The following is a 72,089-nucleotide window of genomic DNA, read 5'->3' on the forward strand; positions in this document are numbered from 1 at the left end:
AATCTTCTGTGTAAATGAATTCCCAGCAGAAATGCTGATTTTTGTTCCCGCAGGAGGAGTAGGCGAGACAAATTTTGGTTTCCAATCACATGGTGAACTTTTCCCCACCAGATGAATGAGAAACTGAAAAAGAAAAATAACATCACATGATTGTATGAAAAAAGTACAGTACAATAATTCAGCGAATGTAGAAACGGTTACAGTAGGAGATGCTGGAAGTTAAAAATTAAAATAAACTATATATAATGTTTTACTTATCTAAAAGAAATTGTATCTAAATTTAAGGTAAACAATTCAGAAAAATATCACAAAAAAACAAAACCTCAAAATAGAACATTTATTTTTAAAGTAAGAAGAACTTTTTTCACATCAGATTAAAAGAGAACTGTCAGGACAAGAACTTTCGGAAGACGATGTGAAGAAATATTACGTTTAACTTTCACTTGAAAACTATAGACAAAGCCGTGTAATTGTCGCATTGCTTCTCAGTTCATTATTTAAATGCTGATTCTCAAATTTTTGTATGAAAAACAGGCACAGAACAAGTATTCAGAGAAACAGTTACAAGGTTGATGGTTAAAGTTTTAAAAAAGTGAATTATTGAATATGATTATTTATTGAAAGAAAGTATTCAATTGTATCTTAATTTATGACAATAATTTTTCAAAAATCTTACAAAAGAACAAAAACCTTATCTGTTGAAAATAGAAGGCTTTTTCAGTAATAAGAACTTTTTAACACCAGATTAATTGAGAACTCTAGGACGACTAACTTCGGAAGCCTATTTGAAGGAATTGTATTTGTTTAACATTCGCTTAAAAACTCTAGACACTGCAGTTTATATTATTATTGCATTTATTATCTATAAATGTGAATGTGGATCCTAACAAAATTGTCAAATTTCCGTTTTTCTTTGTGTTGTTTAAATTATTAGTACATACGCTACGAGATGTAGAAAAAAAATCAATAAATGTGTTTGGTTAAATCATTCATGAAAGTGAAATAGTGAAATAAAAATTCGCAGTTCGGTTCAGTTTTGTCAAAATAAGCAAAGACAAATCGCTAATAAATAATTCGACCCCATTAAATCCGTATAAATGTGAACTGCAATTGAACCTTTTAGTTAGAGATAAAAACATATTAACTAGGCGTGTTTAGCTGTTCAAATGTCGAAAAGAATGCCATCATTTGAAGTGAAACAAGGGTAAATCATTTAGTTAACTGATTCGATCAACAAAAACCATTTTTTATACAGATAAGAGTGATTATTGAAACATTGTTTTAATCTATACGATGAAATCAAGCCGAAAAATCCAATTCCACGAGCTCGTTATCTATTTATATGTACAGTATGTGTATGTTTATATCGGATGGTGTGATCGTCATCAGTCTTGGAAGGTCACCTTGATGGTTAACTAGATGGCATCAGGACTAAAATACACAAAAAATGATGATATATATTTTCGAGTTAAAGCATCATGAACTGTTTATTTTAGACTATTTTAATTTGGATAAACGTTTTAGTTGTTATTAGTCGAATATGAGAATTTGGGTCAAACTGGTGCGCATGAATTTGTCAGGTAATACCCCTTTAAACAATTGTTTGTCAATTATATATATATAAGTTTTAAAAGATGTTTCCGCACATCTGTTAAGATGCTCCTTAAAACACTTATGATGCGTAATTTAGAAATCGAAAAAGGTTACAAAATGTTTTAATGTATTTCGAACTTCAAAATAATCAACTTCCATTATGTTGTTGTATCTATTGTAGACGTTTGATATTTCAGTTTTACCTGTCATGGAATAGTTGACATAGGTGTTGTCTCATTAAATTGTTCCTTGCCAATGTGTATTGTTTTCGTAGGAAAGTCTTCAATTGGGAGTGCTACTGCATACCAACCGTCATTTGCGTAGTTACTTCCACTCGTAGCGTTGAACTTTAACGTGCAAGTGTCCTGAATTTGAAAACACAAAACTCCATTTACCTAATGATATTCCAATAAACAAAGGTCTATAGAAACGAACACATCTATTTTGCTCTCTACCTAGACTCATATCATCCCTATTGACATTGTAGACTCAGAATATAGGTTTGGGTGAAATTATCCAAGAATTCTTTAAAGTATAATTTCCAAATTAAAACATAAATCCTGGTGCAGAATTAAATAATATCTTAATTTTCTTATCCAAAGTAAAATATATAACTGTGTACATACATATTTCAACATATTTATGAAAACACGTATCAATAAAGATATTCAACCAGTAATTAAACTTTATAATGCAATTTGAACATGATTACAAAATGATCAAAGTATTTATCTGCATTCCTTTTAGTCTTGCAAAAATGAAGTTCGTATCACCAGGTTTGTACTTGCATGGGCAGCATGACAGTTTCCACTAATAGATCAGGATATGCTTACCCTTATAGAGCACCTGATATAGCCCTTATATTTTGTGGGGTTCGTGCGTTCACGTTTTAGTTTTCTATTATGTCTTTTGTGTACTGTTGTTTGTCTGTTGGTCTTTTTTAGCCATGGCGTTATCAGTTTATTTTCGACTTAATGAGATAAAATGTCCATTTGTTATCATTCGCCTCTCTTTTAAAACCATGTTTTATAAAAACAACAATTCCACTTTGCAATCATTCAAATGTCGATGTAAATCAAAGCATTCAGATGTAAACTAACCTCGTCTAGACTAGCAGATGGCATGGCATGACACACACTATCACATTATATACCAACGGCCCATCTACATTTAACCAGATCACCATCGGGATCATACATTGGTAGTTTCAGCTCGTGGTAACAAGAAAACTGTAATCTAAAAATAAGAATTAATAAAAATCGAATAAGTATCATAAACATGTTTTAAATATTTCTGTCGGTAATGCATTTCGTAATTTTTTGGCACAAGCTGATACATTATATCTTTGTTTTGTATTTATTTAATTGTTGAATTAAACCTCCTCGTCTTTATATATAAACTCATCATAGATACCAGAACTAAATTTTGTATGTACGCAAATTTTTGTATATAAAAAAGTTAAAAAAGCCAAATAAAGTATGAAGTTGAAGAGCATTGAGGACCAAAAGTCCTACAAGTTTTGCCAAATTCAGCTAAGGTAATCTATGCCTGAGGTAGAAAAGCCTTAGTATTTCAAAAAATTCAATATTTTGTAAACAGTTAACTTATAAATGTAACCATATCAATGATAATTCATGTCCACACAGAAAATGCTGACTACTGGGCTGGTGATACCCTCGGGGAAATAAATCTCCACCAGCAGAGGCATGGACCCAGTGGTTGTGAATAATAAACTCATCATAGATATATGCTAGTATGCCAAATATTATTGTCGAAACAAAACAGTGTGCCCATGTGTTGCCAGCGCTCACTGTAAATTTCAACCTTGTATTTTATACATTTTCGTCTCCGCAATGTTTGGTCGAATTCCTGTAGTACTGAGGGAACATAACACTTTGCAAAGTTACTGTGTCCGACGCACTTTTCTATATATATCTGTATCAAGAACGTGCTAACCTAACAATTTGAAAAACAACGAAGGATAGGTATTTTATGTAAATTGATATAACCTATTTTAAAAAACGTTTACACCCGCTGAATTTTTTACACTTGTCCTAAGTCGACAACCTGATGTTCAGTCGTTGTAGTTTATTGATGTGATTCATAAGTGTTTTTTGTTTCTGTTTTTTTATATATAAGACCGTTGGTTTTCTTATTTAAATGGTTTGAATTCGTCATGTTGTTTCCTTTATGATTTGATGTTCAGTGTGAACCAAGGCTCCGTGTTGAAGACTGTAACTTGACCTATAATGGTGTACTTTTACAAATTGTGACTTTGATAACCAGTTGTCTCATTGGCACTCATACCACATCTTCTTGTATCTATGACTTAAAGAAACATAAAATCACAGTCAAATTCATTTCCGACCAGCTATGGGTTTCACTTATCATACTAAACTTCAAAGTAGTGTAATTGGGTTTATCGAGAAATAAAGATACAATAATATAGATTGATTGTTTGAGTTATTGGTAATTTTTTTTTGTGAGATAGATGAACTTTTGTATTTTTTGTGGAGAATTTACTGACATAAAAGTTGCGTAGTGTTTTCGGATAAATCCTCCTACAGTGAAGCTTAAACATATGTGCCCCAGTGCTAAACTTGTATATTTGGTAATCACTTTGCATCTGCGGAGCATCATTTGAGTCTACCAGACACTATACTACCTCAGAGAAAGTCCTAAATTGACTTTGTTATCAACAGTTGCTTCAGCATTGAAGACTTATTGGTGTCCTTTCTGTTTTTGTCTGTTCTATGGTCGGATTGTTGTCTCTTTGACACATTCCACATTTCCATTCTCAATTTTACTTCAGAGTTGAGTGCAGGACAACACTTTCAAAATTCATCTACTCTCTATTATTATACGTGCGTATGAAGAGGTTGACTTGTAGTTATCGGACTGGAATTTGTAGAGTTTATATCGTCTCTCAATCTGAGATCTATTGTTGTTTGAAGGCTCCATCCATTTGGATTACCATAATCTAAATTCATCCACATCGCTCCAGTATAACTGAAAATAAATAATTGCAAGTGATTACTCTTCATTCGATCACCCCTTTGAAGTATCATAGTACTACATAATGTTATTCGCATCCGTCTTTAATGTATTTGTAGTGGGTTCTTTTACTAATATAATTCAAAAGAGGAAAAGTAGAATTCTAACATCAAATTGTTCAATATAGAATTGCGGGCATTTAAGTTGAATTGTAACTAATATAACTGTTTAGTTATTATAAAACTATGTTAACTATGTTATGCATAGTTATTATCTAAACTTGATATGCCAAAACAAGAAGACTATTTAATATGACAGTTCTTGTCCATTCGTTTTGATGCGTTTTGTTATTTGATTTTCCTCAAAGTTCAGTATTTTTGTGATTTTACTTTTTTTAAACTAAAATTTTAATTTTTTTTATAAGCAAATTGAGAAGTGACCGCCTCTTGAGATTTTTTTTTATTTCATTAATGAAAACACATGTTTCTGTTCGCATTTCTTTTAATGGCAACACGGATAGAGCAATATCTGCTTACACGTTCAGAGCACTTCATATCATTGCTGGTTTTTTCTTGTGGTTGCATTAATATTGTCCAGTCTTTAATTCATGTATTTGTTTTTCCCCTTTTTATCATGGTTTTATCGCTCTCTCTTCGACTTTTCACTGTTTAACTGTCACTTTAATATCTTTCGCCTCTATCTTAGCTGAAATTATTTTGTTTGAAAAAATAAAACAAATATAGAGATCGAGCTGTGTTTAAATATAAAACTACTTTAAAGTATCCACCTTTAACATTATTGCGAATAGTCAATCAAAAGTACAAAGGCAAATCCATTCTTAAATTCATCTTGACATATTTTAAAGGGTGCATTTATTAGCTACAAGATGTACAATAAAAATGTTATTTTTTTGTTCAATCATATAGTGAAATAATAATTCGCTTTTGAGTCAACCAGTTTGTCCCATTGATGTGAGGAATATCGTTGATAAATTATTCATTTGCAAGTGAATAATTCGACCTCTATGAATCCATATCCATGTGACCTTTAATTTGACTTCTTAGCTAGAGATGGGTTATGCATTATTCAATAAATAAAAGGAAAAGAATGTCAACATTGAAGGTGTAACAAGGATGAACCATTTGATTATCTGATTCGATCCACACAAAATAAAATAAATCATTCTCATACGAGTAAAAACGATGACAAACATATTTTTAACGTACAATATGAAATTAAACAGACCTGGAAAATCCAATTGCACGTGGTCGCTACATTTTTATAACAGTGTGTCACTGTTTTGATGTGCTGTACTGTTATCTTTGAAGGAAAATGTTCGTTGTTGATCTGCGGTTTGCTAGTGGTGTAGACTATAATATTATTTGTCTGTGCGTCTCTCTGCTATGAGTGTTCTTGCGTTTGTACTATATTTCTGTCATGTAGTGTTTTCATTGTTGTTTGGCTAACCATAAAACCAGGTTCTACTCGCCCTACTTTTTTTAATATATTTTGGCGTTTGTTTATGTTGCACTTCCGTGTACTTGTTCTTCCTTTGTTTTCCTTTTATAGTTGATGTGTTTCCCTCGGTTTTAGTTTGTTATCTGGATTTGTTTCTCGTCATCGATGTTTTGAATTTCGAACAGTGTTATTCTTCTGTTGTCTTTATTTATATTTATGTTTATATTAAGTTATATGCTGTAAGCAGTCTTCAGAGGACATCTCGATGGTTGATTTGACTACGTCTAGACAAAAATACACATGAAACGTTTGATTCAAGTAAAGCAGCATCTGCTTACCCTCCCGGAGAACCAGATATCACCCCCAGTTTTTGGTGGGGTTCGTGTTGCTTGGTCGTTTGTTTTCAAGAAAATGTCATGTGTACTATTATTTATATGTTTGTCTTTTTCATTTTTAGCCATGACTTTGTCAGTTTATTTTCGATCTATGAGTGTGACTGTCCTTCTTGTATCGTTTGCCCCTCTTTTAACGACCATGCATTGTTAATTGTTTATTTGAGATTTTTAGTGAGTTGGTTATGTTGTTCATCAAATATGAGACTTTGACTCAAATTGATGCAAATAAATTTGAAAGCTTATGCCCTTTCAATGTTTGAAAAATCTGCTGCAAATCAGCAGAATAGCAAAATAATAAAATTTAATGATCTAAATTGATTTATTGCATTAAAAATACACTTAGTTGTTTATTGTGTTTCAAGTGTACGTCAGTCCATTATTTACGTTTTGCCATTTACATAATTACAAACATTATTTAAACATACGAAAGAATATGCTTTGAAACGCCTCGTGGACTTTGGTCATATATAAGCACGTGCTCCCGCTAAATTTTCATTCCACGAGTATTTTTCAAGATTGCACAACCCACCCTCCCTCCCTTTAACAAACAAAATTGCTGCTGTTTTTAGTTTATTTTTCAGATAACATGGTAAACAGATCCAAATGTATTGAATGTTCCAATTAGATTGTCATGTATCATCAAAAGTGTCAGACGTTTTAATATTCAACGGCAGATCAATGAAACCTGAATATTCAAGGAATTTGCAGGAATAATAAAAAAGAGTGTCTATCGTCATGGCATTCCGTTCAATATGGAAAGTGCGTTGGATGTCATCATCAACATGATTCAACTGGCAGTGATTTATTCAAATATCGTTCATTAAGCTGTTATGGATCTGCCCAGCAGCTAGAAATTGTTATGCATTTACTGTTGGTTTTCCTTCAGTGACCAATTGTCATCAAGTTTTAACTTATTGGCCAGTTTGTTGATGTTGGTTGTTTGTTGGTTTGTATTGTTGAATATTGTTGAATAAATGCCATGACAAATAATCAGCCAAATTTCAAATTTAATTGTTTGTTTGTTGTTTATATTGTTCTTGCGAAAGATGGAACATAACACATCTGCAGTTGTATATTCATTGCGCACATTGAATATGCAATAATAAAAAAAAATCACCAAGAACAATTCAAAGAATCGTTTTTCTTCGAAAATTTGGTCAACCGGAACGAAATGCTGATTCCATATGTAAATAAAGGCAACAGTAGTATACCGCTGTTCAAAACTCATAAATCCAGGGACAAAAAACAAAATCGGGGTAACAAACTAAAACCGAGGGAAACGCATTAAATATAAGAGGAGAACAACGACATAACACCGAAACGTAACACACACAGAAACGGACCAAGCATCAGACAAAACACCAAGAGAATAACAAATATAACATGAAAACCAAATACATGAATTTGGGATAGACAAGTACCGTGCCACGTCTGATCTCAATATCTCAAAAATAAGAGAAAACACACACGACTCAACGTTAAAATGCAACACACACAGAAACGAACAATAATATAACAATGGCCATCTTCCTGACTTGGTACAGGACACTTTTAAAGGGGAATAAAAGTGGTGGGTTGAACCTGGTTTTGTTGCATGCTAAACCTCGCACTTTAATGGCAAAGTTAAATATAACATTGAAATGACAACAAAATATTACAGGACTACAATACAAATAAATAGGAGAACATATTAGACAAAGAAAAACATGATTAATAGATAACAAAAAGCATCAGGTTTAAAATTCAATACGCCAAAAACGCGCCTTGTTTACACAGGACTTACAAGTGACGCCCAGATATAAAAGATCGAAAGTGAAAAAAGTACAAAGTTGTACAGCACTGGAGATAAAAAGTTGAAAAGGTTTCGCCAAATACGGCATTGTTTTTAGGCCCGGGATAAGAACATTCTTATTATATAGAACAATTCATGCTATTGCAAACAGTAAATTTTATCAAATGAATATGAAAGAGATATACATAAAGAAACTGAAGTATTAACTAATTACAGAAAACTAAACCCGAATACATAACGCCCAGATATAAAAGATCGAAAGTGAAAAAGGTACAAAGTTGTACAGCACTGAAGATCAAAAGTTGAAAAGGTTTTGCCAAATACGGCATTGTTTTTATGCCCGGGATAAGAACATCCTTATTATATAGAACAATTCATGCTATTGCAAACAGTAAATTTTAACAAATGAACATGAAAGAGATATACATAATGAAACTGAAGTATTAACTAATTACAGAAAACTAAACCCGAATACATAATGCTATTAAAGTTTAACACAGAATAGACACACCCGAATCAGTCCAGGCGTCAACGTAATTACAAAAATGTGACGTCACATACGATGGCGAAAAGGTACAAACGTTATGCCTCATTTGAATTTATGAAATTTAGAAACAGCATGACGTCACATATGAAAAAACTATCAAAGTGAGATAGAATGAGGATTGATTTAAGATTATATCAGAACTAAATACTGATAATTAATTTAAACAAAATGCATATTGCAATACTTATTAATAGCAATTAACTGTAATATATATATGTCCAGTTTGTTATGAATCCAACTTCAAACGTAAATAATCGTACAAAATTTAATATAATTTATAAAGGCGGTGATTAATTTTTCTATCCGTAACACCTAAATATAATAAAAAGACGTCAACACATTTGACAAAATCCGATGAGAATTACAAATATAACATTAAACATGTAAACTAAATACATGAATTTTGGATAAACAAGTACAGAAACACGTCTTATAGTAATGCGAATTCACATTCAGCAAAACAGTCACAATCGGGAATAAGTCACGTTTGGTAATTAAAAGATTAGACGACATAATGACAAACCACAATCTACCATGTTGTAAAAATGTCCTTAGCTAGTTCGGTTAAAGAGACATCATATGGATCCACCAATTCGTGATGGTGTCCATAAAATTTACGGAGTGTCAATTTTAATTTGTCCTCCTCATAACTTTGTTGGAGCAGTTTCTGCGTAAGGAGCACACTCCTGTATATGAAGTCCATATAGTGTGAACAAGCACGTGAATAACGTATCAATTGTGATATGTAAACACCATACGAAGGGGCAGAGGGTATGTTACTGCTGAGAAATGGGAAATTGATAATTGGGAAGTTGAAATCGTCCCGTTTATCATAGATTTTCGTGTGAAGTCGTCCATCTACGTCAATATTGAGGAAAAGATCAAGGTATGAAGCAGTCCTTCTAGTATCAGTAGTATCCTTAATTTCAAGTTCACTGGGATATATGAGATGTAAGTATTGGCTGAAGAGGGGGGCAAGGGGTTTAACTGTTATGCTGTTATGGGGCAATTTAATTCTTTGTTATCTGTTATTTTGAAAATCTATTTGCTGTTAGCTGTTATTGTCTTATTCTTTGTTAGCTGTTATTGGGCTTTTAGTTTTTTTGTTATCTGTTATTGTGATAATGTATTTGCTGTTAACTGTTATTGAAAATTGGAATGTTAGCATTTTTTTTTGACAGTCAATATTCGGTATAAATTGAACAACTTTGGCCCTTGGGGTCTACCACTACTAATATGTTTGTCCCGTATTCAGAGAAGGATTCCATTAACATATACCCATCACAAAAGTGAGGTCCAGGACAATTCAAGTATATCTTATGATTATCCTTTGTAATAAATTCAATTTTTTTTATGAATGTGTATTTAGAATTATCTTAATTTTTTGTATGAGAATAATGTTCCTTGTTTTCCGTACGAACATATTAAATTAAAACAATTCTTAATATGACAAAAAGGAAAACATATGGCCAGGAATATCTGACAAGGATCTCAATTAAGGACTAGGTCTAACAACCACTTAACCTTTTATATAATATGGTACATAGACTCAGCTCTGTAATTCTTTTCAAAGCAAAATCAAATGCATTGTACAATGAAAGTTCCAACCATGTACTTGGGTCCGAAGCTGCACATAACTCATTACAAACAAAAATTTATTTCGTTTCAAGCCATTGTTTCCCTACTAAACTATGTATTCTACTTACAAGTACACTTGGTACAATCAAAAACCTCAGCTGATAAAAAAATGTTCAAATAAGGCCTTTGAAAATAGTGGAATAAATTGCTTTTAGAGTGTCAAAATTCGTTCGAAGTACTTGATAAATTGCATGCTTATAATTGGTGCTTTTGATTTTTCTACCCTATATACCACTTTGCCTCATAGTTTTATTAAGAAAAATCACACACCTCATTAAATGGTCATTTAGAAAAAGTCAGAATATTCAAACTCTTTTAGGTCAATTTTTTGATTAGCAACAAAGGGAGCTTCAGTCAATATATATAAACAATACACCAACTTTTCATGAGAACTGCTGAAAACATTTTTGTGTTAATGTCTGAAAACTGGAAAATCACCCCTTTTTAATTAATAAAACCCGTTAACTCGGAAACGTAAAATCTAAAATTTATAAAAATTGAAAGTTACCTCATGTTAATTATTATAAACAATTCACCAAAATTCCTTGCTTTGTGAAAGCATTTTTGAGATATTATCAGAAAAATGAAAAAAAAAAACACCAATTTTATTGAATAAAAACCCATTACCCAGAAACTTAAAATCTAAAATTTATGTAAAAAAAGGGAGCTCACGTCAATAGATATAAACAATTTCCCAAAGTTTAATGCAAATGGTTAAAGAGTTTTTGAGTTAATGTCCGACATGTTGACAACAAACGGACAACAGTATACCATAATACGTTCCGTAAACGAGCGTATAAAAAATATAATAATATATTGAGTAGTAATTTAAACACATTCTAGATACATAAATTAATACTAAAAACATAGTCATAAAAAATGGAATGCATTACAAAGGATTATATCAGTAATAAGAAATACTGATTTGTCAAAGACCGAATTATTTTAATATTTCATTTACTGTTATCTGTTTTTGTCCATTTTAATTCCTTGTTATCTGTTATGAGCCAAATCAATTTGCTGTTTTGCTGTTATTGGGACCCCCCTTGCCCCCCTCGCTGAAGTATGGGTTGTTCAATGATAAAACATCATCAATAGATCGGAAAGTAAAATTAAAGAATTTCGCAAGGTGCTTTTTCTTTTTGTCTTTAAGAAGGTTCTGAATAAATTCTGCTTCATACGAATACAAAAACAAATCAGCCAGCAGGGGTGCACAATTAGTACCCATTGGAATACCGACTGTCTGTTGAAATATAAATCCTCCAAACTCAACAAATATATTGTCGATCAAAAAGTCCAGCATTTTAATAATATCATCTTCAGTATATTTTCTGGAAGATTCAGTGTGATTCTTCACAAAATATGAATTATTGTATCCCAAAACAAGAAATTTGTATCTACGATTCCCATTTTTATAGAAAAAGCTCATCATTACATTCTTAAATTCCGGAAATCATATTTAGGTCTGAAGGGGATTACATAAAAAAAAATCGGGACACGTTCAATTTTCATAAAATACTCATAGTCCAATTATCCATAAGTTTTCATGCAGGCAGTGTACATGGTGTAAGTACAAGCTTCACGTCATACTTTTTATATTAATACCAAGAAGTGTTCAATTCAAGTTTATGTTGTTAGGGAGAATAAGTTCTAGTAGTTGTATGACTGTTTATTTAATCTTACCATTTGGAAACTAGCAAAATGATATTCTCTTTCAGCATATCACTTTTCACGGTACCGTCTTGAGCTCTATCGATTGACTAAATTCGTATGTGAATGTAGTCTTTTTTAGTCAGTTTATCCAACCACTTTAAGCTGCACCTGTTCATGATTCTGACGTTAAGTTGTTTTCTCACTTGAATTGTACCTTTATTGGGTATGGTTTAGTAGTTTGCTAAATGAATTTTCTTGCTTATATTAAACATATAAATCTCGAATTCATTGACAACTTTTTGTTTATATTTTTTTATTTTTTATGTTTAATTAAATTGATTAACTTTACATCTATTGTTTTTCATACTCACCTTACTGTAAAAGGTCCATTTCCAATGAATGTCTCCTGAAAACGATTTTCTCCTTGTTCCCATTTTTCATCATCACTACCTTCTTCACTGGCACCAGTACAATAATAGAACAAAGTACCTACTGGCGTACTTGGAATGCTACAACCTTTAACACATTTCCAGGTTTTATCACCCACATATATTTTGTTTACAAACTGTCCGATCTTACTATAAGAGCATCCGGGTCCGTTTCCGAAAGTCCATCCCATTCTAAATGTGAACTCAATCTACAATATGTTTAGTACAACTTTGATAGGAAAATTAATTTTTCAATAAATAAATTCTGCATTGTCTGGAGGTATAGGGGAGGGTTGAGATCTCAAAAAAACATGTTTAACCCCGCCGCAATTTTGCGCCTGTCCCAAGTCAGGAGCCTTTGGCCTTTGTTAGTCTGGTATGATTTTTTATTTTAGTTTCTTGTGTATAATTCAGAATTTAGAATGACGTCCATTATCACTGAACTAGTATGCATATTTGTTTAGGGACCAGCTGAAGGACGCCTCCGGGTGCGGGAGTTTCTCACTACACTGAAGACCTATTGCTGGCCTTCGGCTGTTGTCTGCTCTATGTTCGGGCTGTTGTCGGTTTGACACATTCCCCATTTCCATTCTCAATTTTATCATCATAGATACCAAGATTGAAATTTTGTTTTTGCGCCAGCCGCGCGGTTTTTGTCTATAAAAGACTCATCAGTGACCCTTCAAACAAACAGGAAATAAAAAGCTAAGATTATCTATTTATGAGGAAGAAAAGCCATAGAATTTCAAAAAAGTTAAAGCTTTGTAAACAGTTAATTTATAATTGTGACCATATCAATGATAAATGCATGTCAACGTAGAAGTGCTGACTACTGAGCTGGTGATTGTGGAATTAGTAAATGGTCTACTTCTAGACAATTAGACTAGGTCGAATGTTCTTTTGTTTTTTTCTGGAACGAAATCATGTATTTCAAGGACCAAATAATAACTTTGCAATGTAGAATTTCAATTACTATCATTAACAGTTTTTTGTCGATTTTTCAGTGATACTTTATACCAGTTGAAACAAAATTTCAGTTCAAAATACTGTATAGAAAAAATACATTATAAGACTATATGTTATGTGCTTAGCAAGGATTTGATTCGTTTTTCATAAGTATTCTTACAAATCATTTTTTATTTTGGCATCGGTGGCTCATCGCCTAAATGTCGTAGCGCGCGAGAGAGAGAGAGAGAGAGAGAGAGAGAGAGAGAGAGAGAGAGAGAGAGAGTTTACTTCAGAAAAAGGATTTTTAGCAGTTATTTCAAAATTGACTGTATGAAATTTGCATTAAAAGAGTAACTAGTCTTAAGGTCAATCTTAAAATATATTATATTTGAAGAAACAGTTGTAGTACAAAATGTCAATCTTTTATTCACTGGCTTTTGTAATCGATCTTGTGTTTAGAAATTTGTATACTGGTTGACATGCTCCAAACTTAAAAGACAGTCACCACGGTCAAAAGACGAAAGACAAACAACTAAACACTTACAAACAACAATGTTACTGATATAACTGTAAAATTAAAAACACGAACCACAATAGAAACCTATGTTGGACACTCCAAGTGTTCTACGAGGACACACATTTCTTGCTTAACTGTCGACATTTCTGGCATCGTTTTATTCATGGAGAAACAGACAATTAGTTGTAATAGATCATTATAAGGGGGAAATACGAGAATCGTGTAATATGGTAATTGTAATACCTTAATATAATATTTAAAAGTACATCTTTTCATTTGTTAGACTGTTGTCTAATTATCGTATCCCCATCATATCATATTCTTTTCATCTTAAAACAAGAAGATGATGTTCTGTTTTGACAATGAGACAACTCTCCCTCAAAAATTAAATGACTAATGTGTACTCTCTTATTTTTTTTTCTTAAGAAATGCGATTTTAAAACTTTAAACTTATGTTTTGTTTTATTTTCAGGACAATTATAGATAAAAACAAATTGGGCTAATTACATAAGCCAACAAAAACCGCTGTAAACATACAAAACCATGGCAAAAAAGTGGAACTATAAAGATAAGGTATATTAACGCAAGTTATGTTTTTCTTTTCGCTTTCTTCTTATCGTATCTCACATATAATCTATATTCTTGTTTAAGCAATTATATTTAGTAATCATTCTATGATCTTCTATCATCGAAGGAGCCTAGTTTCAGACTCTGTCTTTGAACTTACAAACTTACTTGTTTACTTAGAAATAGCATATACACATAAAAAACGAGATAAATAAGTCTTAAAAACAAAGAATCCGATTGCTATAAAACCTATTGTGTATTTGTTTGCGTAAATAGGTGGATGTTGCATGTTGCTTCTGGCGTATTGAATTTTAAACCTGGTGCCTTTTGTTCGCTATTATTCATGTGTTTCTTTGTCTAATATGTTCTCCTATTTATTTGTATTGTAGTCCTGTAATGTTATATTGTCATTTTAATGTTATATTTAACATTGCCATTAAAGCGGGATGTTCGACATGCCACAAAACCAGATTCAACCCACCATTTTTTTCTTTAAAAAATGTCCTCTACCAGGTCAGGAATGTGGCCATTGTTATATTATAGTCGTTTCTGTGTGTGTTACATTTAAACGTTGTGTCGTTTGTTTTCTCTTATATTTGAGTGAGAATTCAAATTACTATAAGACGTGTAACGGTACTTTTCCCCAAATTCATGTATTTGGTTTTGATGTTATATTTGTTATTCTCATCGGATTTTGTTTAATGCTAAGTCCGTATCTGTGTGTGTTACATTTTAATGTTATTTCGTTGTTCTATTCTTATATTTAATGCGTTTTCCCTCAGTTTTAGTTTGTTACCCCAATTTTGTTTTTGTCCATCGATTTACGAGTTTTGAACAGCGGTATACTACTGTTGCCTTTAGATTAGGTTGAATTTCAGTTAATGAAACAATATTAAAAACATACATGCCTATTACCAGATTAAGAAATAAACCCTTTTGGTACAATATTACGGTGTTTATATTTCACAAATCGTTCGCTTTGCCCTTTCCGTTGTGACGTTTTTCAAATTTAATGAATACGTACACATCAACGTTTGTCAAGAGTTTGGATTACATTTTATAAAATGTTATTTTTATTTCGCAAACGTTTGTTTTGTTTGCCCATACACCATTATACCAGTTTCTTGTCTTGTATATTGTTACAGCCTCGTTTGAAAGTTTGTCCGGTTTTTTCGGTTTTTTTATTTCTTTTTAACATAAATTACACCATGGAATCATTATAATACTTCTATGGTTACACATTTTATTTCCGGAGCACCTGAGATCACCCCTAGTTTTTGGTGGGGTTCGTGTTGTTTATTTTTTAGTTTTCTATGTTGTGTCATGTGTACTTTTGTCCGTCTGTTTGTCTTTTTCATTTTTAGCCATGGCGTTGTCAGTTTATTTTAGATTTATGAGTTTGACTGTCTCTTTGGTATCTAAAATCAGCAGTGACGTCTAAAAATATAAACTATCATCGATACTAATTAGATTTATATCTTCAATTTACATCCATGTATGCTATTTCATTGGTTAATTCAATCTCGAAACTTTTTATTAGATGCTCGAGAGTTTATATCTTGTTTGGAACGCCACAAGTTTCATTTATAGCTCAATTTGAAATGTTATCAATACTTGTTTATTGTAAACTTACATCAATTGAAAATTAATCTGTGTTGTCTACATGTTGAGATAAATATGATATTAATAAAAAGATCATATTTGGTTAATTTATAAGGAATGATCAGGCTAAGCATTCAACACGGAAGTATTTGAATTATTATGACATTCAGAACGTTTATCATAAGTATTGTAAATTTTATACAATGGATTTTTCTGAATGCTTCCGAAAATCCAATAAATCTAACCAATATAAATTTGATAAGAAAAATTTTAAATTAGATACCAAATTCTTTGTTGTACTAAGAAGGAGATATTGACCAAATCCATCATTATTAAATGTACCAGTAACACTAAAAGTTCATCTGTTCGGTGTATATTGATAATTCCTATCGTATCAACATGTTAATAAATAAACTAATCATAGATACCGACTAAATTTAGTATATACGCCAGACGCGCGTTTCGTCTACAAAAGACTCATCAGTGACGCTCGAATCCAAAAAAGTTAAAAAAAAAAAGTACGAAGATGAAGAGCATTGAGAACCAAAATTACATGTACTGATTCAAAAGTTGAAATAAATGTACACTTAAATTTATATTTTGATATATATGTCCGTCAGTTTTGGAATGTGAAAATGTTTTTGACCTGTTTGACAACAAAATGTTCACAGAATAGATTTCAAACCTTGTTTTTGCATTTGCATAATTGATTCGAAGTCAGGATATAGTGTTTTTGGTTTTTAATCTTTTTATCGTTTAAAAAAATATGCAACGTTTATGGATTTCTGTTCTATTTTTGTTTTAATCCTAGAAATGGGCATACTTCCAGAACACAAAACATTCAAAATTGGTGCAATTTTAGTTGTGAATCATAACTGTTTATGCTACTTTATGTAACACATTAACGAATTGAAACACAAGCAGATTATGGTTAATTTATTCTACTTATGCGAAAGAAAAACATCATTAATAGTACAGATAGGACATAGTGTCAACAGTTTGGATACGGTACAATTGTCTGGAAACAATTATAGACAAGCATTAACCAGAGACATTGTTCCATTCGGGGTTAATTTCTGATTGATGGTTTTTACTTGTCTAAATAATTTAATATATTTCAAAAGTAGGCATTCAAATAGTGATATTTTAATCCAAAATACAACTTGTATACATATTAGTTTAAAAAGGGGAATGGAGTAGAATGGGAAATATAGAAGAAAGATAACATTATTCAAAACCTTAGCGAATAAAAATAAATACATAGATGGACAAATTGAAAAACAGTAACACAACTTTTTTTTATATTCCTTCAATTATGCTGTTACCATTTGCGACTTATTATCGGATTTTTACCTGCCTATGTATCTGGAGTACCTCATTACGCTTCTCGCGATTTTCGATATGCCTCCAGTTGCCCAGACTTTTTTTTTGTTTGTAGTGCTGATGAAAGGAATTGTGTCTGTACGTCTTATTTCTTCCCGCCATAGTGGTGTGTCCTTTTTTTTAACTTTCGGTTTTTGATTGTCTCTTATATGTAGCTTATTAATTGTGATTTAAGTTGTTATAAAACTGAATTCTACCGTCTAAGTTAGTAAATATATATATATATTCGACCTGTTAGTCAAATGCGTTTTGTTTAAATATACTTTTTCACTTTTTTGGTCTTTTGGAAAATGTTGTTTGTGCTGTTTTTAGACCCTTCTACAACGAAATTTGTTTTACATGCACACGTATAAAAATTGCGGTTTTTATCCAACGCAATCATAGGTTTGAACGTAGTTTTCAATATAGACTCGTTTATATTTTTTCGTTTGGGCTTGTATCATATTTTCCCTCCGGTTTATATGATCCGTTCATCTATCTAAAAATGAGGGTACTTTTTATATGGCCTTCCAAATATCGTTTCGATCCCTAACATCACTGAAGAGACATTTATTGTCGAAATACGGATCTGGTGTACTAACCGAAAAAAATATTGACACCAAATATATATATATACTATTAAGATAACATACATTACTAAAGTATAACATGAACCAGAAACATATATTTTACATTTAAACAATCACTCGAAAAGTAAGTACACATGTCAATTGCGAAAAAAAATTTGAAGTACATAGTTGAGATAAATGAGAGTCCTTGTCAGCGGGCTATTGTTACTATACTATATATAAAAATATTAATTTTCGCGAACCATTTAGGTCACGGAAATTCCAAAATATGGCATCAGTAAGGAGAGTTGTGCAAATAATGTGAATACACAGAACCCCCATCCAAATTATCTCCAGCTAAAAGTATTCATCTTTTTCTATTTTATATGTACTAACAATGTTCCATTTTTCTATAATTTCGATTAAAATATTCCAAAATCTGAGTAAAATTAGATAGAATGCCCCAAATAAACATTGTCTGATTGGTTGAAGTACTGTGGCGTCGATGCTTAGCATAATAAGCCTCGATGTAAAGCACACGCTTCACAGGAAGAAGGAGAGTTTTACAAATAATGTGAATACACAGATCCTCCATCCTATTTTTATTTTGATGGAAATGTTGCAGTGTTCATCATTTCTGTTTTGATTCTGCTCACAAAATTCCATTTTTTCTATAATTCCGATTTAGATATGTGGAACCCGCAATAAAAATAGATGGCCTCAATCACGTGGTTTCAATGATTTAATAGCAACGCAAAAAATTCCATTAATCATGTTGTACTTTGTTACCAATCGGAACTACTCGGCCTTTCTGGTTGCACGAAGTGAATAGCCGAGTAGTTCCGATTGACGATTGTTACATAAGCCGAATCACACATACGATCTTTGCGCTCAAATGTAGTTCTTGGTGAAGTATACAGGTAACTTCGTTTACGAAAATTTATACACACTTTTTCATTAACATATTATTAGACTTTTGCATATTCACGTTTTTTTATGCTGAACTGTAGTCGAATTCAATTCTATACATTTTTTTTTACGTGAAGCAGTAGGAGTAAGAATATTTTTTCGCGCCAATTTAAGCAGTTTCATCACGAAGAACAAAATTATTTATTGTTATTTTCGTGAAATTTTAGTCATATAGTTTATCAATTAGAGAATTTTTTGTAAGTATTACTTATTCATGTTAAGGTTCTACTGATGTGCTTCTCTAGACCTTTTTGACGGTCCGTTTTATCCCATTTATCTCAATACTATCTCCGATGACAGAAATCTGGTCAACTCGACCTATTCGTGTCGAAAGTGAAAATCTATCAATTTGATGAAATAATTTTTTCTTCAACGGTTCATGCATTATTTTTGTATTATTTGATAACCAATCACATTCACGTTGCATGTTTGCATGAAAATGGTTATGTATTGGTGAATTGTAAGGGCGATGCAACATGCGAGGTCAGTGCGCGATCACGTGACATTATTATTTGTAAACAAACATGCTCCCCGTGTAACACGTGTCTGGATTATCCTTTCAAAGTGTTGTGAATTTTTCAATCACTATTTTATGATATATTTCTTTTTGTTTTTAGGTTTGCATATTAGTAGTCCAAGTGAATTAGACATATTTCTGAGTCATGTGTGTTTTTATGCAGTTAAGCTGCATTATGCGAGCACCCTAGATTTGTGTTCTACCCAATAAATCCTGAAATACTTGCCATTGTTATTATCTAGCTTGTTACTATGTTATATATAACTAATTGAACACTTTTTTAATACTTTTTATTCTGGATTACAAAAAAAATGACCAGAAAAACCTTAAATGATCGTCGATTTATCCAAAAGTTTTAAAGTTACACATAGGAAGTAGTGCTTATTAAAAATCCTTGTGTAGTTCATTATGACTTGTGCTTTTAGCTAAGATGTCAAAGAACAATTGTATGAAATATTTAATCGCCGAAAATCTCTGAAGACAAGCAGTTTAGATTTCCCAAATGACAAAAGTCGTAGGAATATTGTTTGTCATCAATACGTAGTACAACTACGTCAGTAGTCTATTATATAATTCAACTGTTCATGCTGTTGGCGGCAATTTCAAATTAGAAAAAGAAATTTTCGTAGCTTTTCAATTTGGAGGCAGGTGTGCAAATTAGCGGTGGTCCGAGACTAGGATAGTTGGTTTCTAGCTACGCCCGACGTAGTCGCCTTACATTTGAAAGAAAATAAGAAATTACTTTGCAAACCTTTTCACCATGTTCACCAAAGTCTCCAATTAAACGAGCTAAAAACTTATTTTTATCATTATTATTCATGACGGCGATGTTCATTTTGTTCAACCGCTAGCTTTATACAGAAAATCGCCGACAAATATTGTATAAATTCGAGTAAAATCATATCTGATTGACAAAAACAACATTGTAAACACATAACAATGGCGGCCGTGAAGACAAAATTTTACAAAATCGGATCCGATTCCGGAAGCGGATAAGGGTAATTCCGGGTTTGACGATCATTTACATAATAAATCCAAGCAGGTGAAAAAATACATCTATGCATGGTAAATGAATATAAACACTAGTATTGTAAACCAAAAGATATATGTAAAAGAAAGAAAAAGCAGAAAAATATTTTATTCAGAAACTAAAAATTACTTTTTGATAAATTTTAATTTAAAAATCCAATACAACGTGACAGCTGGGAACAGTATATCTAACAATATACATGTTCATGGTCACAGTCTAAATTTTCTTTATAAATGATAAATGATGATAATGCATGTGAGATGCTTTTAAAGTGTAAACATATTACTGCAATTTCAAGGGGTTATTTGTTTTTTCTCAATTTTGAAGGGTCAATTAAAGAAGCTGAAAGTTTCATTCTTTATTTTCACAAATAATGCAACTATATTATATATACCTTAATGTAAGTAAATCATATGATATAAAGGTGGCATTCTTTGGGCCACTCTACCCCCTCCTGTTTGATAACTTGGAAACGGTCGAGCTCCCCACCCCTAAACCATATGAGGGGCAGATCCAGGATTTTAAGTTAGGAGGGCGCAAACTTAAATTTTCGCCGAGCAGAGCGAGGCTAAAAAAAAATTGAGGTAAAATTATCGGAATTTTCTTTATTAAGCTGAGAACAACCCATGCTTTGCAAATTTAAGGGGGTGCAAGCCCGCAACCCTCCCCCGTCTGAATCCGCCCCTGCATATATTCAAGTATAGGACAATATAATAAATAAAAAATGAAATATAGGGGGAGTCCCTGGAGTTACCCCACCCCTTCCTGTTTGAGAACTTGGAAACGGTCGCGATCCACACCCCTTAACCATATATATTCATGTTTGTGACAATATGAAAAATCAAATGAAATATAGGAAGAGTCGCTAGGGGTCACCCCACCCCTCCTGTTTTAGAATTTAAAAATGGTCGAGATCCCCATCCCTAAACCATATATATTCATGTATGGGACAATATAACAAATCAGATGAAAGATAGGGGGAGTCACTGAGGTCACTGTTCACCCTCCTGTTTGAGAACTTGGAAATGGTCAAGATCCTTACCCCTAAACCATATATACTCATGTATGGGACAATATAACAAATCAAATGAAATATAAGGGAAGTCCCTGTGGTCATCCCAACCCTCCTGTTTGAGAACTTGGAAACGGTCGAGATCCCCACACCAAAACAATATATATTCATGTATGGATCAATATAACTAATTAAATGAAATATAGGGGGAGTCCCTTGGGTCACCCTACCCTTCCTGTTTGAGAACTTGGAAACCAATGAGATCCCCACTCCTAAACCATATATATTCATGTATGGGACAATATAACAAATAAAATGAAATGTAGGGGAAGTCCCTAGGGTCACCCTACCCCCAGTGGCGGATCCAGAAATTTTCATAAGTGGGGCCAACTGTCTGACCTAAGAGGGGCCGGCTCCAGTGATTCCCTATATAAGCAACCAAATTTTTTCCCAAAAAGGGGGGGCCGGGCCCCCTGCCCCCTAAATCCTCTGCCTACCCCTACCTGTTTGAGAACTTAAAAACCGTTGAGATCCCCACCCCTAAATTATATATATTCATATGTATGGGACAAAATAACAAATCATTTACATTTACTATGGGCAAGTCAGTCAGACCTCATCTTTGATCCCTGTTGTAGTGAACATTTGTCTGATTCGTGTCTCATAACTTTTGTACTATAGAACACAAACTCAGTTTTCTTTCCAGGGAAACCAGTCCATTCATACTATTACATGTTCATACTACGTCAAATTGAACTTCTAGCAGTCAAATAAAACCAAGGTTAACTACCAAGTAGAACAACTGCAATCATTGGGAACTTGTACCACTGCAGACTCACCATAAAAAATATACATTGATATATGCATTGCTTTTGAAACCTTGATAACATATAAATTATTTGCTTTAATAAATAAATCATTAGATAAACATGAATGTACTATATATGAATGTTTAATGTTGAGGCAACATTGCCACAGTTTTCATAATTACGGTTGCCTTGGTTTTTGGTTAACTGCCTTCAGCGCTTACAGCGCTTTGATTTTTTTTATTGAATTAGAAGGTAAGTCTACATAAGTTATATTTAACTTAAGTTTAAAAAGATGACTCCACTTTCACTCTATATTTAAAACCCACATACTAATTTAAACAGCATTTGCTCTGCTTGAATGTTAATTTGCCCCTTCCCCGTCATTTCCCAGTGACGGATCCAGGAATTTTCATATGTGGGGGCCCACTGACTGACCTAAGAGGGGGCCCGCTCCAGTCACGCTTCAGTGATTCCTTCTATAAGCAACCAAATTTTTTCCCAAAAAGGGGGGGCCGGGCCCCCCTCTAAATCCGCCTCTGTTTCCCTTTTAAATTTGCGCAAAAGTCATACTTTCAGTCCATTTCGTTAACGGCTGATTTGTGATTTTACCATCTTAACTGCAATTTTCATATTGAACACATTTGACCATTCAGTATGAGTTCCCAAGTTTTTGACTTATATGAAGGAGGCTTTAGGTCATGTTTTCCTAAACACCTTATTGCTATTTGTCTGTCTGGATTGTTATACCCATAAAATCAGATAGTGATGAATATATGCAAGTTTTCAACAATCCCAGAAAATACACCTTATTGCTATTTAGTCCAATCTGGCAAAACCAGTCACATGTAAAACTTCCTGTTTGGGTCATGCGGCTGAAAATAGAGGTTTTTCAGTAGAGAGCTGAGGGAGGAAAAACTTTAGAAAGCGATTATCAAGAAACTTTAATATAGTATGATCCACTTTTTTCGAAATTAAATTGAAGTAAAAATTATTTTGTTTTAAGTATTTACGGTAAGTTAAAAGGGTTTTCATTAAAAAGTATTGTGCATGGTGAATTGTTTCAACGGCCCCCAGATAGCTTCAACTGGATGAAAAAGTTGTGTAATGTTAGAACTTATCCGGTATGGAATAAATAGCGATTAGGTGTATTGACATCCACGGAAAAAAATAGGAAGTAAGGTGCATGTACACATGTATCTCCCCTTTAGGTTTTGATAAATATTAGAAATGACATTATAAAACTGTATTCTTTGAATATGTTTCTAGCGTAACATGCACGCTTAGTACTGCTTTTTATCAGATATTTTATAACTTATGTCTTAAAATTCGGGTTTTATCCATTCCAATAGGTGGATTTAAGTTAATGAGAAAAATGCTCTGTTCACTAACTCAGCAATGCTTTAACTGTTGTGAATGTGAGCTCCCTTTTGCTATTATTAGAATCTAGATTTACATCATTCATTTTCAACTTATGAGTTCTCCTTTCATTCAAAAGGTAGATTTCAATGTCTGCTGGTCACTTGACAAGAAAATGCACTCAATGATATTATTTGCCTCAATTTACACCTGGAATGCAGATTTTTCACTAAAATAAATGTCGTTTACTTAGTAATAAATAGTTTTGTATATTACTATCATATTCATGTTTTCATTTGACATTACGAAAGTGCTTTTGAGATCCAGGATTCTGACTTGAATAAACAGTGTAACACACATGGTTTCAACCGTTTCTTTCCCTTCCCTTAAAAGTATCTTTCAGTTTTAAAACTACCTGATAATAATACAGAGTTCACACCTAATTTGAATTGGATTGACATTAACTAATTTGAATTAGTTTAATTCACATTTGAAAAGGTTTACATCCTACCATCAATTGTAATTTGAATTGCAATGCGCCTCAAATTAGCTTAGCTGTCTGAATGACGTTTACTTTTAATTTGTATTAACAAAAACATAGTTCAAATGCGAATGTAAGTGAATTGTTTGTCTATCTATGGTCAATTTTTAGCCACATTGTTGAATTTTATTTATGGAGCTTACTTTTCATTTACATAAATTTAAGATTAATATTTCTGAGTGGTACATTCCCAGATATTTAATGAAATTGTATTCAGTTTATGGTTTGTGGGCCTCTTATTTGGGGTTATTGATATCAATTGTACTATTTATAAAAATATTAATTTTCGCGAACCATTTAGGTCACGGAAATTCCAAAATATGGCATCAGTATATATATAAGGAGAGTTGTACAAATAATGTGAATACACAAAACCCCCATCCAAATCATCTTTAGCTAAAAGTATTCATCTTTTTCTATTTCATATGTACTAACAATATTCCATTTTCTATAATTTTGATTTAAATGTGCCAAATTCTGAGTATAAATAGGTCGAATGCCCCAAAATAAACATTCCCTGATTGGTTGAAGTACTGTGGCGTCAATGTAAAGCATAGCAAGCCTCGATGTAAAGCACACGCTTCACAGGAATAAGGAGAATTTTACAAATAATGTGTATACATAGACCCTCTATCCAATGTATGTATTGCTGAAAATAATCAATTGTTCATTTATTTTCTGTTTTGATTCTGCTAACATTCTAATTTTTTCTATAATTTCGATTTAAATATGTGAAACCCCGCAATAAGAATAGATGGCCTCAATCATGTCAATGGTAAAGGCAACCGCTAAAATTTTTCGTTAATATGTTAACATCTTAAACTTTGACCCTGGGTTCAAAGGTATTAATTAATAAACCGATCCACAAATAGAGATCTCCTTGCGCTCAAATGTAATCCTTAGTGAAGTATACAGGCAACTTCGTTTACAGAAATATATACACACTTTATCAGTAATATATTGTCATGCTTCTGCATATTCACTTTTTTTTTAATGCTGAACTTTAGTCAAATTTTATTCTATACAAATTTTATTACGTAAAGCAGTAGGAGTAAGAATATTTTGAGCGCCAATTTAACCAGCTTCATCGCCATCATCAAAATTACTTATCGTTATCATTGTGAAATTTTACTTACGTAAGGTTTATTAATAGAGAGTAATTTTGGTAAGTATGGCTTATTAATTATAAGGTTCTTGAGATGTGCATCTCTAGACATTTTTGACGGTCAGTTTAACCCCATTTATCTCAATATTATCCCCGATGACAGAAATGTCAACCCGACCTATTCGTGTCAAAATCTATTTGATGAACTAATTTCTTCTAAAACTGTACATGCATTAATTCTGTATTATTTGATAACCAATCACATTCACTTTACATGTTTGCATGATAATGGGTTCTGTATGAGTGAACTGTAGTGTATTGCAAGATCAATGCAAATTGTGACGTATGTTATTTATGTGTCTGTTTTTAGCTTTGCATATTAGCTGATCAGTAGTCGAAGTAAATCAGGCTTCGTGTCATTTTTCCTGTTCTGAGTTGCATTTTTTGTATAGAATTAGAAGGTAAGTCTAAATAAGTCATTATTCAAGAGTGGGATTGCGGAGTTGTCCTGATCACGAAATCCTGACATAAAAAATATGAAATCCTGAAGTCCTAAATTAAAAAGATATCAAATCCATACATCCAGATTGAGAAATTTAAAAAAAAAAGACACACACCGAAAGGGTCAATAGAACATGGGTTTGAACGCATGAAATCTCTACTTTAAAAATGCCAGTGATAGAAAGATAAACAGATAAGCAACTGTCTAGGGCCAAATAAGGGAGGGGTAAAAAAACAGTATTAGTACTATTTCGCAGGACTATAGACCGACCAAGGGGGTGGGGGAAATTAAGTTGATTATATACACGTAGGAAATCATTGAACCATGACGGGAGAGAGCAACCCTCTGGTCAGTCAGAACCCCCCACCCCTTTATGAGAAGTTCTGGATCCGCCACTGAGATTTTCAGGTTTTCTAGCTAGGTAACGATACCTTAATTATATATAAAATATCACCAACTCTGATTGCATGAGCACACAGTTTGATTAATTTTAGCTCATTAGCTGGGCTCACTTGCTAAAAATATTCATTGCGGTTCACTGGCAAATATTTTTTGATAATCATGTGCAGGTAAGCTGATAATTTAAACATGTGTGCGAGATAGAATGATAAACAGATAATCAGGTTTTCTTCATATAGATCCCTTATATATCCCCCACTGAGGACACAATTTGATTCACATTAGCTCATTAGCTACACTCGCTCGCCATTAAGTTCATTGTGGCTCACTGGCTTATATGAAGAAAAGCTGATAACATGTACATACATGAGGGTGGTAATGCCCTTAAATTTACTGTCAGGTGTCAAACAATCATTCTCCGCTACCCTTAGCTTCAAATTAGTTTAAATTTAACTCGCTGTGATTAAATAGTGAAAATATTCTGAAGGTGATTCTCAAATAATTATCATTTACTGTTATTTTTGCAAAACATATAGCGTGATTTGTCAAAATTCAGCTGATTTTTTTATCTTCTGAAAAAAAGTGTACATTTTATCCTCATGTCTAAAAATTACCGTTGTTTTCATTTGGCAAGAATACTTCAATAAAGTACCCCATTACTACCCTCATACATGTACATGTACATTTGTATATGGTCAGATCATATGTTTTCGTATGTCATTTGAATTTGTACTTCGCTTTTTCAAATGAAATTGTGACGCCAGAATGCATTCTTAATAGCACAATAACTGATGAGAAGAGGACACATGTCAACCAAAATTTTTGCAGCCATGTCAAAATGTGTGAGGACACCCTTTCAAGCTTGCGTTCATGTTGTGTGAAAATTGTTTTAGGAAGCTGAAAAATACCAACAATAGAACAATATATAAGATAATCGGTATTGAAAAATATCAATGCATTGAAAAGCCAATGATCTACATACATGTACATGTACAAATGTATATACATAAATATGTCAGCCATAAAATACAACTGATTTAATTTACACCACACCTGTTGGAAAAAACCTTTATGTTTTTTACTCTCTATAACTTATCTCATTCTACAATGTAGTCCATTCAACTGACAGAATAGGTGTAAATTTCATGAATTCTTTAATATCATGTACATGTATAATCATGGACTATTCTCTATATGTTGTTTTTTTCTATGGTCAGGTTGTTGTCTTTGAAACATTCCCCATTTCGATTCTCAATTTTATCGATAGCAATTGTATCTGTTAGCCATTTAGGGGTCTTTTGCATTTAAAGTTAAGTTTTAGTGGGTTTATTTTGCAAAAAAGAACTCAATTTCCAGACCACAGTTAACATCTTTTTTTTAGTTTGCTGTGTGTTAAAATGACCTAAATATAAACATGATAAAGGACAGTATATAGACCCAAAAATGGTATATCACATTCTACACGCAAGATTTGAGCTGAAAAGACTGCCATTGGAGTATTTAACCATTGCAACTTTTTAATTTGATCTCCTCCACTAATTAAAGTCATTGAAGTAAAATATTTAATGTAAGCTTAAGTTTGTCCACATTTTTGGAATATATTAATACATGTATAGAAATAATGTTAAGCCTGTAAGGCTGTTCCTAGATGCCTGAGATAGACTTCAATATTTATTATTTATTGAAAATAAATGGAATCAATTCTTTCAGAAAAGTCTTATTCTATGGAAATGTATCCCCCCTTTTATAAGTTGGAAAGGCTCCATAGAGGTCATATACGGTCTCGAACAGAAAACAAAAAAAGGAAAAATATTGTGAATTTTGGAGAATTAATATTATTAAATTAACATGCATTTGAAATATTTAAGATCTATTGTTTCAATTTTTTTAGTTCCACCTAGCTACCATTTTAGAAAACTGGGATTTCAATGCTAGTCTATTAGAGGGGTATTGATTTTCATTGGTTGTAGATATTGAATATTATTCAGTGGCAATTGGTAAATAGACACTGACAAGTCTTAGATAACATTTTATAGTTTTGTCAGTTGACTAAAATTAGGCGGAGGTGTGTTCTTATTTCTGACAGAGGGGCACTCAACCTATATCAATATGTGCATGAATCAAATTGATAGTTGCTAGATACTGAATGATTATACCACAAGAAAGTTTTAACCTGTGCATATATACTTAAAATACGATAAAAAAAATCATGTATTTTTCAGGACTTCTGAATCCAACCATGTAGTATGGAATGTTATTGAGATATGGTTTTGGTGGATGGATGTTCATGAAGGACCTGTAGTACAAAGTATATCACTGGATTTAGCTCTTTGTCTAAGTGTATTATTAAAGTACTTTGCTTTGAGCTCAGTTCACTGTTATGCAATTCATTCTTTGTGAAATAAAGATTTGACAGACAACTCTCATGGACAAGGATTTGTCAAAGTAGTATCACCTCTATGTACAATGTAAGTATTGGGGAGATAAAAGCATTCTATTTTGATTTGAACCAAACATTTTATGAAAAAAAGGAACAAATTTACCCGACAATGCTACTCCCGCTACTTGCAATATGATGCTAGGTTGTTTTAATACATCTGTACTGCCTGCTGATGACTCGGTCCTGAGTATAAATGGTCCTTCAATTATTTAAATAAAAATTATAAGGCCTATCTAGTCTAATTTATTTCTAAAACTATATTTCATTGTACATATTCAACATTTTTATACAACCACAAAATGCGGTCGTAAATTGGTATCCTGTGCGAAGACGGATGGTTTCCGGATAATAACTTTAGTATAAGAAAATAGAAATCAATAAAATTATAACACAATGTTTATAACCACAAAAGGAAGCTTGGGATTGATTTTGGGGGTTATGGTCCCTAAGGTTTAGGAATAAGGGGTACAAAGGTGCCCAAAACAAGCCTTAATCTAGAGTGTCAGTTCAAAAAGTTGTGTACAAGTATTTCAATTGTTCTGAAATTGTACCACAATGTTTCATACCATAAGTAGAATGTTGGGATATATTTTGTAGATTATGGGGCAAACATTCTAGGAATTAAGGGCCAAAACGTCCAGAATGGTTATTGAATAGCCTGAAACCAATGCTTTATGATATTTTCTTTGAAAATTAGAGTTATCTTTCTATGTTCAGAATAGTAGTTTAATCAACTTAAATCAATGCTATTTATACAATATATACTATGCAATATTCACTTTACTACCAACTGATAAATTAAAGCAGTCATTAATTACCATTCAGTGATTACAAGCACTTTGATTATCATTCTAGGGTTATGCCCTTTTACAAATGGAAAGATTGAAGAATTTTTTATTTTCTGATCTCTTAACTTAAGTTTGTCTCCACTAAATTAAATGAAATGTGTATATAAGGCTTATTACCTCTAAACTTAGTTTAAGTTTAATATTTGGCAGCTTCACTTTTACAGTTCTTGATTTATGTCCCTTTATTACGTTGTATGCTAGCGGGGACATTATCTTTGTCACTTCGGACACATTCCCCATTAATTTTTATAGAAGTTACTATTAATTGTTATTAATTTTAACCAAGACTGTATGACATTTTATATTTTAATATTTTATGATGTATTTAAATGAGTAGTTATTGTTGCAAACTTCATTAGAAATTTGAATTGAGATCATTTTTGAATAAGGAAAAGGGAGAGGTGAAAAAAAAATTGTGGAGGGGGGTCAATTTTTCTCATTTCTGAAATTAAAAAGAAAATTTCTTCAAATATTTTTTTTTGAAAGGATTTTAAATATTCAGCAGCATAGTGAATTTCTCCAAAGTAAAACAAAATATTTTAAGTTCATTAGACCACATTCATTTTGTGTCAGAAACCTAAGCTTAGTCAACTATTTTTAAATCACAATCCAAATTCAGAGCTGTTTCCAGCTTGAATGTTGTGTCCATACTAGCCCCAACAGTTCAGGGTTCGACCTCTGCAGTCGTATAAAACTGCACCCTGTGGAGCATCTGGTCCATTCATTTGTTTATTTCTTAATTTGTGTGAATTAACATTGTTACAGTAAATGATAATTACTACACTTTCATACCACAACAAATATTGTATTGGTAAAATGTACATGTATCACTTATATTTGTATCCATATAACAAACAAAAAATGAAAAGGAATAACTTTGCATTACCTTTTGAATACTATGACTTTTTAGATACATGTATTTAGACATATTAAGACTAATTAAGTAGATATTGATAATATTGGCTTGACATGCATGAAATTCTATCAGATTACTTTTGGAGCAGTTATGAGTCTTTGAAGCATGCTCACAAAAGTTCTTTTGATGAAATCATTTTCATATTAGTCAACATTTTCTTTACTTCGACCAGCTTTGGAGAAAATATAATCAAAGAATTGATATAAATCAGCACAGAAGTTTACTTCCTAGCTCATCTATCCCCAAGCATCATGTCAGGCATTGTCATTACTAAAAACCAATAAATGTATTCTAATCTGAGGAACATATGAACATTTTAACAAAACTTTAACTAATGATACCGACGATCCACCACAAAGTAATATAAATAGAACCATACCAATAGTAAGCAAATACATATCAAAAAGAGGTGGTATGATTGCCAATGAGACAATTCTCCACAAGAGACCAAATCGACACAGAAATTAACAACTACATGTCACTGTATGGGGATAAACCAGCAAAGTCAATACCTCATAATCAGCTATAAAAGGCCCCGAAATTACAATGTAAAATAATTCAAGCGAGAAAACTAATGGCTTTATTTTTTGTCAAGAAAATAAACAAAAAACCTAATATGTAACACATAAACAAACGACAACCACTGAATTACAGGCTCCTTATAGCATGTTCTTAAAACTAGATATCATGTCCCATTAGAAAAAAACATGTGAAAAAAGAACCTAGCTATTATGTGTTGCTCTCCTAGCTACAAAATGTATCCAAAACCAAAGATGTAGAACATATTATATCATAATAATTTGGTAACTAATGTAATTACTGTCTCCTACATGACTTGAACATAATTTTTTTTAATACAGTACTACCTGTGACATTATCTTATTCATGGTGGCCATAAAAATTATGTCCACCATGGTGGCCCTATATGTTCATCATTATACCCCCTGTCGCTTAATTAATACACAAGGTATTAATCAAAAACTAGTCAAGGGTAAAGGGAAATCTTGACTGCATTGAAGTGTTAAAATTATATAACTTACAGGTCATGTGTCTCAGGTAAAATATACATGTATGTGTTTGTGAAATTTAATTACTGTGATTATGACAAGAAAATTCAAAAATAAAATAAAATAATATAAATAGTTGAATAAATAGCTGATTTTTTTTTTAATTTGACTCATGACTATTTGTTTAGACATTATACCTTTCTAATCAATTTCAGCTATTTTTTACATGTACTTTATGATAAGTGAAGAATTAATGAATATCATCTTCCAAATGCCTGCCTTTTTCTATTGAAAAGTTGTTTCTCAAAATGATTTATATTTAAATCATAGTAGACATGGTAGATAGACTTATCTGCATTCAATACTGTTTTACAAATGTTAAAGATTGTCTTTAGAACTTATTCTAAATAAAATTTAGGCAATTCCTTATTTCTCTATTGAATAAATATATTCAAAATATTCATCAATTCAACAAAATTTGATAATATTTGTTTTGTCATATAAACATGGTATTTAGTTTGTAACAAAAAAAAGAAACAAACAAAAACACAATTATAATGGCAATGCAAAGAATGAACAATTCTATAAGAAATTAAAACACTTGGATTTTTTTTAGGTTTCTGCCCTCAGTTCTAATAATGACTATTTTATAAGGGAGCCAATATTTTCAACATATTCATGTAATAATTCATTAATAAATTCCATGTTTATTCTGTAATTTGAAATGTTCTGTGCTGCGCACAACACTTTCTATTACAAAGAAAATAGTATATTTTCAATAGAATGTACTGTGCCGCGCACAACACTATCTAACCAAAATACATTGTATGGAAAGTGTTATTAACCGCTCAAAAGATTCTAATACCAAATGAACATGAAATTTATTAAAAATTTTAAACACAAGAAATTATGCAAATTCCATAATTAAAAATAATTCCAAGTTCAAATAATAGCCTGTTAAATGTATACCAACAATATGTTTCATACCAGTCCAGCACTTCCAACAATATAAATGTACACAGAAAAAAATGATTTAATTAATAGACCATAAAAGTGTAACCATCTATATAAGTGTATTTTGTCAAATTTTGGCTTTTAACTGACAGATATTAGCCAAACTGAAGATGTCATATTTAATAAGTTCACATTTGTTTAAAAAAGGTAAAGCAAGACAGTTTTTTCTTTGAATATTTTTTTGGAAAATAAGTCTCTTCAACATGTCATGTTAACTCCTGACTTCAGATTTAAAAAAAAAAGATAGACTAGTTTTTTCCTATTGAAACTGTATAATGATATTTGTAGTTTTCCTGAATAATAATAGATGTTATAAAAATTATTATAAGAGGATTGATATTGTCTGATCATTTTATTATGTTAAGAAACAGGCTTGCTAAAAATTACTTCCTTCATGGTTTCTTTAAAAATATCATTTGCTTGATTATAAGTTATTATTTATGATAATTCATTAAATAATGCAAATAAATGATTAAATACAATGTACATTAATTTTTTTTTTACTTTAAAAAAAAATAATTAAAGTCTGTTAATTGTCTTTCAAATGCTAGTCAATAACTTTATCTTTGATATTTTTGTCTTTTTGCTTCTCAAGATTCTTACTAAGAAGACATTAAAAGAATAAGAAACAAAATCATACAAAAATTAATAAAAAAAAATAAAAAAAAAAAAAAAAAAAATTTGAATGAATTCAAAAGACAGAAAAATCAAAAATAATATTAATTAACAAAGACTAAAACAATGTCTTATTCTACATTTTCAAAAAAAGGTGAAATGTCAATTTTGAAAGAAACCTAAGTTACCTGTACAGGTAAATTTTAAAGAAACATACAAGTTGAAAACTTCAACCCTGATTGATTACAACAGGTAACATTATTAGATGAAACATCAACCTATGTTTTATGACCCCAATAAATGGCCAACATCTCAAAATTGAATACCCCAATAAATGGCCACCATTAGATGTTGACCATGCAAGAGGGTGGACATAATTAAGAGAATGTCACAGGCTGTACTGTAGATAACACTCCTAATGCTCAGATTGGTTTTCATCGTGCAACACAGTTAATAACACCATATAGGAAAAACATAGAACTCCTTTTGTCATAAGACACTGTCAAACATCCAAACATACTATCAGGGGCGGATCCAGCCATTTTAAAAAGGGGGGGTTCCTAACCCAGGACAAAAAGGGGGGGGGAGGTTCCAATTACATGTCCCCATTCAAATGCATTGATCGTCCAAAAAAAAGGGGGGTTCCAACCCCCGGAACCCCCCCTCTGGATCTGCGCCTGTACTATCCACACTCATCTGTGTCCACACTTGTTCAAATGATAAACAAAAGTCTTGTACTGACTATCGTATATATGTAAACGTTAAACATGTTTTTGCTTATCAATGGGATCATTGTCTGAAAAATGACATATATTTCATTTGATTTTAAGGAATGAAACATCAAACAACGTACGATGAAGATTATCATCCAAACTTTCAGTCTACTGGTATGTCAGTAGTGGAGAATAGTATAATTCCCAAGATTATAATAGCTTAAAACAGTATGAGATAACACGCTCTCCTCTTGGTGACAAATAAATTTGTATTGTAATGGGACTTTATTTGTATTATTTTCCATGTCTATTCAAATCTGTTGAATTGAAAGCAGTATAGCTTCATGCATCATAGGCGGATTTAGGGGGGGGGCCCAGGGGGCCCGGGCCCCCCCTTTTTGGGAAAAACTTTGGTTGCTTATATAGGGAATCACTGAAGCGTGACTGGAGCAGGCCCCCTCTTAGGTCAGTCAGTGGGCCCCCACTTATGAAAATTTCTGGATCCGCCACTGTGCATGTCTTTTTTAGTTATGTTCATGTAGATTTTAAAACATGTTCTCTATTCATGGTTGTGAGGTTGTCTAAAATAAATGCTCAAACAACGGTAATTATATATACCATCGTTCCTTTAACCCCATATTTACAGTATTTTTATTATTAAATTGGTCAGTTTCTTTCTGGAAAATAATTAACTTTGACTAGACAACTACTAGTATACCATAACTTTCTTAAGTAATGTTAGCTTATTTTTTTTCAAATAAGTACCCTGAAATTTTGGTTTCGTAAAGGAAAAAAATGTTGCGATCTATGTAAAATTATCTAATTCTCAAAGGCTATCAATTCAACAATGTAATAAAATATTATTTTCATCGGTATTAATAATGATTTTCTTATCAATATCAATGAAGTGAACATAACTTACTAATAGTGTATTGCCTGTGATTCAGTGAATGTTGTGTGTTGCTTAATGCATTAATCAAGTCGTTGATTTTTTAGATTTGAATTGTTTTACATTGTTCCATCGGTGCCTTTTAAATATCTAAGCGTCACTGACGAGTCTTATGAAGAAACGCGTCTGGAGTACCAAATTATAAGCATGGTACCTTTGATAACTATTTAAACCACTGTGTCGATGCCACTGATGGTGGACGTTTCGTCCCAGAGGGTATCACCAACCAAGTAGTCAGCACTTCGGTGTTGACATGAATTTCAATTATATGGTCCTTTTTATAAATTTACTGTTTGAAAAAGTATGAATTATTCGAAATACTAAGGATTTTCTTATACCAGGCATAGATTACCTTAGTAGTATTTGGTACAATCTTTTGGAATTGTTGGTCCTCAATGCTCTTCAACTTTGTATTTGATTGGCTTTCTAAATATTTTGATCTAAGCGTCACTGATGAGTCTTATGTAGACGAAACGCTCGTCTGACGTATTAAATTATAAGCCTGGTACCTTTGATAACTAATTATAGCTAGCTATGCGGTATGGGTTTCGTCCATTGTTGAAGGCCATATGGTCATTTATCTGTCATTTGATCTTTGATGAATATATGTTTCATATATGCAATAATACCACATCTTCTTATTATAAACTGGCAGGAATGATACATGTAAGGTTATATATAAATGGTATATTTTCATTCCAATTAAAATGAAAGAAAGTAATATAATTCGTACTTTTGTGTTGATTTTGAAACACCATTTTCTTGGTAACTGCAAGGATAATTCGTTTTTTGTCTTTTTTATTTAGCAAAATGTGATGTGAACCATACAGGTCAAGAAAAATGTAAGGAAGTAACAGCTTAAATATATACTAATATAATGTTGTTTTTTTTTTATCAAACCCGATATAGTTGAAATACTTGACTTTTCAATTTTCAAGTCATTACAGAGACGATCATGGTCCAAGTGTTTTAGAATGATAATTCAGAAGTTTATTTATAACAACAGCTAACTGCATACTGACGGGTTGCTATGTAAAATGGAAAATTTTACTAGCAATGGCAAATCTGATTTACTGTATTCACTGCGAAACTATAATCTGGATCAAACTTGCCAGAAACTATACTTCACATTAGGAACTTAAAGATAAGGTCTTCCCATCTTCACAAACATTTAGTTTAATTATCACAATTGTATGTACTTTGGGGTTTTAATAACACCAATTTATTAAAGCTTAAGGGTAGCTAATAGATGCAATTTCAATATGGTTCTGTATCTATTTATAAGTATATATGTTACACTCAGATCGACCTGGTCTGTTCCACAAGTCGGAGTTCAATCTGAAGTCACAGTTTCAAATCGAGGTCTTAATATTCCTCCTCTAATCTAAGCTAGGTTCACACTGCCGATCAGATCAACTCGATGATCCCGATTGTCCAAATTTCCACGACCAAGCTCAACCAAATTCTTGATCGGGCCTGTTTACGACTTCTAACCGACCGCCATCTGACTGTACACGACCTTAACTCGACCATTCACGACTCCTTAATGACTCCATCTCGACAACAAAATGAATACTTATTCGATAATTCCTATCAATTCACGATCTTTACACGATCTTTACTCGACTAGCTAGACCAAATCAACTATTCACGATCTCAACCTGATCTCGACTAGACCAGATCGACCTGATCATATATGTGTCGCAGGGATGATCGGGAATTGGTCGGGTATGCACATTTTTAGTATAAAAACGTCCGAATTTTTTATCCCCCGTCGCTTCGGAGTGGGCATTAAATGTTACATTTGTCTAAACATAGAAATAAGCAGTTGGATTTGTGGGCAAGGTGGTAAGAGCTCAGAGAGACAAGTTTATAGCTGTGACGGAGTTTGTATAGTGCATAGAAGACGAAGTAGATAGTGTAGACAGCAACAGGCGTTGAGAAATCTAGTCGAGGTAGTGGCTGACACGACGACCACTGTGTGAGCAGTTTGAGAGACTTGCACTTACTCAACAAAGAGGAACCCAATGCTTATAAAAACTTCCTCGTAGTTGACATTGATATGTAATGGTAGTTTTATTACTTTTTTGGAAATGACACCACAAAATGAGATTTGTCACTAGATTAGTACTTATGTTAGATAGCAATATACATAAACTTTACCATCCCCATTTCCCTGCTTTCTTACAAATAAAAGCGTACTGTTTGTCAAATATATGTGCATAAGTATGTAATCAGTATGTTCATAGATTTGATATCCAGTAGTTGAATGGTTAAAGATATTTATTTTCTTTTTGCTGTATGGCAACAACCTGTATGTATTTGCCAAAATATATTGCAAAAAGAGGGCAAAGATGTTACATATTTCCCCAAAATTTGACCCAAAGAAGCTTAAGTAGAATTTCAATCCCCTTGAGTGATATCTTTTCTAAAACAGTTTACAACTTGACATATATTTATCAAGAGATCAGGAGTGTATTTCTTTCTTACCAAAGTTTGGTAAACGTTGTGTGCCGTTTGTTATAGTTTGTTAAACGTTACAGAAGTAGATACGAATGCATCGTTTGTTTAGAAGGGATTGCAATTTTGAGTAATTCTAGACAATATTTTGAGTTATGGCAAGCAAGAACACGTTTAGATAATTGATTTAATGTTCAAGCTAGAAAGAAATGCATCGTTTGAACTAACAAACGACTAACGTCAAACTATACGCATTTGCAGCGAGTGTATAGTTTGTCAAAGTTGACGCAAACTTGCAAAAGTATGTTGGAAACAAATGACCAAAACGTGTGCTCGCTGAAAAGTTTGTATCGTTACTGTTAAAAAGAAATTCGCACCAAATCAAAAAATATTTGTCTTTCGTCTCATTTTTGTGTGAAATTACTTCAATTGTAACAGTACCACATCTTCTTTTTTTATGCTACAAACATTTCTTGACAAACAGAAAATACGGACAGACAAAACAGAAAATAGCCCATGAAACAGGTAAAATATAATCTTGATGTTCTTATAAACCAACTTTGAAAGATAACTTAGTCATCAGAATTCTAATAATGAATATTATTGCACAATTATTTTGATATTTTAAAAATTCGCCAGTGCCAAAATTGGAGGATTTTCATCCCTTCCGGAACATCTGAGCTCATCCAAGGTTTTGTTGGGTTACGTGTTGCTAAGTTTTTAGTTTTCTATGTTATGTGGACTGCTGTTTGTCTTCTCGTCGGTTACTGTTTTTCGCTATGGCTTTTTCGGTTTGTTTTCGACCTCTGAGTTTGATTGTTCCTTTGGTGTCTTTTGTCTCTCTTTTAAAATTTCACCTCTCCTTGCAAAAGTAAAGACACGTACTGTATATGGTGGAATTTTTGTACAAGTAAAAATAATGTTGCCACTATATATTTTTGCGGAATCAGAGTTATGAGATTTAATCAGATCTACACACACTTTTAGAAAATCGTGTAGCAGTCGTGTGTTCACGTGTATGGCCGAGTAGATATCGAAGAGTGATCGAATGTGGTCGCGAAGGGATCAGGTATTGGTCGAGTTAATCTGGAAATGATCGAACATTAGTCGGGCAAAGGTCGAAATGATCGAGTACTGATTGATAAAATTGTTGTATTCCGACCAAACTCTACACGATCCTTTCCCGATCAATTCGACCGCTATTCGACAAATTATCGATCTCTTCTAGAGTGACTTGCTTCTCGATCCTTACTCGAGTGTTTTTTTGACATGTCAAAAACTCTCGGGTAGAAAGTCAGATCGATGACTAGCAAGGTAGGCTATCCCGAACATTCTTGTCGATTGAGTCAGACCAGTCTCCCGATCACGTAATTTTTCTTGATCGGGCTTGGTCGAGTTGGTCTGATCGGCAGTGTGAACCTAGCTAAATAGATGATAAAAATATCTCTTTATCAATTTCGTTCGTCCGTAGACACGTTCGAGCTATAGACTCGTGATCATATCATTGTCATTGTATTACAAGAACGACGTCAGAGGGACAAAAAGATACCAGAGGGACAGACACACTCATAGATTGAAATAAACTGACAACGCCATTGCTACAAATAAAAATGACAAACAGACAAATAATAGTACAGAAAACACAACATAGAAAACTAAAGACTAAGCAACACGAACCCCACCAAAAACTGTGGGTGATCTCAGGTACTCTGAAATGGTGAGCAGATCCTACTTCATAAGGAGCACCCGTCGTGCTGCTTATGTTATTACAAATCCGGTAAATATTCTTAATTCGGTAGGTCACATTCGTGAAAAGGGAAGGTTATTGTAGTTACGACATAAGGAACATATCCGATATCATCTGTGAAACGGTTACTAGTATTCCATAACGGTCAACCAACTTGTGATGGCGTTCGTAAAATTTACGAAAAGGGATGATTTCAACTTCACCATTTGGAACTCTTGGGTTAATAGCTTCCTTGTGAGCAGTAATCCTCTATCAAAGAAATCATCCATAAAAGAGGGACGAAAGATACCAGAGGGACAGTCAAACTCATAAATTGAAAATAAACTGACAACGCTATGGCTTAAAATGAAAAAGACAAACAGACAACAATAGTACACATGACATAACATAGAAAACTAAAGAATTATTATAAACAACACGAACCTCACCAAAATCTAGGGGTGATCTCGGGTGCTCCGGAAGGGTAAGCAGATTCGTATCTAATCAACGCCAAATATAAACTAAAACAACATATTCAGTCCAGATCTAGAGATCTCATTCTGCGTAAATAGACAAAATAAGTTATAATGTTAAGATTGGATTGACGTATAATAAAGAACGTCGAAAGAGACAACAGTCGGGTTACTAAGGAAGCAACTAAAACAAAGTAAAAGTACGAATATGTGTAACAATATGGATAAACTGAAAAACACTAAAGACTATACGGACATTGATCATATTTGATCATTTGCACACAGAAAATGCTAGTTGTTGCCTTGATATATATTTTATGATGGTATAATACTAAACCCCTAACGGGAGTGATTGTGCTTGATATTCATATGATGAAGACATTATATTTCAATCAGTTTAATTGAGGTCTAGAGCTGACATGTCAATAACTGCTAGTAGTCCTTTGAAAAGTTATGTATCATTGTCATTTTGTTTAGTTTCTTCTGTTACCTTTTCTGACATCGGACTCGGACTTCTTTTAAACTGAGTTTGACTGTGCGTATTTGTGTATGTTGTTTTTCCTACAATTGCAAGAGGTATAGGGCGAAGGTTGGGATCTAAAAAAAAACATGTTCTACCCCGCCGCATTTTTGCGCCTGGCCTCTGGCCTTTGTTAGTCTTGTATGAAATTTAAATTTTAGTTTCTTTTATATATTTTGAAGTTTATAGTTTGGCGTCCATTATCACTGAACAAGTATACATATGTGTTTAGGGGACCACTGAAGCACGCCTCCGGGTGCGGTATTTTCTCGCTGTATTAAAGGCCCATTGGTGGCCTGCAGCTGCTTTCTGCTCTTTGGTCAGGTTGTTGTCTCTTTGACACATTCTTCATTTCCATTCTCAATTTTATTATCCACGATATCGATTTCAACTGGTATATTGTAAGATTGCCAGCGGTGCAGATATCTAACAGCTCTTCACAAAATCTAAAACAACTTGATTAGATAATTTTATGGTGTCTTCCTGGAATATAAAAAGGAAGATGTGGTATAATTGCTAATGAGACAGCTCTCCACAAGAGACCAATTAAATGACACAGAAATCAACAACTACAGATTACCGTATGGCTTTAAACAATGAGCAAAAACCATTCCGCATAGTCTGCTTTAAAAGGCCCCGAAATGAAAAATGCCAACGGCAATTCAAACGAGAAGGCTTACAGCCTTGTTTATATTAAAAAAAAATCATGAAAATCAAATATGACATACAGCTACTAACGAAAACTACTCAATGATAGGTCCCGAACACGAACATTTATGCCGGACCCATTGACAAAGTCAAATTCTATACATTGATACATTACCTCCGTAAAATTGCACCCCATTGATATAAATGACTTTCACTGATAAAAAAAAAGGTGACCCATACCAGCGGCACGTCTGTGTTTACCATTACATAGCAAGAGAACACCCTCTTTCCGTGTACAATGTCCAGAGAAACAGGGATCGATAGATTGATAAAACTGTGAAATTATCGTCGCGGAACGTTTGCGCTTTTTCATAGGACATTTGCGCTTTTTATTTTGGATACTTGGGCTTCAAATCATAGGACATTTGCGCTTTTTACATAGGACATTTGCGCTTTTGCAATATTTTGTTTTTATGACTTCCCTTCTCCTTTTTACGGGCTTGGGACCGACAGGTTTGACCTGGCAGAGTAAAGTCATATTTTTCTATATGGTTAAAAGTTTAAAATCTTTTCATAGTACATTTCATAGCATGTACATTCAGGTCATAGCACATTAATATGTTTAAAAGTTAATATACAGCTAAACGGAAACATTCTAAAGACATAAAACATGTACAGTCATCACAGGTCAGTTTTCGCTTGATATCTGCTTGGTGCCTGTTTATCACTAGTGTGGATCTAGCCGGCGTTAATATTCATGAGGCTAGCCGTCAATAATATTCATGAGATCAAAACCGTGTTCGATGAAATGTTTTGGGTAGTTATTAGATTGTGACAATAAAATAACTTTTGCTGTTAATATCCATTATGGTTATGCTATTTATAGCAATATAAAGTAATTAGGAAATAGTAAGCCAATAGGTGTCTTCTGCAAGGTCCGCGTCATTTAAAATGAAAGTAATTGAAAAGTTTAATTGCATTGCCTCACACAACACAAAACAATTATGAACATTAAAATGTTGTTATTATTGAATCAATGTAAACTATAGTAATTAAAACAAGATGATTAAATATAGGGTAATTAAATGGAATTAATTGTCATATGGGCATTCCATAATCTGTTCGTTGTCTACAAATATAGTCCAATTCTAAAACTAAAATATACAATACATACGATAGTATCACACAATTAAAAAGATCAGAAAAACAAGAAACATAGTTTATTGAAGGAATATAATCAACAGAAAAATAGAAACTGTCAATTACTATTTCATAGACATAATTCTTCAAAATTACGGAGATCAATAAGAGTCTTTAATCTCAACATTACCAGTCCATTTAATTGCCTCTAAAATGGCCCATAGCACTTATGCCCTAGACCCGTACGAGTTAGTCAGAAAAGGATAAGGGGGGGTACCCTGGTATATCACAAATTCGAAAATGAACTATTGCCGGCTGGCCAAACGAAGAGATTCTCCACGTGGGCAACGCTACCAGAGGAAGAGATACCTATTGCCTTTAAAATGGCCCATAGCACTTATACCCTAGACCCGTACGAGTTTGTCAGTAGAGGGTTCAAAGGGGGGACATGGTATCCCGGATACAACGAATTCGAACTGAACTATTGCCGGCTGGCCAAACTAAGAGATTCTCCACATCGACCATTATACCAGAGGTAGAGGTTGGTATTGCCTCTAAAATGGCCCATAGCACTTATGCCCTAGACCCGTACGAGTTAGTCAGAAAAGGATAAAGGGGGGGGGGGGGTATCCAGGTATATCACAAATTCGAAAATGAACTATTGCCGGCTGGCCAAACGAAGAGATTCTCCACGTGGGCAATGATACCAGAGGAAGAGATACTTATTGCCTTTAAAATGGCCCATAGCACTTATACCCTAGACCCGTACGAGTTTGTCAGTAGAGGGTTCAAAGGGGGGATATGGTATCCCGGATACAACGAATTCGAACTGAACTATCGCCGGCTGGCCAAACTAAGAGAATCTCCACATCGACCATTATACCAGAGGTAGAGGTTGGTATTGCCTCTAAAATGGCCCATAGCACTTATGCCCTAGACCCGTACGGGTTAGTCAGAAAAGGATAAGGGGGGGTACCCTGGTATATCACAAATTCGAAAATGAACTATTGCCGGCTGGCCAAACGAAGAGATTCTCCACGTGGGCAATGATACCAGAGGAAGAGATACTTATTGCCTTTAAAATGGCCCATAGCACTTATACCCTAGACCCGTACGAGTTTGTCAGTAGAGGGTTCAAAGGGGGGATATGGTATCCCGGATACAACGAATTCGAACTGAACTATCGCCGGCTGGCCAAACTAAGAGAATCTCCACATCGACCATTATACCAGAGGTAGAGGTTGGTATTGCCTCTAAAATGGCCCATAGCACTTATGCCCTAGACCCGTACGGGTTAGTCAGAAAAGGATAAGGGGGGGTACCCTGGTATATCACAAATTCGAAAATGAACTATTGCCGGCTGGCCAAACGAAGAGATTCTCCACGTGGGCAATGATACCAGAGGAAGAGATACTTATTGCCTTTAAAATGGCCCATAGCACTTATACCCTAGACCCGTACGAGTTTGTCAGTAGAGGGTTCAAAGGGGGGATATGGTATCCCGGATACAACGAATTCGAACTGAACTATCGCCGGCTGGCCAAACTAAGAGAATCTCCACATCGACCATTATACCAGAGGTAGAGGTTGGTATTGCCTCTAAAATGGCCCATAGCACTTATGCCCTAGACCCGTACGGGTTAGTCAGAAAAGGATAAGGGGGGGTACCCTGGTATATCACAAATTCGAAAATGAACTATTGCCGGCTGGCCAAACGAAGAGATTCTCCACGTGGGCAATGATACCAGAGGAAGAGATACTTATTGCCTTTAAAATGGCCCATAGCACTTATACCCTAGACCCGTACGAGTTTGTCAGTAGAGGGTTCAAAGGGGGGATATGGTATCCCGGATACAACGAATTCGAACTGAACTATCGCCGGCTGGCCAAACTAAGAGAATCTCCACATCGACCATTATACCAGAGGTAGAGGTTGGTATTGCCTCTAAAATGGCCCATAGCACTTATGCCCTAGACCCGTACGGGTTAGTCAGAAAAGGATAAGGGGGGGTACCCTGGTATATCACAAATTCGAAAATGAACTATTGCCGGCTGGCCAAACGAAGAGATTCTCCACGTGGGCAATGATACCAGAGGAAGAGATACTTATTGCCTTTAAAATGGCCCATAGCACTTATACCCTAGACCCGTACGAGTTTGTCAGTAGAGGGTTCAAAGGGGGGATATGGTATCCCGGATACAACGAATTCGAACTGAACTATCGCCGGCTGGCCAAACTAAGAGAATCTCCACATCGACCATTATACCAGAGGTAGAGGTTGGTATTGCCTCTAAAATGGCCCATAGCACTTATGCCCTAGACCCGTACGGGTTAGTCAGAAAAGGATAAGGGGGGGTACCCTGGTATATCACAAATTCGAAAATGAACTATTGCCGGCTGGCCAAACGAAGAGATTCTCCACGTGGGCAATGATACCAGAGGAAGAGATACTTATTGCCTTTAAAATGGCCCATAGCACTTATACCCTAGACCCGTACGAGTTTGTCAGTAGAGGGTTCAAAGGGGGGATATGGTATCCCGGATACAACGAATTCGAACTGAACTATCGCCGGCTGGCCAAACTAAGAGAATCTCCACATCGACCATTATACCAGAGGTAGAGGTTGGTATTGCCTCTAAAATGGCCCATAGCACTTATGCCCTAGACCCGTACGGGTTAGTCAGAAAAGGATAAGGGGGGGTACCCTGGTATATCACAAATTCGAAAATGAACTATTGCCGGCTGGCCAAACGAAGAGATTCTCCACGTGGGCAATGATACCAGAGGAAGAGATACTTATTGCCTTTAAAATGGCCCATAGCACTTATACCCTAGACCCGTACGAGTTTGTCAGTAGAGGGTTCAAAGGGGGGATATGGTATCCCGGATACAACGAATTCGAACTGAACTATCGCCGGCTGGCCAAACTAAGAGAATCTCCACATCGACCATTATACCAGAGGTAGAGGTTGGTATTGCCTCTAAAATGGCCCATAGCACTTATGCCCTAGACCCGTACGGGTTAGTCAGAAAAGGATAAGGGGGGGTACCCTGGTATATCACAAATTCGAAAATGAACTATTGCCGGCTGGCCAAACGAAGAGATTCTCCACGTGGGCAATGATACCAGAGGAAGAGATACTTATTGCCTTTAAAATGGCCCATAGCACTTATACCCTAGACCCGTACGAGTTTGTCAGTAGAGGGTTCAAAGGGGGGATATGGTATCCCGGATACAACGAATTCGAACTGAACTATCGCCGGCTGGCCAAACTAAGAGAATCTCCACATCGACCATTATACCAGAGGTAGAGGTTGGTATTGCCTCTAAAATGGCCCATAGCACTTATGCCCTAGACCCGTACGGGTTAGTCAGAAAAGGATAAGGGGGGGTACCCTGGTATATCACAAATTCGAAAATGAACTATTGCCGGCTGGCCAAACGAAGAGATTCTCCACGTGGGCAATGATACCAGAGGAAGAGATACTTATTGCCTTTAAAATGGCCCATAGCACTTATACCCTAGACCCGTACGAGTTTGTCAGTAGAGGGTTCAAAGGGGGGATATGGTATCCCGGATACAACGAATTCGAACTGAACTATCGCCGGCTGGCCAAACTAAGAGAATCTCCACATCGACCATTATACCAGAGGTAGAGGTTGGTATTGCCTCTAAAATGGCCCATAGCACTTATGCCCTAGACCCGTACGGGTTAGTCAGAAAAGGATAAGGGGGGGTACCCTGGTATATCACAAATTCGAAAATGAACTATTGCCGGCTGGCCAAACGAAGAGATTCTCCACGTGGGCAATGATACCAGAGGAAGAGATACTTATTGCCTTTAAAATGGCCCATAGCACTTATACCCTAGACCCGTACGAGTTTGTCAGTAGAGGGTTCAAAGGGGGGATATGGTATCCCGGATACAACGAATTCGAACTGAACTATCGCCGGCTGGCCAAACTAAGAGAATCTCCACATCGACCATTATACCAGAGGTAGAGGTTGGTATTGCCTCTAAAATGGCCCATAGCACTTATGCCCTAGACCCGTACGGGTTAGTCAGAAAAGGATAAGGGGGGGTACCCTGGTATATCACAAATTCGAAAATGAACTATTGCCGGCTGGCCAAACGAAGAGATTCTCCACGTGGGCAATGATACCAGAGGAAGAGATACTTATTGCCTTTAAAATGGCCCATAGCACTTATACCCTAGACCCGTACGAGTTTGTCAGTAGAGGGTTCAAAGGGGGGATATGGTATCCCGGATACAACGAATTCGAACTGAACTATCGCCGGCTGGCCAAACTAAGAGAATCTCCACATCGACCATTATACCAGAGGTAGAGGTTGGTATTGCCTCTAAAATGGCCCATAGCACTTATGCCCTAGACCCGTACGGGTTAGTCAGAAAAGGATAAGGGGGGGTACCCTGGTATATCACAAATTCGAAAATGAACTATTGCCGGCTGGCCAAACGAAGAGATTCTCCACGTGGGCAATGATACCAGAGGAAGAGATACTTATTGCCTTTAAAATGGCCCATAGCACTTATACCCTAGACCCGTACGAGTTTGTCAGTAGAGGGTTCAAAGGGGGGATATGGTATCCCGGATACAACGAATTCGAACTGAACTATCGCCGGCTGGCCAAACTAAGAGAATCTCCACATCGACCATTATACCAGAGGTAGAGGTTGGTATTGCCTCTAAAATGGCCCATAGCACTTATGCCCTAGACCCGTACGGGTTAGTCAGAAAAGGATAAGGGGGGGTACCCTGGTATATCACAAATTCGAAAATGAACTATTGCCGGCTGGCCAAACGAAGAGATTCTCCACGTGGGCAATGATACCAGAGGAAGAGATACTTATTGCCTTTAAAATGGCCCATAGCACTTATACCCTAGACCCGTACGAGTTTGTCAGTAGAGGGTTCAAAGGGGGGATATGGTATCCCGGATACAACGAATTCGAACTGAACTATCGCCGGCTGGCCAAACTAAGAGAATCTCCACATCGACCATTATACCAGAGGTAGAGGTTGGTATTGCCTCTAAAATGGCCCATAGCACTTATGCCCTAGACCCGTACGGGTTAGTCAGAAAAGGATAAGGGGGGGTACCCTGGTATATCACAAATTCGAAAATGAACTATTGCCGGCTGGCCAAACGAAGAGATTCTCCACGTGGGCAATGATACCAGAGGAAGAGATACTTATTGCCTTTAAAATGGCCCATAGCACTTATACCCTAGACCCGTACGAGTTTGTCAGTAGAGGGTTCAAAGGGGGGATATGGTATCCCGGATACAACGAATTCGAACTGAACTATCGCCGGCTGGCCAAACTAAGAGAATCTCCACATCGACCATTATACCAGAGGTAGAGGTTGGTATTGCCTCTAAAATGGCCCATAGCACTTATGCCCTAGACCCGTACGGGTTAGTCAGAAAAGGATAAGGGGGGGTACCCTGGTATATCACAAATTCGAAAATGAACTATTGCCGGCTGGCCAAACGAAGAGATTCTCCACGTGGGCAATGATACCAGAGGAAGAGATACTTATTGCCTTTAAAATGGCCCATAGCACTTATACCCTAGACCCGTACGAGTTTGTCAGTAGAGGGTTCAAAGGGGGGATATGGTATCCCGGATACAACGAATTCGAACTGAACTATCGCCGGCTGGCCAAACTAAGAGAATCTCCACATCGACCATTATACCAGAGGTAGAGGTTGGTATTGCCTCTAAAATGGCCCATAGCACTTATGCCCTAGACCCGTACGGGTTAGTCAGAAAAGGATAAGGGGGGGTACCCTGGTATATCACAAATTCGAAAATGAACTATTGCCGGCTGGCCAAACGAAGAGATTCTCCACGTGGGCAATGATACCAGAGGAAGAGATACTTATTGCCTTTAAAATGGCCCATAGCACTTATACCCTAGACCCGTACGAGTTTGTCAGTAGAGGGTTCAAAGGGGGGATATGGTATCCCGGATACAACGAATTCGAACTGAACTATCGCCGGCTGGCCAAACTAAGAGAATCTCCACATCGACCATTATACCAGAGGTAGAGGTTGGTATTGCCTCTAAAATGGCCCATAGCACTTATGCCCTAGACCCGTACGGGTTAGTCAGAAAAGGATAAGGGGGGGTACCCTGGTATATCACAAATTCGAAAATGAACTATTGCCGGCTGGCCAAACGAAGAGATTCTCCACGTGGGCAATGATACCAGAGGAAGAGATACTTATTGCCTTTAAAATGGCCCATAGCACTTATACCCTAGACCCGTACGAGTTTGTCAGTAGAGGGTTCAAAGGGGGGATATGGTATCCCGGATACAACGAATTCGAACTGAACTATCGCCGGCTGGCCAAACTAAGAGAATCTCCACATCGACCATTATACCAGAGGTAGAGGTTGGTATTGCCTCTAAAATGGCCCATAGCACTTATGCCCTAGACCCGTACGGGTTAGTCAGAAAAGGATAAGGGGGGGTACCCTGGTATATCACAAATTCGAAAATGAACTATTGCCGGCTGGCCAAACGAAGAGATTCTCCACGTGGGCAATGATACCAGAGGAAGAGATACTTATTGCCTTTAAAATGGCCCATAGCACTTATACCCTAGACCCGTACGAGTTTGTCAGTAGAGGGTTCAAAGGGGGGATATGGTATCCCGGATACAACGAATTCGAACTGAACTATCGCCGGCTGGCCAAACTAAGAGAATCTCCACATCGACCATTATACCAGAGGTAGAGGTTGGTATTGCCTCTAAAATGGCCCATAGCACTTATGCCCTAGACCCGTACGGGTTAGTCAGAAAAGGATAAGGGGGGGTACCCTGGTATATCACAAATTCGAAAATGAACTATTGCCGGCTGGCCAAACGAAGAGATTCTCCACGTGGGCAATGATACCAGAGGAAGAGATACTTATTGCCTTTAAAATGGCCCATAGCACTTATACCCTAGACCCGTACGAGTTTGTCAGTAGAGGGTTCAAAGGGGGGATATGGTATCCCGGATACAACGAATTCGAACTGAACTATCGCCGGCTGGCCAAACTAAGAGAATCTCCACATCGACCATTATACCAGAGGTAGAGGTTGGTATTGCCTCTAAAATGGCCCATAGCACTTATGCCCTAGACCCGTACGGGTTAGTCAGAAAAGGATAAGGGGGGGTACCCTGGTATATCACAAATTCGAAAATGAACTATTGCCGGCTGGCCAAACGAAGAGATTCTCCACGTGGGCAATGATACCAGAGGAAGAGATACTTATTGCCTTTAAAATGGCCCATAGCACTTATACCCTAGACCCGTACGAGTTTGTCAGTAGAGGGTTCAAAGGGGGGATATGGTATCCCGGATACAACGAATTCGAACTGAACTATCGCCGGCTGGCCAAACTAAGAGAATCTCCACATCGACCATTATACCAGAGGTAGAGGTTGGTATTGCCTCTAAAATGGCCCATAGCACTTATGCCCTAGACCCGTACGGGTTAGTCAGAAAAGGATAAGGGGGGGTACCCTGGTATATCACAAATTCGAAAATGAACTATTGCCGGCTGGCCAAACGAAGAGATTCTCCACGTGGGCAATGATACCAGAGGAAGAGATACTTATTGCCTTTAAAATGGCCCATAGCACTTATACCCTAGACCCGTACGAGTTTGTCAGTAGAGGGTTCAAAGGGGGGATATGGTATCCCGGATACAACGAATTCGAACTGAACTATCGCCGGCTGGCCAAACTAAGAGAATCTCCACATCGACCATTATACCAGAGGTAGAGGTTGGTATTGCCTCTAAAATGGCCCATAGCACTTATGCCCTAGACCCGTACGGGTTAGTCAGAAAAGGATAAGGGGGGGTACCCTGGTATATCACAAATTCGAAAATGAACTATTGCCGGCTGGCCAAACGAAGAGATTCTCCACGTGGGCAATGATACCAGAGGAAGAGATACTTATTGCCTTTAAAATGGCCCATAGCACTTATACCCTAGACCCGTACGAGTTTGTCAGTAGAGGGTTCAAAGGGGGGATATGGTATCCCGGATACAACGAATTCGAACTGAACTATCGCCGGCTGGCCAAACTAAGAGAATCTCCACATCGACCATTATACCAGAGGTAGAGGTTGGTATTGCCTCTAAAATGGCCCATAGCACTTATGCCCTAGACCCGTACGGGTTAGTCAGAAAAGGATAAGGGGGGGTACCCTGGTATATCACAAATTCGAAAATGAACTATTGCCGGCTGGCCAAACGAAGAGATTCTCCACGTGGGCAATGATACCAGAGGAAGAGATACTTATTGCCTTTAAAATGGCCCATAGCACTTATACCCTAGACCCGTACGAGTTTGTCAGTAGAGGGTTCAAAGGGGGGATATGGTATCCCGGATACAACGAATTCGAACTGAACTATCGCCGGCTGGCCAAACTAAGAGAATCTCCACATCGACCATTATACCAGAGGTAGAGGTTGGTATTGCCTCTAAAATGGCCCATAGCACTTATGCCCTAGACCCGTACGGGTTAGTCAGAAAAGGATAAGGGGGGGTACCCTGGTATATCACAAATTCGAAAATGAACTATTGCCGGCTGGCCAAACGAAGAGATTCTCCACGTGGGCAATGATACCAGAGGAAGAGATACTTATTGCCTTTAAAATGGCCCATAGCACTTATACCCTAGACCCGTACGAGTTTGTCAGTAGAGGGTTCAAAGGGGGGATATGGTATCCCGGATACAACGAATTCGAACTGAACTATCGCCGGCTGGCCAAACTAAGAGAATCTCCACATCGACCATTATACCAGAGGTAGAGGTTGGTATTGCCTCTAAAATGGCCCATAGCACTTATGCCCTAGACCCGTACGGGTTAGTCAGAAAAGGATAAGGGGGGGTACCCTGGTATATCACAAATTCGAAAATGAACTATTGCCGGCTGGCCAAACGAAGAGATTCTCCACGTGGGCAATGATACCAGAGGAAGAGATACTTATTGCCTTTAAAATGGCCCATAGCACTTATACCCTAGACCCGTACGAGTTTGTCAGTAGAGGGTTCAAAGGGGGGATATGGTATCCCGGATACAACGAATTCGAACTGAACTATCGCCGGCTGGCCAAACTAAGAGAATCTCCACATCGACCATTATACCAGAGGTAGAGGTTGGTATTGCCTCTAAAATGGCCCATAGCACTTATGCCCTAGACCCGTACGGGTTAGTCAGAAAAGGATAAGGGGGGGTACCCTGGTATATCACAAATTCGAAAATGAACTATTGCCGGCTGGCCAAACGAAGAGATTCTCCACGTGGGCAATGATACCAGAGGAAGAGATACTTATTGCCTTTAAAATGGCCCATAGCACTTATACCCTAGACCCGTACGAGTTTGTCAGTAGAGGGTTCAAAGGGGGGATATGGTATCCCGGATACAACGAATTCGAACTGAACTATCGCCGGCTGGCCAAACTAAGAGAATCTCCACATCGACCATTATACCAGAGGTAGAGGTTGGTATTGCCTCTAAAATGGCCCATAGCACTTATGCCCTAGACCCGTACGGGTTAGTCAGAAAAGGATAAGGGGGGGTACCCTGGTATATCACAAATTCGAAAATGAACTATTGCCGGCTGGCCAAACGAAGAGATTCTCCACGTGGGCAATGATACCAGAGGAAGAGATACTTATTGCCTTTAAAATGGCCCATAGCACTTATACCCTAGACCCGTACGAGTTTGTCAGTAGAGGGTTCAAAGGGGGGATATGGTATCCCGGATACAACGAATTCGAACTGAACTATCGCCGGCTGGCCAAACTAAGAGAATCTCCACATCGACCATTATACCAGAGGTAGAGGTTGGTATTGCCTCTAAAATGGCCCATAGCACTTATGCCCTAGACCCGTACGGGTTAGTCAGAAAAGGATAAGGGGGGGTACCCTGGTATATCACAAATTCGAAAATGAACTATTGCCGGCTGGCCAAACGAAGAGATTCTCCACGTGGGCAATGATACCAGAGGAAGAGATACTTATTGCCTTTAAAATGGCCCATAGCACTTATACCCTAGACCCGTACGAGTTTGTCAGTAGAGGGTTCAAAGGGGGGATATGGTATCCCGGATACAACGAATTCGAACTGAACTATCGCCGGCTGGCCAAACTAAGAGAATCTCCACATCGACCATTATACCAGAGGTAGAGGTTGGTATTGCCTCTAAAATGGCCCATAGCACTTATGCCCTAGACCCGTACGGGTTAGTCAGAAAAGGATAAGGGGGGGTACCCTGGTATATCACAAATTCGAAAATGAACTATTGCCGGCTGGCCAAACGAAGAGATTCTCCACGTGGGCAATGATACCAGAGGAAGAGATACTTATTGCCTTTAAAATGGCCCATAGCACTTATACCCTAGACCCGTACGAGTTTGTCAGTAGAGGGTTCAAAGGGGGGATATGGTATCCCGGATACAACGAATTCGAACTGAACTATCGCCGGCTGGCCAAACTAAGAGAATCTCCACATCGACCATTATACCAGAGGTAGAGGTTGGTATTGCCTCTAAAATGGCCCATAGCACTTATGCCCTAGACCCGTACGGGTTAGTCAGAAAAGGATAAGGGGGGGTACCCTGGTATATCACAAATTCGAAAATGAACTATTGCCGGCTGGCCAAACGAAGAGATTCTCCACGTGGGCAATGATACCAGAGGAAGAGATACTTATTGCCTTTAAAATGGCCCATAGCACTTATACCCTAGACCCGTACGAGTTTGTCAGTAGAGGGTTCAAAGGGGGGATATGGTATCCCGGATACAACGAATTCGAACTGAACTATCGCCGGCTGGCCAAACTAAGAGAATCTCCACATCGACCATTATACCAGAGGTAGAGGTTGGTATTGCCTCTAAAATGGCCCATAGCACTTATGCCCTAGACCCGTACGGGTTAGTCAGAAAAGGATAAGGGGGGGTACCCTGGTATATCACAAATTCGAAAATGAACTATTGCCGGCTGGCCAAACGAAGAGATTCTCCACGTGGGCAATGATACCAGAGGAAGAGATACTTATTGCCTTTAAAATGGCCCATAGCACTTATACCCTAGACCCGTACGAGTTTGTCAGTAGAGGGTTCAAAGGGGGGATATGGTATCCCGGATACAACGAATTCGAACTGAACTATCGCCGGCTGGCCAAACTAAGAGAATCTCCACATCGACCATTATACCAGAGGTAGAGGTTGGTATTGCCTCTAAAATGGCCCATAGCACTTATGCCCTAGACCCGTACGGGTTAGTCAGAAAAGGATAAGGGGGGGTACCCTGGTATATCACAAATTCGAAAATGAACTATTGCCGGCTGGCCAAACGAAGAGATTCTCCACGTGGGCAATGATACCAGAGGAAGAGATACTTATTGCCTTTAAAATGGCCCATAGCACTTATACCCTAGACCCGTACGAGTTTGTCAGTAGAGGGTTCAAAGGGGGGATATGGTATCCCGGATACAACGAATTCGAACTGAACTATCGCCGGCTGGCCAAACTAAGAGAATCTCCACATCGACCATTATACCAGAGGTAGAGGTTGGTATTGCCTCTAAAATGGCCCATAGCACTTATGCCCTAGACCCGTACGGGTTAGTCAGAAAAGGATAAGGGGGGGTACCCTGGTATATCACAAATTCGAAAATGAACTATTGCCGGCTGGCCAAACGAAGAGATTCTCCACGTGGGCAATGATACCAGAGGAAGAGATACTTATTGCCTTTAAAATGGCCCATAGCACTTATACCCTAGACCCGTACGAGTTTGTCAGTAGAGGGTTCAAAGGGGGGATATGGTATCCCGGATACAACGAATTCGAACTGAACTATCGCCGGCTGGCCAAACTAAGAGAATCTCCACATCGACCATTATACCAGAGGTAGAGGTTGGTATTGCCTCTAAAATGGCCCATAGCACTTATGCCCTAGACCCGTACGGGTTAGTCAGAAAAGGATAAGGGGGGGTACCCTGGTATATCACAAATTCGAAAATGAACTATTGCCGGCTGGCCAAACGAAGAGATTCTCCACGTGGGCAATGATACCAGAGGAAGAGATACTTATTGCCTTTAAAATGGCCCATAGCACTTATACCCTAGACCCGTACGAGTTTGTCAGTAGAGGGTTCAAAGGGGGGATATGGTATCCCGGATACAACGAATTCGAACTGAACTATCGCCGGCTGGCCAAACTAAGAGAATCTCCACATCGACCATTATACCAGAGGTAGAGGTTGGTATTGCCTCTAAAATGGCCCATAGCACTTATGCCCTAGACCCGTACGGGTTAGTCAGAAAAGGATAAGGGGGGGTACCCTGGTATATCACAAATTCGAAAATGAACTATTGCCGGCTGGCCAAACGAAGAGATTCTCCACGTGGGCAATGATACCAGAGGAAGAGATACTTATTGCCTTTAAAATGGCCCATAGCACTTATACCCTAGACCCGTACGAGTTTGTCAGTAGAGGGTTCAAAGGGGGGATATGGTATCCCGGATACAACGAATTCGAACTGAACTATCGCCGGCTGGCCAAACTAAGAGAATCTCCACATCGACCATTATACCAGAGGTAGAGGTTGGTATTGCCTCTAAAATGGCCCATAGCACTTATGCCCTAGACCCGTACGGGTTAGTCAGAAAAGGATAAGGGGGGGTACCCTGGTATATCACAAATTCGAAAATGAACTATTGCCGGCTGGCCAAACGAAGAGATTCTCCACGTGGGCAATGATACCAGAGGAAGAGATACTTATTGCCTTTAAAATGGCCCATAGCACTTATACCCTAGACCCGTACGAGTTTGTCAGTAGAGGGTTCAAAGGGGGGATATGGTATCCCGGATACAACGAATTCGAACTGAACTATCGCCGGCTGGCCAAACTAAGAGAATCTCCACATCGACCATTATACCAGAGGTAGAGGTTGGTATTGCCTCTAAAATGGCCCATAGCACTTATGCCCTAGACCCGTACGGGTTAGTCAGAAAAGGATAAGGGGGGGTACCCTGGTATATCACAAATTCGAAAATGAACTATTGCCGGCTGGCCAAACGAAGAGATTCTCCACGTGGGCAATGATACCAGAGGAAGAGATACTTATTGCCTTTAAAATGGCCCATAGCACTTATACCCTAGACCCGTACGAGTTTGTCAGTAGAGGGTTCAAAGGGGGGATATGGTATCCCGGATACAACGAATTCGAACTGAACTATCGCCGGCTGGCCAAACTAAGAGAATCTCCACATCGACCATTATACCAGAGGTAGAGGTTGGTATTGCCTCTAAAATGGCCCATAGCACTTATGCCCTAGACCCGTACGGGTTAGTCAGAAAAGGATAAGGGGGGGTACCCTGGTATATCACAAATTCGAAAATGAACTATTGCCGGCTGGCCAAACGAAGAGATTCTCCACGTGGGCAATGATACCAGAGGAAGAGATACTTATTGCCTTTAAAATGGCCCATAGCACTTATACCCTAGACCCGTACGAGTTTGTCAGTAGAGGGTTCAAAGGGGGGATATGGTATCCCGGATACAACGAATTCGAACTGAACTATCGCCGGCTGGCCAAACTAAGAGAATCTCCACATCGACCATTATACCAGAGGTAGAGGTTGGTATTGCCTCTAAAATGGCCCATAGCACTTATGCCCTAGACCCGTACGGGTTAGTCAGAAAAGGATAAGGGGGGGTACCCTGGTATATCACAAATTCGAAAATGAACTATTGCCGGCTGGCCAAACGAAGAGATTCTCCACGTGGGCAATGATACCAGAGGAAGAGATACTTATTGCCTTTAAAATGGCCCATAGCACTTATACCCTAGACCCGTACGAGTTTGTCAGTAGAGGGTTCAAAGGGGGGATATGGTATCCCGGATACAACGAATTCGAACTGAACTATCGCCGGCTGGCCAAACTAAGAGAATCTCCACATCGACCATTATACCAGAGGTAGAGGTTGGTATTGCCTCTAAAATGGCCCATAGCACTTATGCCCTAGACCCGTACGGGTTAGTCAGAAAAGGATAAGGGGGGGTACCCTGGTATATCACAAATTCGAAAATGAACTATTGCCGGCTGGCCAAACGAAGAGATTCTCCACGTGGGCAATGATACCAGAGGAAGAGATACTTATTGCCTTTAAAATGGCCCATAGCACTTATACCCTAGACCCGTACGAGTTTGTCAGTAGAGGGTTCAAAGGGGGGATATGGTATCCCGGATACAACGAATTCGAACTGAACTATCGCCGGCTGGCCAAACTAAGAGAATCTCCACATCGACCATTATACCAGAGGTAGAGGTTGGTATTGCCTCTAAAATGGCCCATAGCACTTATGCCCTAGACCCGTACGGGTTAGTCAGAAAAGGATAAGGGGGGGTACCCTGGTATATCACAAATTCGAAAATGAACTATTGCCGGCTGGCCAAACGAAGAGATTCTCCACGTGGGCAATGATACCAGAGGAAGAGATACTTATTGCCTTTAAAATGGCCCATAGCACTTATACCCTAGACCCGTACGAGTTTGTCAGTAGAGGGTTCAAAGGGGGGATATGGTATCCCGGATACAACGAATTCGAACTGAACTATCGCCGGCTGGCCAAACTAAGAGAATCTCCACATCGACCATTATACCAGAGGTAGAGGTTGGTATTGCCTCTAAAATGGCCCATAGCACTTATGCCCTAGACCCGTACGGGTTAGTCAGAAAAGGATAAGGGGGGGTACCCTGGTATATCACAAATTCGAAAATGAACTATTGCCGGCTGGCCAAACGAAGAGATTCTCCACGTGGGCAATGATACCAGAGGAAGAGATACTTATTGCCTTTAAAATGGCCCATAGCACTTATACCCTAGACCCGTACGAGTTTGTCAGTAGAGGGTTCAAAGGGGGGATATGGTATCCCGGATACAACGAATTCGAACTGAACTATCGCCGGCTGGCCAAACTAAGAGAATCTCCACATCGACCATTATACCAGAGGTAGAGGTTGGTATTGCCTCTAAAATGGCCCATAGCACTTATGCCCTAGACCCGTACGGGTTAGTCAGAAAAGGATAAGGGGGGGTACCCTGGTATATCACAAATTCGAAAATGAACTATTGCCGGCTGGCCAAACGAAGAGATTCTCCACGTGGGCAATGATACCAGAGGAAGAGATACTTATTGCCTTTAAAATGGCCCATAGCACTTATACCCTAGACCCGTACGAGTTTGTCAGTAGAGGGTTCAAAGGGGGGATATGGTATCCCGGATACAACGAATTCGAACTGAACTATCGCCGGCTGGCCAAACTAAGAGAATCTCCACATCGACCATTATACCAGAGGTAGAGGTTGGTATTGCCTCTAAAATGGCCCATAGCACTTATGCCCTAGACCCGTACGGGTTAGTCAGAAAAGGATAAGGGGGGGTACCCTGGTATATCACAAATTCGAAAATGAACTATTGCCGGCTGGCCAAACGAAGAGATTCTCCACGTGGGCAATGATACCAGAGGAAGAGATACTTATTGCCTTTAAAATGGCCCATAGCACTTATACCCTAGACCCGTACGAGTTTGTCAGTAGAGGGTTCAAAGGGGGGATATGGTATCCCGGATACAACGAATTCGAACTGAACTATCGCCGGCTGGCCAAACTAAGAGAATCTCCACATCGACCATTATACCAGAGGTAGAGGTTGGTATTGCCTCTAAAATGGCCCATAGCACTTATGCCCTAGACCCGTACGGGTTAGTCAGAAAAGGATAAGGGGGGGTACCCTGGTATATCACAAATTCGAAAATGAACTATTGCCGGCTGGCCAAACGAAGAGATTCTCCACGTGGGCAATGATACCAGAGGAAGAGATACTTATTGCCTTTAAAATGGCCCATAGCACTTATACCCTAGACCCGTACGAGTTTGTCAGTAGAGGGTTCAAAGGGGGGATATGGTATCCCGGATACAACGAATTCGAACTGAACTATCGCCGGCTGGCCAAACTAAGAGAATCTCCACATCGACCATTATACCAGAGGTAGAGGTTGGTATTGCCTCTAAAATGGCCCATAGCACTTATGCCCTAGACCCGTACGGGTTAGTCAGAAAAGGATAAGGGGGGGTACCCTGGTATATCACAAATTCGAAAATGAACTATTGCCGGCTGGCCAAACGAAGAGATTCTCCACGTGGGCAATGATACCAGAGGAAGAGATACTTATTGCCTTTAAAATGGCCCATAGCACTTATACCCTAGACCCGTACGATTTTGTCAGTAAAGGGTTAATAGGGGGATATGGTGTCACGGTATACAACGAATTCGATCTGAATTATTGCCGGCTGGCCAAACTATGAGATTCTCCACGTGGGCCATTATACCAGTGGTAGAGGTAGGCATTTCCTCTAAAATGGCCCATAACAATCATGCCCTAGACCTGTGCAAATTTGTCAGCAGACGGTTTAAAGGGGGATATAGTATCCCGGTGTACAACGAAGTCAAAATGAAATATTGCCAGCTGACCGACTAAGATAATCTAAACGTGGACCATATTAGCAGAGGTAGAGGTAGCCATTGCCTTTAAGATGGGCCATATCACTAACCCTGATTGCGTTGTCAAACATATCAGATGTATGGAATAATGTTGCCTCGAAAATTACCCATGGTTCTTATGTCCTAGACCCGTACCTGTTGAACAGCAAAGGGAAGTACTCTTGTATATCTCAAAGACCAAACTACGAGTTTCTCCTTGTGGGCTAACAAAAAGATTAGCGTAGGTGTTTTCTCTAAAAAGGCCCATGTATCGTATATCATAGATGCGTACGTATTGGTAGGAAAAGGGTAAGGGAAGTACTCTTGTATATCAAAATACTCAAACATACTTTTACTTGCTGGTCATTTTAAAGGTAATTAGTACCTTAACCTCTGTATCATGGTCCACGAGGAGAATCTTTTAGTTTGACAAGTCGTCAATAGTTCAATTCGACTTTGAGATATATAAAGGTGCCCATCTTTCTCTTTGCTGACTAGGTCGTACGGTCTAGGGTATAGTAGTATGGGTCATTTTAGAGGCAATTCCTATTTCTTCCTCTGATATAATGACCCACGTGGAGAATTTCTTAATTTGGCCATCCGGCAATAGTTTTTTTCTACTTCGTGATGAATCGGAGTACCACAACCCTTGTTATCCCCTCCTGACAAACTCGTACGGGTCTAGGAATACGTACTATGGGCCATTATACAACTACTACATATACCTCTTGTGTCATGACCCATGTGGAAAATGTCTTGGTTTGGCCAGCTGGCAATAGTTCATTTCGACTTTGTGATATATAAAGGTACCAACCTTATCCTTTCCTGGCTAAGTCGTACGAGTCTAGGGCATTAAAAATTTTTGTCATTTTTGAGGTAATGGATACATCTCCCTCTGATATAATGACTCGTGTGAATAATTCTTTCTATTCAAGCTCTAATGTCAACATGTCACACATGTTACAATGAATATGGGCAGCGAGAACGTTGCGTTTGTGATTTTGCTCTTAACATACTTGGGCCGCACATGAATTACTTTAAAATAAATGAAAGTGATCACAACATTAATTATTAAAGTTCTAATAAAATAAATTACTAGTAATATTTTAAAGTTTATATGTAAAATATTTAACAGCCCACGGTTTAAATTCATTTTAATGTCCATATGCTAATCACACGTTATCATTTTACTTTTCACGATTTATATTTAACACATGTTAGTCTTTGTTTTTATTTTCGTCTTTTCCTCACTCTGAGCTGCTATATTTTCAAGTTCCAAAGAATTCAAGTTTGATGATTGGTCTAGATATCAAACCAGTTTTTGTTCGAATTATGGCTGATCGTGTAAGTCCATCTTTGCCGTAAAATAATTTGTCAATGATCGCCAAAGTCCAATTTACTCTAGATACATAGTCCTGAATCTGAACTACATATTTCCGACGTTAATGTTCTATGTGTTTCGATCTGTGTATCGGTAATATTTCCTAAGCGAATTTATGTATTCCTGCTTCCATCTTTTTATGTAGTTTTTAAGAATTAATGAAAGAAACTTTGATTGTCTAGCCAGTTACTGGTTCATGCGTAGTGTCTTTGGTTCCTGGTTGTAAACTACAGTCTTTAAGGCCGTTATACGGTAGCGTCTTGGTCCGTTTTCAATATAATAAATGTGACGGAGTAAGGGGTTCGTCGTCCGCGTTTGATCCGATGAAACGTTTGTTAGTGGGCGATCACTGAGTAAACGTTCTACTTCAGTCATTATCGTGTTGAGTGTTTTATTGTCCATATGTGCTCGTTTAAATGCAGTTTTTCGTTATTCCTCTCAATCTCTCCCACCATCCACCGAACAAAATTGTTCCATAAGGATTAAGCTTCTCGGTTACATGATGATTTTGATAAATGTTCAATTTCTTATGCTCTCGCATCATACAAATCATTTACAAATACTAAACGTGATGCATGGAAGAAGTCTAACAAAGCTCTTTGTTAATTAAAGCTCGATATAATATTGTCAACATAAAAGTATTTCTTTAACATTGCTGTCCAGTCTGTTGAATTGCAGTCAAATGTTTACGTATAACAGCATTTAGGATAAACGGAGAGAAAGTTGCTCCAAATTATACTGACTTGAATCTGTTTGCGGTTAGTTGACTATTTGGGTCATCCGGGTTACTACGCATAAGAGAATCTGGTAACATCACGATCCTCTTCATCCAGCCCATAATAAGTAAGGCTTTTTTCTATACCTGTCGAGACGGCGTATTTGTGCATTCTAAATCGGAGGAAAATTCCGGTTAAATCATTAAAGTTTGGCCAAAGATCCATCAAACAATCATTTAAGCTTAGATTAATAGGTGAAGGTTTGCAGCTACAGTCAAATACAATTCTGATTGGCGTGGTTGACGACTTTTTACGGAAATGATGGCGCGGTATGGAATGAACAATTGTTTTGGCTGATCGTTCATCAACTCTCTCGATAAATCTACGTTTTTCTTGTTCATTAATAATTTTTCCGTTTTTCTGTAAAAGTGTAAGTTCACGATTAAGACGCTTAATGACATTTTCTGTTCTCCGTTATTCAATACTTCTGTTGTCTAGTAAGGTGTGGTGTTCCTCCTTACAAGGTAACTTATCAACATATCTTTATGTTTCCATATGGTAACCTCTACTATTTGATTTATATACATCTTGGAATTGTCTGTTTTCAGATTTGTTGTCACTATTATTTAAACTAGCAGCTTCAACTTCCATAAATTTCTCCATTATAAAAGTTCTACTCTCCAACTTTGTGACCTACTAATATGTTCATCATTGACGTAAGTGTGTGATCTTGATTTGCAGGTATTCAATTGATGGTGCCGGACAGAAGGTTACGGATTTCCTACTTTACGGTAGTAGGTCCTGTTCCTCATACTATTCTATTTAAAAGTATCCAAGTGAACTTGAAATTAAGGATACCACTGATACTAGAAGGACTGCTTCATACCTTGATCTTTTCCTCAATATTGACGTAGATGGACGACTTCACACGAAAATCTATGATAAACGGGACGATTTCAACTTCCCAATTATCAATTTCCCATTTCTCAGCAGTAACATACCCTCTGCCCCTTCGTATGGTGTTTACATATCACAATTGATACGTTATTCACGTGCTTGTTCACACTATACGGACTTCATATACAGGAGTGTGCTCCTTACGCAGAAACTGCTCCAACAAAGTTATGAGGAGGACAGATTAAAATTGACACTCCGTAAATTTTATGGACACCATCACGATTTGGTGGATCCATACGATGTTTCGTTGACCAAACTAGCTAAGGACATTTTTACCACATGGTAGATTGTGTTTTGTCATAATGTCGTCTAATCTTTTAATTACCAAACGTGACTTATTCCCGATTGTGACTGTTTTGCCGAGTGTGAACTCGCATTACTATAAGACGTGGTACGGTACTTATACATCCCAAATTCATGTATTTAGTTTAAATGTTTAATGTTATATTTGTAATTCTCATCGGATTTTGTCAAATGTGTTGACGTCTTTTCTATTATATTTATGTGTTATGGTAAAGAAAATTAATCACCGCCTTCATTTATCAGATTTGATTTCGTTCAAAGTAATCAGTATGATATTTTACGTTTGAAGTTAGATTCATAACAAACCTGACATAGTTTTATAATATAGTTAATTGCTACCTCAGTTTTATATTAATAAGAATTAAAATGTGCTTTGTTATTAAATGCAATATCAGTATTTAGTTCAAATACATAATCTTAAATTAATCCTAATTCTATCTTATTCATTCTTATGTGACGTCATTTTTCATTTTTTGATGCTCTGTTTTACTAATTCAAATGACGTCATTTTTTCGTCATTTTTCAGTTTCAAATAGGACGTCACTTGGCGTAGAGGTTTAAACGTATTCGGATGTGTCTACTTTTGTGTTTCAAATGTCTGGTTATGTAAATGTATTTCAGTTGTTTCCTGTAATTAGTTAATACTTCAGCTTTATCATGTACATCTTTTGAATATTCATTTTATTAAATTTACTGTTTGCAAAAGTATAAATTACTCTAAATTATAGGGATTTTCTGGTAACTTAACAGAAAACCCTTGCCGTTTTTGGCACAACCTTTTTGATCTTTTGGTCCTCGATGCTGTTCAACTTTGTACTCGTTTCGGCTTTCAAACTTTTGTATCTGTGCGTCACACATAGGTCTTGTGTGGACAAAATACACTTCTGGCGTATTAAAATTTTGAACTTGTTGCCTTTTGTTGGCTGTTGTTCGTGTGATTCTTTGTCAATTGTGTTCTCCAATTTATTTATATTGTAGTCCTGTGTTGTCATTTTGATGTTATATTTCACATGGCCATAAAAGTGCGAGGTTTGGCATGCCACAAAACCAGGTTCAACCCACCATTTTTTCCTTTAAAAATGCCCTGTACCAAGTCAGGAATATGGTCATTGTTATATTATAGTTCGTTTCTGTGTGTATTACATTATAACGTTGTGTCGTTTGTTTTCTCTTATTTTTGAGTGTAAATTCACATTGCGATAAGACGTGTCACGGTACTTGTCTATCCCAAATTCATGTATTTGGTTTTGATGTTATATATATATGTTATATTTGTTATTCTCGTGGGATTTTGTCTATATGTGTTACATTTTAGTGTTATGTCGTTGTTCTCCTCTTATATTTAATGCGTTTCCCTCGGTTTTAGTTTGTTATCCCGATTTTGTTTTTTGTCCATGGATTTATGAGTTATGAACAGCGGTATACTACTGTTGCCTTTATTTATCTATCATCGACAATTGACCAGTAATAATCGAATTAGATATAATTCAATAGAGAATCTTCAACCATTGGGTCATGTGAGACCGGATGGTCTAATTTCAAGCCAAACAAATACTTTAAATTTGTTATATTACGTACATAAGTCTTCATTGGTACAGCTATTTCTGGTACAATCAAAACGTTGATAGGTAATTTGCCGTTGTCTGTGCCATCACTTGTGTCACAAAATCCTGACAAGTTTATGGTCTTCTGTCTGGTAATTGTCAAATCAAGCTCTGTAGCTTATTTTTCTGTGATGAGGGCATCTGTGCGCCCTTGTCAAATAATGTGTTTGTGTAAGTACATTGAATGCCCGAACTTACTTGCGCTACGACAGTTTTTAGTCTGTGTCTGTGAGTGAAGAACTGTACCCGTTTTCTTCGCGTTGTGTTGTGTTTACTGAATTGTGTTACTAGTAATATATTCATTAGTGTTACTCTGTTTTTCATCTTTTTAACCTCGTCTTTGCATAAACTAGTATGCTGCTTTATTTTACATTTCCTGCAACTTTTGTGTGATTTGCAATCAGCTATATTGGGGGTCAAAGACAGTTAAAACATAAACGATGCTGTTTAACAACAGAAATATTTGCTGTTTGATCAATTATCTTAGTGCAATTAACGGGAACATGTGATTCGTTACAAAAGTACACATGATTTTACGTTTATTTGTGTTTATTTATTTTGTACGTACCTTTGCATTGGTGTGAAATGCTGCTGTAGTGGTTTAAGTTTCCGTATGATCAGAGGAATTGCCTCTCTCCATAATGTTGAGTTCTTGAGATAGTATATGTAGTAGTTCATTTAATTGCCAACTATTTGATTCATGGTGTCTTGTAAGATTTATGCGTACGTCCCCGGTAACTTTTTCAATATGATAGGGACCAATAATGGGTCATATGTATTCTCTGTCTGACCAAGGGATTCTAAACCACGTACATATGTTTCAATTTTGTCGTAAAAAATAACGTAAGCTCTTGTATGAAGGTATGTAAAATTATGCATTCATGTACGTTTGCGTGATGTTGCGAACTTGTGGCATTTGTGTTTAGCGTTGATGTTTGTACTTAGATAAATGTTGCTATTGGCTGTATTTTTTTTCTAAATTAAATAAATAATCATCAGAGTTAACGATTTCTGTTTCGAAGGTTATTGGAATCAACAAGTTTTGTGCCGCTCTCCCCATTTTTCGTCGAATTTCGGGAATATTCCGGAGACGGCACTACTATGTCCTGCTAGTATCGATTTCAGCTGTAAATTCATCCTGGTCACTTGACACCAATATCGTTAAGAGGTTCACTTGACACCAATATCGTTAAGAGGTTACATCGGACATCTATATAGCTAACAATAACAAAAGCGAATAGAATGTATGTACAGCCCGTAACAGAGAAGTGATCGAATTGATGTTTCTTTACCGTCAAAATTAGCTACGTTATCGACAAACTTAATTGAGGAGTGACCGAACTATTGGTACTTTAACGTTAAAAAGATTGACAATGCTGACAAACTTTCATGTGTCGATAATCAAGTTTAATACCGATAATATTGAAAATAATTCTAATTAATATGAATAAAAAATATGTCCATGCACCATTTCGATTGGGCGCAAAGTAGTCATTTCTTCAAAGTCAGAACAGAAAAAAAAAGATTTATGGAAGGACGTCTTGATAGTATTATTTCCTTTACAATTTTACCCAAAACTAAAAGAAATATACTCAGTCTGGTAAACAATTAAAAAGGTGTTTCATAGGAATGGAGTCCTTTATTTTTTTCTGACTACAATGTGTATCGTATGTGTGATGGATCTGAATTCAATCAATAACTTTGAAATGTTTTCTCATATGTATACACAAAAGGGAGGACTGGTATTTGTACTTCTGTTAAAATATGTCTTCGTCCGTTTCACATGCCAAACTTTTTTCTAGTACAGTTTAAACGGGAAAATTTTGTTGAGAATTTTTTTTAATATGACAAAATAACGAGCAAAACTATTTCTTGCAATGAAAATGCCTGTTTTGTACATTTAGTTTCACAGATATGATCCAATGAAAATGTTCACATGGAACCTTCGGTAAATAGGAAAATGAAAAGATACGGGGTAATTTACAGAGAGACCACACTCCATCCATGAGAAAAACGGAGGGAATTTAAAAATATAGAGGTCACAAGGCTTTCAACAAGGGTGGAATCTCACTTCTTCTGAAAAGCTCTAAATCGCCCCAACGTGTACATACGTTTGGTTATCAAGAGATTCTGTTTCTCTTTTTGTGTGTCATAAACATTCAATTCGGATTTGAATTTAATTTACCGAAACATTTCCGTACATTAAATCTTAGGACGGTCAGAACATTTTAAGGACGCAACAGATCGAAGTACAATTTTAAGTAGTACATAGATGTGCAATAATTCAGCTTCCTGTACATGTTCATGAAGTTCTAAATTTGGAATGTTGATTTCTTTAAAAAACACCATTTTTTTACAATAAAAAATCTCAAAATGTCCGTTAACAATGAAAAAGTTTGACCATGAAAAATCACATATCTAAGAAAAGCAGTCGTTTAATTGATTATAAGAAAGTTTCAGTATATCATGTCAAATTTCTTTAATTTGAGAGTTTTCCTTTAGTTACAAATGTAGCTCCATGTCGGATGGTGAAATAAAAATGAATGTCTCAGAAAGTGGTGAATAAGTTTCCATAAATGACAGATGAATCGGGCCAAGCTTAGTAACTTACAGTAAACAGACTACTGTAACATTGACGCACTCGTCGAACTGTTTAAAAGATTTGTGTTTATGACCAAAAATGTATACACAACTTCATTTATAAATTAATCTGAATTTCATAACACGTCGTCACAATAATGAAAGTTATAAAAAAAAATCTATAACCAGCAGATCTATACTTCTATAAAGAAAGTATTCTTGTACAAAAGGGTATTTATTATAAAATGGTCCTAACTATAGAATAAATAGTTTACCACAGAAATCTTAAACGGAAGTTTCCGACAATTTTAAACAGAAGAGATTTGAAAATAAATTTAACTTTAAATAAACACTGAAATAATTTTAATACCTCGAAGGTGTAAAGAATAAACCAACAATCTCAATCTTTAAAAGTGTCTTTATTGCACTAACCGACGAGTTTATGTTTACAGTAGAAACAGTGGATGTGACTCCAATAAATTCATTATTATCGGCTCCTATTATTATCGGCTCCTTATCGGCTCCTAGGAGTCGATATTAAGAATTCAGTGAACGATGGACAGTCAGTGCGTGAATTTTTCTTGCTACCTGATTGGAACTTGAGATATTACGAGACGTGAATAATCAAAGTTTATTGATTGGTTAGGAAAATCCAAACCTAGTAAATGTCCTTCAATCCCGTAGAGTATCGGGTTTGTCCTCTCTATTTTAGCAATTAGATTTTGCCTGGTCATTAATCATGCATTTTTATGATATTGGTACACAGGTAACTTTTATCTATAAATAGTCGAATCTTCTGGAGTTTCGTAAACAACAACGTTAAACGATATATATACTACTTCATAACGTGTGACCTCACGTGTGTGGTAAAATTTGTTGATTGATGCACATGGCTATTCTAGTAAATGAATTAATCTACAAAGCGAAAGCACTTTCCATTTTCATCAGCTAAGAGTCGACTAGCCCTTTTTGAAAGGCTAATGCTTGTCATTGTAGTCATGAATATTGTTATCGCTTATATTAAATTGATAAAGATTTTATCCAAGTCGCTCCAACTGTTTCTACAGCTAAGATCAGTTACATGTAACATGATCTCGTCGATTCTGTATTTTTGTTTCCGTCAGTTCGAAAGTTTTTGATCATTTCAACTCCTTTGTATTTCATAATATGTGTCATGAACAAAGACATATGTTCGATTGAATAATGATTTCCTCGTAACAAATGATAGAAATTTCGGAGATCCCGTATTTGATCCTTTACCGTTAAAATGAAAATGCCAATGACAGAGGTTGATTATAAAAAAATGTTTTACTATGTTAAAAAAACTTCGACTTAAACAATGAAATTTTACACGTTGGACATGAAATATTTTGTCGATGAAGAAAATTGAATTATGTCATTTCTGAAATAAGTTTGTCGATAACGTAACATATTCTGACGGTAAAGAAACGCGAATTCGATCACTACTCTGTTACGGGCTGTATATCTATTTTGACTCTAATGTCAACACGTGACACTTACGTAACATTACAATGATTAACAACAGCGAAAACTTGATCAATTACTCCTTAACATATTGTCTAAGTATCGGTACCCAATACGATTGTAATACGTAAGTAAGCGTAGCATTGAGTCCGAATTAAGTGAACGCTCGTGTGCGTCTGTCACTATCAGTTTGGTAAGTAAATGATTCGCAGGTAATAAATACGGAAATTTGGTATTCTCTAAAATGATTCCGCTGTGAATCCTTCCATTGCATCTCAAAAAGCTACCGACGTCTATGAAGAGTCACAATTGTCTAGTGCTAGGATATTGCCTTGTGTTTTTATCTCAGATGTTTGGTATATCGGTATATTGGTAGTTAAATATGAACCGCTGAACGTAAGCAGTTACTCAAATCACTTTCCTGAAAATTTCAATATTTCCAATTGTCTATAACGTTACTGATATCATAGTGATCAGTATGAACTTCATTGTTTAGAAATTCCTCGTCTTCGTTTTTTTCTGTAATTGTCATTGCCGTTAACTAATTCTGTCTTTTTTTAAAGGACACTATCGATGTATTGATCGACGTCAATTCCTCGTGTTGAGAGATTGGTTGGGTTGCATTCTTTTGGGCAATATCTCCATTAATGTTGATTTTGTAGATTTTGTTATTCCTCGCGCTCGATTCACAATAAATCGTTTAAACAGTTTCGAGGATTTAACCAGTGCAATACTATACAGCTATCCGACCAGAAAGCCACGTTTTTACATTAGAAGGTCGATTTTACATGAAAAGCTAGTCTAGTTCCAATAACTGCAGCCATAAGTTCTAGTTGCAGTTACGTAAGGGTTTTCACTTGCGTTAATCTGCTTTTCGCAATCACTAACGTAATTTCGGTTCCGTTGTTCAGATAGTCAGTCGCAAAATACGTGTAGTTCAAGGTATACCGAAGATTAGATGAAACAAAGGAGAATACAAAATTCGATCAAGTAGAAGTCATTACAACACTAGGAAAACTTGTGCAAACACAAACATTGTCTTAGGACTTGAATGAACAAATTCTAAAGTTAACGGAACCGGAAGATGTGGTAAATTAGATTATTTCATTCAGATGAATTTTCGGTTAATATGATAACCTTGATTTGACACGTACGTAAGTTCATACAAATGTCCAAAATCCTGCAGTCCCGTCACATTAGATCAAATACTAAAGTACTAGAACGCACACTTTAAATCCAACAACTATACCGTTTGTTTCAACGCAAAACATAGCAAACCTACACAACGCACTGTCGTTTGAAAACCAGTTTGCCCAAGCCATTCTCACAATCAACACGCAATAAAGTACATTTCCTGCAACTTTTAATCAGAGTAACGTACCAAAACTTACGCTTCCAACTTTCGAAGGCACGATTTCAGAATGGCAAACCTTCTGGGATTCATGTGAGTCGTCCGTACATCTTAACTAGTTACTTACAAATATACAAAAGTGTAACTGCTTGAAAGCTCATGAAGTAGAACACGAAGCACTAGATTTAGAAATTCCTTCGCCTATAAATCAGTAAACAAGCTTACGAAGTATTTTACGATCAAATTGGAGGTAGCGTCAAGGTCTAGAAACTTTGGGTAAGACACATGAAACATACGGCACACTACTTCTTCCCATTATTGTCAACAAATTACCCGTTGAAGTCAGAAAATATCTCACGCGAGGACATAGAACAAAAACGTTGGTATAACGGACCTCCCTGAAAGCATATTAGACGATATCGTTATACCGGACACAGGAAAAAAGAGTCGACATCCGAAATTGGTGAAATCTAAATCTTACAAGAATATTGAGACTAGACCTAGCGTTTAATGTCACGAAATACATCCACCAACTCATTGCAGTAAATAGTTATCAAAGGTACCAGGATTATAATTTTGTACGCCAGACGCGCGTTTCTTCTACATAAGACTCATCAGTGACGCTCATATCAAAATATTTATAAAGCTAAACAAGTACAAAGTTGAAGAGCATTGAGGATCCAAAATTCCAAAAAATTGTGCCAAATACGGCTAAGTTAAAAAACAGCCGACACATAATGCCGTATGAACAAATTTGTTATCTTTAACTACCTTGGTATACACAGACTAAACGAATGTAAATCTAAACGCACATTGTAATGAGAAAAACCACACAAACTAATGTAATGCACGTTAAACCCACTATCTTCGAATTCGCCAAACGTTCAACTCGTGAATGACATTGATGATACGGAACATAATACTACTATTTTGTATTCTCAACGGACAGAATTGCAATCGAATGTACTTTTGAAAACTGCCGTGGCACAAGTAGGCTCAAATCAGTTCTTTATCGATACGGATATTCTTTTTGACGAAGGAGGGCAAACATCTTTTGAAACGCAAAACTTAACTAAATTTACAGATAGCGGGAACATAAATAATATATTAATCGGCATTTGGAGGTGCAGAGAAAAACGTGAGACACATAGAAAAGTCAACAATCTATCTGAAAACCGATGTAGGACACGTATTGTCAATCAAAGTACTGATAGTACAGATGATCGGCATGCCTATACAGAATCACATACGTAATATTGATACACAGAACGGTTATTTGCGTGGTTTAAAGATAGCGCACACGGTGACAAAGCACGATTCATTCGAGATATCGTTGCTGGTAGGCGCATATCACTACGGGGACGTTGTTAAAGATTATATAGTCCGTGTAAACAATCCGACCGCCGTGAAATCCAATATCGGATAAATGCTTTCGGTACTTACATACGTTAAGAAAACAAACACGTCGAAGACTAGTATGTGTAATGTTCTAGTATCACACAAAGTTACAGAATTCAATCTGGAGAGATTTTGGAATTTAGATTCAATAGGAATAAATAGTAGGGAGGTAGACGAAGACGACAATGCATATATTTAAGTCTATCAGGACAGATCAATTGAGTTCTGAGAAAACAAATATTCCGCTATGTTACCTTGAAAACGTGATGAATTGCCTATAAATTAAGCAGTCACGAACAGAAGGACAGAAAACGTCCTTCAAAGACTTACTCAAAACTCAGATATGTTAAAGAAGTACGGGAACATTATACAAGAACAGGAACGAAGAGGATTCATAGAGAAGGTAGATGAAACAGATGAACTTAAGAAAAGTATCACTACATTCCTTATCATCCTGTACAGAAGGAATCAAGCACTATGCCTATCAAAATTGTTTACGACTGCATTTGTCGACATCGCATAATTCGCAAAGTTTGAATGACTGATTTGTATGTGGACAACATTCTGTTAAGTTTACAGAACGAGGGTGGGCTGACTATAAGGAAGGGAGATCAATGATGGAGGAAACTGGATTCTATCTACGATCCTGGACGTCAAACCGTGTGGATATACGTAAGCTAGCTAAAACGGAAAAAGTACTACTATATGCGGACAAAACACAAAAGTACTTGGTATGTTATGGAATAGCTGATTCGATGATCTGATGTACCAGAAATTAATACGGCCGCTTTGTGAAAAATTATGCAAATCATGCTACAGGAATAAAATTTGGAATAGACTCAGCTCAGCTGTTACTCTTTTATTCAAGATAAGGAGGCATTTGAAAAAATGTCTCACATCCGGTAAAAATCTTAAATGGCCGACATCATACTTAAATCATCCAAATATCAGAGGCTAGTGTAAGTGTGTGAAAAGCGGTTTTTATCATGCTGATATAATAATATTTGGAACAAACCTTTGTTATGTACTACTTTTGGATATTTTATATAGATTAGATGTCTTTTAAAACCCTACTTTCGGTAAAATCCGACATGGCGGACATTGTACTAAAATAAGATTATTTTTAAAGGAGGGTATTGCTACTATCATTAAATTGTTCAGGAACCTTTCTTTGATGCTGCTAATGGATACAATACATAAGACATATGTCTTTAAAAGCATTACTTCCGGTTATAGTCAAACTGGCGGACATGAAACATTATTATTTTACTTTAATATTCAACTTTATTTCAAAATGTAAAGAAACTGTTTTTTTTTGTGCTGGTCAGTTACCATTTGGTTTTGGCTTTAAGTTATCTTCTAAACCACCTATTGTATTCTATAGATAATGATTAAATACAAAGCTAACACTTCCGGTATATAAAACCAATTTGGAGAAAATTTCAAAGATGAGTCCTCAGTCCATATCTTCGAAATAGAGGTTTTATTTGGATAGATTGATGAAAATAAGATAAAATCACTGTAGTACTAAAACATCTTTAAAAGTACAGATCATTTATGGCTGCAAATATTCACAATGGGAAAGCTGATTTTCCTCATTTACTAAGACAGCGGCGGTATTGGTTTTTTTATATCAATAATGTACAAGCTCCTGATAAGGTGAAGAGGCCTCATAAAGAGTTGTCCAAAGGGGTTCCAATGTTTCATATTTTCCCCGCCATTATAAGCGTCTGGAATAGTAAGCATAGAAACCAAATCTCAAGCTTGTTACTCATCCACACCCGCCATGGTATATTGCACGTTTTACATGATGAAAAACATTAGACCGAGTCGTTCAAATATCATCAATAAGTCTTTCCACTTTCAAAAACATGTTTTCTTGCTTCGTAAACCCCATCTGATAAGTTTGTTCGATCTTACTACAAAACCACGTATCGT

At 36.3% G+C, this 72,089-nt stretch overlaps 1 protein-coding gene across 1 annotated transcript in view; it reads right to left on the bottom strand.

Annotated features, from left to right (window-relative positions):
• LOC143068389 (uncharacterized) overlaps nt 1-1,903 on the bottom strand; it is a 9,288-nt gene extending 7,385 nt beyond the window's left edge. The window contains exons 1-2 of the mRNA XM_076242401.1: nt 1,797-1,903; nt 1-123 (exon numbers count right to left, since the gene is read on the bottom strand). The exon at nt 1-123 is cut by the window's left edge and continues 32 nt beyond it. The gene's annotated coding sequence lies outside the window, so the exon portion shown is untranslated. The remainder of the gene's footprint in view (nt 124-1,796) is intronic.
• Nucleotides 1,904-72,089: the final 70,186 nt, after the last annotated feature.

This window comes from Mytilus galloprovincialis, chromosome 3, assembly GCF_965363235.1.
Source record: "Mytilus galloprovincialis chromosome 3, xbMytGall1.hap1.1, whole genome shotgun sequence".
Classification (NCBI taxonomy): Eukaryota; Metazoa; Mollusca; class Bivalvia; order Mytilida; family Mytilidae; genus Mytilus; species Mytilus galloprovincialis.